This window comes from Poecilia formosa, unplaced genomic scaffold (genome assembly GCF_000485575.1).
Source record: "Poecilia formosa unplaced genomic scaffold, Poecilia_formosa-5.1.2 Scaffold605, whole genome shotgun sequence".
NCBI lineage: Eukaryota > Metazoa > Chordata > Actinopteri > Cyprinodontiformes > Poeciliidae > Poecilia > Poecilia formosa.
This window is the reverse complement of record NW_006800544.1, coordinates 39,093-90,954: the sequence shown is the minus strand read 5'-3', so window position 1 is coordinate 90,954 and position 51,862 is coordinate 39,093. Positions and strand designations below refer to the sequence as shown.

Here is a 51,862-nt window from a genome sequence, read left to right as displayed (position 1 = left end):
AATGTCCTCTTTTATGATGTCCAAGTAATTAATTTCCCCATAGTACCCCCAAGAATTTAAAACTACTTTCACCCCTGGTACTGCTTTATGACAATAATTCCCAACAAAAATGACAATTGTGGATTTATGATGACAAGATGTGTAAAAGATTCAAGAGCAAAGCACTAAACAACTTACGTAGCCTACATTTAGACTTCAATTGTAGACAACAGAATCCACAATGACAGTAGGCACTATAATAACACATAATACATGTGTGATTAGCTTCAGATGACTATTTGTTTTTCTGTCATTTCTGTTTGGCCTTGAAAACCAAGAACAACACAAGGAAGAACTTAGCATTTAAAGGATTGAAGAGAAACAAAAATCACAAAGGCAAAACAAATCTAATCTTTTTGTCTACAACCTGAACAACCAGGAATTGTACATTTATGAAACAATGGTAAATTGTAATAACGAACTAAGATTAATTACGAAAAAAAGAAAAAAACTATCAGAAAAATATCAGTTGAAACAGCTTATAAGAAAATATATTTCGGTAACCAGTCAAAATGTCCGTTATTTCACTAGATTGTATAGCTCGTTCACTTACAATTATTTAAAAATAACTTTAAGTGAGAGAAGATACGAACAGAAACATCACAGTGTTGTAAAATGTCAAAGTTTTCCACTTCCACGGAGCACGGAGCACAGACTTTTTAGTGGCCCTTTAAAAATCCCCACAATAACATTAACGCAACGCGCAAAGAGCAATAAAACGCTAAACGCTCCGTTTCGGTGAGGGCTGAGGAACGCCACGATCCGTCTGCTGCCTCACCTTCAAGCAAAAATAATGCTGAAATAACAGAAAATATGAAGAAAAGAGTTTTACCATGTTGTTATCTTTCTGCCATCGCGTATTTACTCCAGCTCAGATGTCTGAGGCTCTCCACGTTCCACCTGTTGTCAGAAGCAGCTTGTCAAAACACAAAAAGAACTGGCTAAAGCTACTTCCTGTTTTCCTTACAAAATATGAGTCCGCTCAAACCTTCACATCCTGTGTCGTTTCAGAATAAGGGAAAACTCATCAATGTAGCTCCTACTGTCTGTTTGATTAAAAAATATATATAGAAATTAAATAAAAACGTTAAGTCTGACAAAAAACGAAATAAATAATAAATAAAAGAAATCAATAAGGTGGAAAATACTGTCTAAAGCTCTGTGTCTGTCGCTTTATCGCTATTTTATTCATGATTCATCATTAAATACTTCCCTATGTCAAACCATTATTTAAAAATTAATTATCAGTAATTTATATCTACTTATTATATATTGGTTCATTATTCTCTCATTTTTAATTATGTAAAAAAATGTGGTAGCATTTTCTGTGTGTAAATTTTAGCATTAAGATCATAGCATACAATAAATCTTGATTCAGTTAATCAAAAAAGACAACACACTGCAGCATTGTGTTTTCTACGTCTCATTTATTTTAAGTCTTTTCTTAAATAAGTCTAATCTTGCTTGAGAATAAACCCAGTTAGACTAGAGAGACCATTATCAAATAGAAGTCGTATTTGTAAAAAAAAAAAAAACATGAGCAAATATGCATTGCAGATGATTTTTTTAATTGATCATTTGAGTCTGTTTAAACAGAGATTTTTTTTATTTCCCTCTTATTTTCTCAGCTGAGGATAATCTTAAATGATTGTAAAATCAAAGCTTGTGTTTTAGTAAAAATATTAAATTACTATTCGAAACAATATTGCAGAATATTACTTGTCCTGCCCTTCTCAGTTATGTAGTTTTACTCCAAGGCATTAGAGGGCGACATCACTGAAGCCTCATCAGAATGAGCCAGGGGTGAAAGGGGAAGAGTTGGACAGAACCACATGTATGTTGTTGTGTTGTTGGCTGGATACTCGGGAACTTGGTTTCCCCAAGTTACATCATTTCGGTGAGATGTACACTTGTATTTCCATTTATTAAAATGCTAAAGATGCTAGTTTTTATTCGGCGAGGTTAAATTTTGCATCCAATCCTCAAGCTAACACACCAAGTTCCATTTTCGGACACAAAGTATTTTGCTTGTAAACGGAGTCGTGTCTTGACCCTAATAAATCTTTGACATATTCTTTAGCTTGTTATTTAGTAATTGTATTTATTTTATTATCAGTGACTTATGAAAAGCCCATTGTCAAAGCTCGGAGAGGTGTTCTTTTGAAACTGCTGAGCGCTAAGCTGCTATAGGACTTTTGAGACAGAAATAAACTTTCCTCTTTTTGGTTGTAGCAAATGTTTTTGTGGCTTCATTTTATGAGATTTCAGAGGCTTTCATTGAAAAAGGATTCAACATTTTTTGTGTTGTTACTGTACTGAACTGTACTCTGTAACTTATATACTAGAAATCAACTTCTAGTCTTTAAACTGACTCTGATTGTAACCTTTTTTATACAGTTGATAAAATCTGGCTTAATACTTTTAAACAGATTGTTAGATCTGTTTTTTAGCTAACTAATTAACTGATTCTCATCATTTCAAACACATGATTTACGTTAAACAGATTGATGGAGAGATTTCAGAGCTTTTATTATTTCCCGATAAAACCTAATGAGATTCAAAAATAATGTTTCCCAGGTACTTTTCTTCTTATCTAGTGGTTCTTGTTGGAAGAAGATGAAGAGCTTCATTATCATAACTTTTGTTCATTTTTGTCATGTGCAACATATGAAATTATAAACTAATGGAAGAAAATAGATTCACCAGATTTTTGGATTGATGATCAGAAAGTAGATTTGTCCTGTCAAATGTTTCAGATTTTAACATGTTTCACTGATGTTGTTTCAGGTTGTCTTGAGGTAAAATGAGGAATCTGAAGCTGCTGAAGAGCCTTCGTAGCTCAGAGCTGCAGGGTCCTGGTTCTCCTCAGTGTTTCTCTGTGAGGTCCGACACCGGCTCTCTCCTCATCGCCTCTCAGTTCTCAGTCACAGAGTTCGACCCACACACAGGCGAGGTGCGGTACTCCTAATTTCTGTATATTTTAAGATGGCAGAATCTCTTTGATCAGATTGATTATTTTCCTCCCTGTTTTTCTTTTTCTTTAGGTTGTCAGAGAAACGTCGTTAACAGCTGAGGGCTACCTGCCAGAGGATGGCAGTGGAGTGGTGGTGGGACTGCAGGACCTCGCTGAGCTTCAGTCCGCATGTTTGGCCACAGCAGGCGGAGACGTTGTTCTCTTCAACCTCAACACCAGCCAGGTGTGTTTTGTTTTTCCACCCATCTATTTCAGACCAGTGCTTAATGTGATTTAGGATTATGGTTAAAAGCAGATTAAACAGCAGTATGTTCCACAGTTGGAGTGTGTTGGCAGTGTGGACAGCGGTCTTACGTCTATGAGCTGGAGTCCTGATGAAGAACTCGTCATTCTTACAACTGGTCAGTATATTACAGATATGTCACATGTGAATAACACAGTTTAAAAGGAAATTAATGTGTGGAATGATTAAAAGCTATAAGGGGACTTGAATATTTGAAATATGATGGCAATTTACTTCCTTTTTAGTCTTTCTGGTTTTTGTTTCTTTTTCATTTTCTTGTCTGGATTTGATTGTTTATTTTGTGTGTTCTGTTATTTTTTCTTATTCTAAAGCTATGAAGAGTGGAAATGGTTTCTTTGCAACAAATATAAGAGTAGGCACAAAAACTGATTCAGTCTCCAGCTTTTTGATTTATACAACACATATGAATTATTTTTCTTGACTTTTGTAATGTCTTTTATTTGTAGTTGGAGTGTTGATTGACTGTAACAACTGTTATGTGTGTGTCTGACTGTTTTGATTAAATAAACTAAAACTAAATCTTTGAAAAAATCAGTTTCTGCACAGTCTGGAAAACACTGTGATTCAGGTTGTACCACACATCCTTAAAAAATCCTTAAATTAATCTATCTAAAATTAAGACCTTAAAATATATTAAATTCATTTTAAAACATTTAAGTTGGGTCTAAATATGCTAATCACAGGTCTTACAAGTGAATCTTGTTTGTATTTTTTCTTCTTGTTGGGCTTCTCTGTCAAGTTTGAGTTGCACACAGGCGTCTTCATTGGTTTTATGACTCCTCTCTGTTTATAGTTTCTCAGTCTTAAATTTCAGTCAAGCTGGCATTTAAAGGTCTTAAAAAATCTTACATTTTACTGCTGAGACCTTCAGATATCTTGCAAAGGGCTGGAAAACTTGAAAGTTTGCATAAATTGAGAAAAATTGTTGTATTTTTAGATTCCATTGCTTATATCTAAAAGATTCATACTCACACAGAAACACTTATCGGTGCTTTGAATAAATAAATAAATAAATAAATAAACAACTGTTTTGTCTACAGGACAGGAAACGATCATCATGATGACCAAAGATTTTGAGCCGGTCACTGAGGTTGGAATCCACCAAGATGATTTTGGTGAAGGTATGCCAGCTTCAGATTAACTTCTGAGTGTTCAGAGATTAACTCTGCTAAAAAAAAATCTGCCTGGATTTAAGTTAGTCTCATTTATCATTAGTGTGCATGACTTGTTTTATTTATATTTTTTTGTTTTAGTGATGACTTGTTTTGTGTATTATGTTTGATTTGAACATTTCTCATTGAAAACTGTACATCTACATGGTTTGTTTTATAGGGAAGTTTATCACAGTAGGTTGGGGGAAGAAGGAGACTCAGTTTCATGGCTCCGAGGGAAAACAGGCAGCACAGAAGAAGATTCAGGTTGTTGATGATTCACTCAAACTTCAGACCTGCTTTAAAGATGAGAGTTGATTGAACTAATGTTACGTCTGTCCCATTTACATGTTTCATTGCAGGATGTGCAGCCAGCCGTGGCCTGGGACGACCGCAGACCCAGAGTCACGTGGCGGGGAGATGGTCAGCTGTTTGCCGTCAGCGCCATCTGTCCGCAGACTGGAGCGAGGAAGGTCCGAGTCTGGAACAGAGAGGGCGTCCTGCAGGCCACCAGCGAGCCCATCAACGGCCTGGAGCAGGCACTGTGCTGGAAGTGAGAACTCCTTAAAATACGCAATCTAAAGTTGTTTAAAGATAAAAAAAATAAAAAAAAACTATTCTTCTCCATGAATATCAAAGCTGTACATCAGTTTTACAGCTTCATGTGTCGTTCCAGACCTTCAGGTAGCCTGATTGCCAGCTCTCAGAGACATCCCAACAAACACAGCGTTGTGTTCATGGAGAAGAACGGACTGCTTCACGGAGACTTCACACTACCGTTCAGCAAAGACCAAGCCAAGGCATGTTTAAACTTCAGTGACTTGCTTCTGATTAAGTACATTAATAAATTCTGATTAATAAATATTTGAGCTGACAACATTGTGAGATCATTATTATAATGTGTGTGTCTTTAGGTGAAGGAGCTGGTGTGGAACAGCAACTCCACTGTTTTGGCTGTTTGGTTGGAAGACTTGACTGCTGGAGGGGATGGAAAAATCAAGAGTTACAGTAAGCACAGCACAGACATAATGAAAATATAGGTATTTTAAATAACAGCATATATCTCTAAATTTAGTTTTGAGAGAGATGGGGTTAACAAATCGAGTTTGATTGAGAAATAAATTTTAGATTGAAATCTTTTGATTGAGCAGAGAAAACAGGAGACTTTTGTCACATTCGAATGCAGCTACTACTCTCTGTAATGTCACTGCTGTCCCAGATTTTTGCCTTTTCTACATGTCTGTCTTCACTGTGATATTTTTTTTTCTATTCTTCCCCTGAGTGATACCTTTGCAATTAGTGCTTTGTGATGTTTCTGCAAACTATGGCTTTTAGGACTGAAATGATTAATTCTACTGAATCGATTATTGAAATAATCATAACTAATTTAGTAATTGACTAATTGTTAACTAGAGTATACAAACTAAAACTGTCCATTTGCTCAAAGAACAACACTCTCAGAGCAGTAATTACATCAGAATTGTACAAAAGTATACACATTTTGCATTTGAGATAAAAATAACCTTTTGTCTGTAAATCTGTTTGATCTTGTAGCTTCACCTGGTTCACATTCAATGAAACAAATCCCCTATTGTCACCTTTTAATATCCAGAAATGCAAAGATTAATCATTCTGCAAATGATCAAGCGTTCACTAAAGGAATGCTCTTATTACATTTTAGAAAATAAAATGTTTATTTTCTTATTTTAAAATGAATTGAATCCTTTGTTTATTTTCATATTTCTAATATTGTCTAAAAAATACTTAAGCAGTTGAATGAAAAATCTGCACAGTCCCAAATTGGGACACTGCACAGTTTTTTTTTTATCTGATTAATTGATCAAATAATCGATGACTAAAGATTAATAGTTGCAGCCCTAATGGCTTTAGCTAAAATTTGCAAACATAAGGTCAGCTGAACTTTATTATAGGCTATTTAGGGTTATTATGATTGGACATAAGGAGGCTGACAAAGTTTGAATCAACTAATTATTATTTTAAGTTGGTGTGAACTTAACATCTCTTATATTCCTCTCTGTTTCTTCTTGCTGCAGTCCAGCTGTGGTCGGTGGGAAACTACCACTGGTACCTGAAGCAGAGCCTGGACTTTGACGGAGACCCTCAGAAAACTCCTGTCTGCTTCTGCTGGGACCCAGAGCGCCCCCTACGCCTCCATGTTGTGACCCACAGCTGGACGAGCGTCGCCTACGACTGGGGCTGGACAACAGAGCGAAGCCCTGGACTGGATGTGACTGATGACGCCAGCGTGGCAGTGATCGATGGAGGTGAAAACAAAAAAGTATTTTATTCTGTACCTTGTTAATTCTATAACATGAGTTTAATGTTCTATTAATTTTTTCAGAAAAAGTCCTGGTGACGACCTTCAGGCAGAGTGTGGTTCCTCCTCCCATGTGTTCGTTCGAGCTCCAGCTGAAGTCACCAGTCAACCAGGTGACTTTCCTCTGTCAGACTGAACAGACCAATCAGATTGCTGTTTTCACCTCCAATGGACAGATCTCTGTGTTCGGAAAAGGTAAGTTGCAAAACTCTGGACTACTTTACAGCTTTTATATCATATTTGGTGTTTCATAGTGGCTCTCTAATGAATTATGCCGTTTATTAAAATGCTCTAGTCATGCCTATCTGCAGCAGCAGACATTTCTGCAGAACTGCCAGCCTGAAGCATGGAAAATTAAACAGAATTAAGAACTTTTTTTAGGGGGTTTTTCTAGCTGATGTTTTATATATACGTCATGTTTTTATGTAAATCCAGTTTCAAAGGAAGATTTGGACAAAACTGCAGATGGGTTCAGCATTTTGTCCCGTCCTCTTGTCCTCCAGAAATCCTTCAGGTAATTAAAGAAACCCGGTTAATCCAACACATTTCTGCTCCTCATTCTTTCTTGTAAAAAAAAAGAAGTCAACTCTCTTATTTTGACTTGACATGTCCTTCAGATTGACGGCTCCTCAGGACAATCCCCTCGCCCTGCGGCAGCTGCTGTGGCTACAGGAGGAGCTGTTTTTTGTCGTCACTTCTGGTGTTGTGCCCAACACCTCCACCCTGTTGATTCTTCATCCTGCGCAGGACGCCTCTGACACACTGGCTGTTCGGTCTGCAGACTTTGAATCCTCCTTCAACACTGTTTTAAAGTATTCAGAATGAATTTTCAAATTATTTTGCCTTTTCATGCTGGTTTTCATCGTCAGGTCTCAGGTGGAGGTTGAAGGTGTTGTGATCAGCACGGTTCACTCCTCTCAGACTGGGACGGTGGCTCTGCAGCTGGAGGACGGACAAATACGGAAACTCCTCTGGGGTGAGAAAACAAAACATAATCTGCTGCTTCTGATTTTTATGCTTCTATTCCACTGATACTTTTAGCTTTTGGAGAAACTACATTTGCAGCTTGTGTTTTCTTATCTGTTCATTACTGTGGATTTTTATGATATGCACTGAAACTTGTATGGAAGCATATATTAGAGGCGCATAAAATGTATTTTCTGTAAAATATTTTCTTTTGTATTTTGTTTTCAGATTGTCCTGAGATGTCAGTGGAAGACTGGCGCGACTCCAGCGGCTGCAGCATCAACTTTCCTGTTTCCTGCATCCAAACGGCTCTCTGCTGCATCAGTGGAACGGTACAAACATAACTACACAACACAGGCTGCTTTACTTTCTCTATATTCATTTAGCATTTATTAATATTTATCAATGATTGCACCCTTTGCAAGAATAAGTTAGAGTATTTCTAATAAACCTTGGAAAATTCTTCAAGTTTTTGATATGTATGGAAAAATAAAATAGAAAATATTTTTTTTGACTTTTTTTGTTTTTTTTTCCCCATCCTATTTTATAAAAGTTGCATTTATCCTCCAAAACGGACAAATACTTATTACTATTACTAATTAATATTTACTAATGCAAAACCTTAATTTTATTATTATATTTATACTTAACAGCAGTTGGATATTGAAAGACCCAAAGCTATAAAGACCCATTGTGAAGGATTCAGAGAGCCGCAGGTTGCAGACCCCTGATATATTCTCTTCCTCGTCTATAAACTCTGAATAGTTTAGAAACATAAGCACCATAAATTCACTGTAATGTATTTTTTTTTATTATTTCTCTTTGAAAACCTTGCTGGAACTGTAAGAAATTTGAAAGGTTTTGAACTGAAAACTGTGCTGGTCTTAATGTTTCTTTGCTTGATTTTTGCAGGAATACCTGCTTGGCCTCACAGACAGATCCCACCTGTATGCTGGAGACACAGAGGTGCAAAGTCAACGTGGTTTATTTGTGATCAGTTACCGTTTTTTCTTTTTTAGCATTAGCATTTTTATAAAACCTTCTTTGTCCTCAGCTTGCGTCCAACGTTAACTCCTTTGCCGTTTGTGACGACTTCCTGCTCATCACCACTCACTCTCACACCTGCCGCTGCCTCCAGCTGAGCACACTCACCCTGAAAGGTGCGGCAGAAACAAATAAAATGCTCGGAGACACCAAATGTGGTCGTCATCCTGTACATGGTGAATTTTTTCCCTCATGAAATTAAAAGTAAAAATCGTCTTACTGCAGGTCTGCAGGCGGCTTTGTCCTCTGATGGAGGTCAGAACGATGAGACGCTTCGGCGAGTGGAGCGAGGCTCCAGGATCGTGACTGTGGTCCCTCAGGACACCAGAGTGATTCTGCAGGTCAGCTCTGTTTATGTTTACAGAAAATTACAGAGAATTTCCTCCAAATGTGCCTTTCTGAGAGGTTTTTCCTAAAAAAAACTTTCAAAAATGTGATTCATGAGTTTATTGTGTTTTCAGATGCCTCGGGGAAATCTGGAGACCGTTCATCACAGAGCGCTGGTTCTGGCTCAGTTAAGGAGGTGGTTAGATGGGTGAGTTTAATATCCTTCCAGTTAGATTTAGATTTGTTACATATTACTTAACTGACTATGTTTGTAGACCAAAAGATTTCTACTCAAGGAACATTTTCCAGGATTAAGGATAGTTTTCTGCAACCATACCTTTCATCCCTTGTTTTGCTTTCACTGCATGCTTAAAAACTAATAACATTATTATAATGTTGATTGTAACAGCGGGCACTCCCGTTCATCATCATTTAATTTTCAAGAGTGACTTTTTTTTTAATTAATCAAGCTGTTGTTTGTTCACAGCTTGAAATTCAGAGAGGCATTTGAGTGTATGAGGAAGTTAAGGATCAACCTAAACCTTATTTATGACCACAATCCAAAGGTATGTATGGATTTTATAGAGAAGAGTCTCTAAAAATACTAGGGAAACAAAAGTTATGTATATTTTGTGGAACATCATGAGGAATTAAAAGCTTTTTTAGGTGATTTTAATGGGATTTTCCAGCTTCAGAACAAAGATCTTTCAATGGTTTCCGGTTTATAACAGTTTTACCCTGAACATCAATTCGTAGGGACGAAAATGAAATGGTTTAAGTTTGCTGGCAGCTTTTTGTCATAATGGGGTATAACCTAAGAAGAAAATTAAAAGATGTATACTTTTAAAACTATTTACAACATGTCCTACTTTTTTGACTGTTTCTTCTCCAGGTTTTTTTGGAAAACGTTGAAACCTTCATTACACAACTCGACTCCATTAACCACATTAACCTCTTCCTCACTGAGCTCAAGTAAGATGTTTATAAAGAGAAGCTTGTCGCTTTGAGTTAAAATCTTCTCCTTTATGACATGGGTATTTTTCTTTCCTGTTGTGCACAGAGAAGAAGATACAACCTGCACCATGTACCCCCGGCCAGAGAGCAGCCCGCCTCAGAGCCAGGCTGTGTCAGGCCAGAAAAAGGTTGACATTGTTTGTGATGCTTTACGGAAAGCCTTGGAGGCAATGGATGCAAACAAGTCAGTGATGTTTCACTTTTTTGGCAATTTGTTGATTGTTACTGTTAGGAGAGCAGCTGAGCAAATCAATACGCAAAGTAAAAAATATTAATTTATTACTAGTTGCTTTTCAACAAGTATGTTTTTAAAATGTGTCAGTATTGTAAAAAATATTTCATATTTTCATGGTTAAAAAAGCAAATATTAGATTAAAGTAATTAGTATGTGTAAAGAAGCGCATAAAATGTGTTTCTTGCTTCATGTTCAAATTTTTCCTCCTTAAAGGTTCTGTCTGTCCATTTTGACTTCTCACGTGAAGAAGACCGTTCCCGAGCTCGAGATCGCTCTGCAGAAAGTGCATGAGCTGCGAGGTGAGCCATACTTACTGATAACCTGCAGGATATGAGTTATGTGTAGATGTGCATTGGTCGTTTTTCAGTTATTTCACTATGAAAAATGTGTTTGTGTGATTTTAGAAAAGCCACCTGAAACTCCGGGAGCTGCAAGTGCTGAAGAGGCCCTAAAGTACCTCCTCTTCCTCGTCAACGTCAACGATCTGTACGAACACTCACTCGGGACGTACGACTTCGACCTTGTTCTCATGGTGGCTGAAAAATCACAGAAGGTACGAGACGATATGAGTCTTAATACAACTGATAGATGATCCGTGTCCATATTAATCAGAGTTGTTTTTCTAACATGCTTTATAATTAAGATAACGTTGTGTTCATAATGTGAATCTCACATAATAGTTCCCCTTCAATCTACTTCACCAGGGCAAACAAATACAAACATATTAGTTTACCTAGAATTTATTTTTTTATTTTTTTATCAAAAAAAAATAATGTAAAGGAAAACTTTTTAAGGTTCTTGTATGATAAAGTCTTCTCAATCCTTTCAGGACCCCAAAGAGTACCTTCCTTTCCTGAACATGCTGAAGAGCCTGGAGCCAAACTACCAACGCTACACCATCGACAAACACCTGAAACGCTACAGGAAGGCTTTGGTGCATCTCAGCAAGTCTGGTCAGGCAGCTTCTACTAGACAGTCTGATTTAATCTGGAGACATGTTTGAGGGATATGATGCTTATTTCTGGCCTGGATATTTTGCTCAGGAGAGGAACATTTTATTGAAGTTCTGCAGCTGGTGAAGGAGCAGAAACTCTTCAGTGAAGCCCTGCGGTTGTACACAGCAGATAGTCCTCAGTACAAGGTGAGCTGTTGTGGATTAAATCCCATCACTAGTTCACATTTCTCAACAGTTTTGATATCTAACTAGAGCAAGTCAATCCTGAGTGAGTTGAGTCTTTTTGCCTTCAGCTTGTGAGCTCTGCATATGCTGAGCACCTGGTGGGGCAGCAACAGGCCGAGCAGGCTGGCTTGTTGCTGTGGCGATGCGGCGAGCCAGTCAGGGCGCTGCAGGCTTTCACCAGCTGCTCCAGTTGGAGAAACGCCATCTGTGTGGCACAGCAGATACCGCTACCGCCGGACCAGTTAGCCCTGCTGGCCAGAGACTTGGCAGGTAACCATGACAACATGTAGTCTGACTGATGCGGAGAAATGCAGTGCCGCTCAGAAGTTGGTACACAAATATAGTAAACATGAATTTCATGTGACTTATACTTTTAATGATCAGTTTGAAGTCTTCTTTTTTTCTGAGCAGAATAAATATACAGCTTGCTTTTGAAAATAAGAACTATTTTAGTTGTTTTTTTTAATCCAAACAAGGTCGAAATTATACATTCAGACCAAAATATGCTTTTATTTGGTTACAGAGAAAGCATACAATTGTTAATGTCATCATCATAATTCTGGCTGGATTTTTTGATTGCAGAGTTATTCTTGAGTATTGGAGAAATTGTGTTATATTTTCGTAACATTTATTCTTATTTTCCATCAGCAAAGAATCTGCACTGAGGACGAGTTTAAGATCTCAGTCACTAAGATTCATGTCTGAGATGGATTCTGAGATGGAGAACCATGAAAGTCCTATATCTGTCATATAGTTACTAACTATCAGAGTGTTCATTCATGGCGCTCCTGCATCGTAGAAACTGAGTGGAAGAGTGAAGATGGAGTTCTACATTCAAATTTCTCTAAAAACTAAAAACTATGAAACTTGGATAATAATCCCAAGCTTACATTCAGACTAGTTTTGTTAAACTTTGAACCACAGAAATTTGGCTCCATGAAATTCTGATGAAGTTTTTTCTTCCTTCTGTCACAGAGAAGCTGACCGAGCAGCGGCGGTACTCAGAAGCTGCTCTGCTTTTGGACCAGTATGCCAAAGTAAGATTTCACTTAATTAAACTAGAAAAATTTGCACTTCTTGTGAAAATGCAATGTGAATGCAGTTGGCTGAATATTTTTAGTGAAAATTACCGAAGCATTTGAAGTCCACTGTAGAAAACTTGCAGACATTTAAGAAATAGACAGAAGCAGCCGAATAAAGCAAAATCTGAAGTGAGCTAAAAAGCTGTAATACTAATGACAGCCTCTAGGTTAGGACTAGCATCTTACAGTATCACACTGAGGGTTGGAGTAGGGTTAGATTGGGAACCTTTAGTTTTGTTTTTCTGAAGACTGAGGATAATATGAGCAAAAACTTGAAGAGGGATTTTATGAAATATGTAAAAGACATGAAAAGCTCAAATAAACAAAAGTAGTTGAAGGATATGACTACATTTTAAACTTTGAAATTTGTTTCTAGCTGAAAATACGTGGAAGTTGTTAGCTGTGAAAGAGCACAAAGTTTTTAGCAGAATTTTTCAGAAATTATGGGATGTTGTTCATTTCAATGGGGCCAAAAATGGTCACAAAAAGCTGAATATTTCCTAAACCGTATTAGATGTCAATACCAAAAGACATAGCTATAATATCCTGAATCAGCAAAATATGATAAAAGTTGAATGGTTGAAATAGCGGCACAAAGTAAGCCAAAGTAGCTAAGTGGTGAAAAGTGAACGGGAAACAGTGGAGAACTCTTCTAACAAAGTAAAATGATTTTCAACCAGCAACAGAGGCTGTTTTATTGTCTCACTATAAACATTTTTATTTGTTGCTTCCAACAGGATTGTGAGGAAGCCATCTTGGCTCTAATCACTGGTGCAGTCTGGGAGGAGGCGCTCAGACTGGTCTGTAAACAAACTCATTTTCTTTGTCAAAGTGACTTTTTTTTATTTTTGAGTTGTGTGGCATTAAAATATTTTTTTTATTGCTCAAGATTTATGTGCACAACAGACAGGATATCACTGAGACCAACCTGAAACCTGCTCTGTTAGAGGGTAAGATGAAAGACAGAACAGTGATTGTCTCCTCTTTTATGTACCATGCAGAGGACAGTTGGAGAAAAGGTTTTACTTTTTTTCTCCACAGCTGTGAACTCTCAAACTGGGTTCTTGGAGGCTCAGGTTGCAACATTTAACCGGCACCGGAGCCGTCTGGCTGTGGTTCGAGAGCAGAAAGAAAAGGCCAGACTGGATATGCTTGGTGAGAAAAACTGTGTGATGAATCTATTTCATTCCATCAAAATGTGTTTAAACATTTGTTTCTAGTTGTGTGTTAAACCATTTATGTTCCTTGTTAGATGAAGAAGGTCCAGACTGCCCTGATGCTGAGCTTTACTCTGAAGCTAGCAGTGTGTTGACCGCGTCTAAATACTCCCAGAGTAACTCCCGGATCTCCTCGTAAGGGGCACACACCTAAAAAAACATTAAGTTAATATAATATTTGTGTTGTTTTTGGTTTCAGTGTTTGGATTTCTCTTGCAGAAGGTCGTCAAAGAACCGCCGGAAAGCTGAGAGGAAGAAGCTGAGTCTGAAGGAAGGAAGCCCAATGGAGGACAGAGCTTTAATGCACGCCCTGAGTGAAATCATCACCACCGTAGACAAGATGAGAGGTACAAACAAGTCTTTTTATTGTACGTGTTGTCCACCTGCTTAGGTGCAGATTTTTGTGTCTAATACTAAACCAGGATCCCTAATGCTGGCTGTAAGCATTTGAACTGATCAGGCTTTTTAAGTTAAGATTAAAAATAATTTTTTGTTTCAATTAAATGTCATACATATTTCTAATTTAAAAAAATATGCTGCAGGTTTCTCATTAATTAATCTCATTCATTAATCTAGCAATGTATGCGGAGATTAAATGCATTAAAACACGAATGCCAATTTCCTTGAAATTCAAACTAAAATGATTCAAACATATGCTGTTCTGTTTTGGGTTTTGTTGTTTGATGCTTTTCCAGACCAAAACAAAAAGTGTGAATCTTCCATTTTGATGCATTTTATAAATGAGGAAGAAAAGAAATGCTTCATATTAGTGGTTTGGGGAAAAACTGGATGACACAAACCAGTCTGCATTGGACATGCTGCAGTAAGGAGTTCTGGTGAACGATGAATCTGTCCCTCCGTCCTCCACAGAGGAGATCCACAGCCTCCTTAAGGCCTTGGTGCTGTTCCAGTTCGATAAACAGGCCGGGAAGCTGCAGCTGGCCTACGAGGAAGCCCTGCAGACAATGGAGGGAGCCGTTCCTGAGGTGTGGCCTGAAGGCCTGCTGAGCAGCAACGCTCCGGTAAACATAACACCCTCTTCAAAACTCCTTCACTCATCATATGTTCTTTTTTATATTTCTGTTGGGCACCAAAAATCTAAAGTTTATTAAAGGTTTTATCTAAATGACTGGATTCAGGATCCTAAATAATTTGGCTACAAAAGCAACAAAGATGGTTGTATTAAATACTTCTTCTCATCTGTTTTTCCCATTTGTTCCATTTGCATCCATGTCTACAAAAACTGTAAATCATGTATTAACTTGCTGCTGTGGCACCTGAATTTCCACACTGTGGGATAATAAAGGATATTTCTATTCTATTTTTACATAAATAAAACAGTTCTTATTTCTGATTAAAGGTAAAACATCAAAGCAGTTGAAACTGCAAAAATGTTGATTGAGTGAACTGTAATCAATACTAATGAGAAATAAGAAGGCAGAACTGTTTGCACAATTTTTCTAAACATAAATTTTGCTTTTTGAAATGTTTTGCCTCTAAAGGTAACGGGTCCAAACTCCACAGCCAACAGCATCATGGCTTCTTTCCAGCAGCAGCAGCAGAAACCTGCAGCATCACAACCAGGTCGGTACAGTTTGTGGTGTTAAGATTTGTGTTTTTTTTATTTTTATCTCCATCTCTTAACCCCTGTTGCCTTCAAAGTAATGCTCAAACCCCATTTCATATTTTATTTTTGTATTTGTTTAAGGATAGCGTAGCCTGGAGCTTACATTTTATTACATTTTATTGACGGCCTTTTATTTCTGGTTTGTTACATCAGAACTTGATGTAAAAAAATTTAACTTAAAAACTAGATCTTGGTTTGGTTTGGTTTAGATGAGATGTCAAACAAAGTATTCAAATTTCTTCCTTTTGAATAATTAAAAATCATGCTATAACTGGTCACAAACTGAATTGAAAGGTCTGAAGGGTTTAATCCACGTTAATCCTGTACAAATTTTTCTAAGTATTATTGATTTTAACTGATCTAAGTTTGTGCAAATTCTAAAAGAACAAAATCGCTTTTTACTTCTACTGAATTGGAAAAAACCTCTAGCCCTGTATTGTTAAATAATCTGTGACATGAAAGCAAACCAGGTGAATATTTTTAACTCAAATGTCTTGTGAAAAACTGCCAGAATATTTTCTAAGTCAAGTCTTGAAATATGTAGATATTGTTGACATATAAACAAGTCTTTGCTATGTGAGCAAACATTTAGAAACTGTTTTTTTAGAGAGATTTGTGCCAGATCTGCAGATTGGAGAAGCGCTAATGTATTTTGTCTTTTGCAGATCCTGAGATCCCAACAGCACCAAAGATGAGAAACGGTGTCAAGTGGAAGCTCACTATTCTTAAATAAACAAAACACGTAGTATTGTTTGATTTAGTTTTTTTTTAAACTGTAAAGTACAATTTCAGTTGTATAATAAAGATTCATTTAACATCTTCTGATACTGAATCGAGTTCCTTTTTTTTACATAAATAAAACAAATATCAGCGATTTATCTCCATTCCTAGAGTTATAGTTACAGTGCTGCTCCACAGCAGATCATTCAAAAAAAGTTGATTGTTGCCCACCTGCTCTGCCCTGATAAATTAAATCTAACGCTAAATCCAGTGAGTTTTGGTGTCTCTGAACCAAGCCCTGCTTTGCTCTCAGACCCGTTTTGCTCGTTTGGCCGCAGCACGCCGCTGGTTGATGGCCTTGGTGGAGACGCGGAGTTTCCTCATTCGTAGCTGCCGCAGCCTCAGCTGCAGGTCCTTGGGAAGTTTCCCCCCCTTTGCCAGAATGTCCTTTGCTCTCCGTCTGGGTGTCTTGGTGAGGTTGAAGTCGCAGATTGTGGGGAAGTGGTCGTACATGACGTAACATGTACGGGAGGAAGGGAAGTAGCCTTCAGCGCTGACCGTCAGGCGGTACTCGCCTGGATTCAGCAGGCGCCAGTAGTCGCCATCAGCCACTGCAAGAGGGAAGACCAGGCATGATAAAAGCAAAGAATAAAAAAACACTGCTGCAAGAGAAAAATATTATTTAAGCCTGAGTCACTTCTATAGAAAAACACAACATTTTACTAAGTATTTTTATCTAATTTCTAGTGCAAATATCTTAAAACACTTGAAAACAGACAAAACTAACAAGTAACATTTCAGCAGAATAGGAGCTTGTTTTAAGTCAACAATTCCTTAATATTGATGAAAAAGTACTTGTTGCCCTGACAGATTATCTCATGACATGGGAGAATGTCTTGTTATAAAACAAATAATGTCAGTAGAGCTAGTACTTCAGATTTATCCAATTAATGAAGGTAGAAGATGAACATAAATGCCCACATTCTGCTTTTGGTCAAATTATAACACAACTCTGAAAATAATTTTTAAAAAGTTGCAACACAAAAAAAAACATTAACAAAAGAAAATGTAATTTTGCTGAATAAAAGTTAGAACCCAGTGATCTGGGTCTGAAGTAGAGAGATCATGTCAAGATGAAAGGTCAAAGGTTCCTGTCTGTAATGCTCCAGTCATGTCAATGTCATCATTGACAGCAGGAGTACCAGCTGTTCTAACTCTAGAGGGCGCTGTGTATAAAAAATAAATTGCACCTGATCTGATGTGATGATCGATGTCCTCGACTTTGATGATGGCGTCTGCTATTCCCACCCCGGTGTCTTTGTCCCGGATCACACCCTTAATCCCACGATGGATCTGAACATTCGAATGAGAAATGTATGCAGGCTGAAGTCCTAAAGCATTACACTGTTACAGATTATATTTCATAATGTAAAATCAAAATACAAATCTCAAAAAGCAAACCAGGTCAGATCATTCTAGGTCAAGTCAAAACTTGCTGCCTTCAGTTTGACTTGAAAGAAATCTTGACTTTTGTGAAGAAAAGTGGATTCTTATCACTATTCTGTAAAAAAGAGTTATATTAGTGCCTTTTTATGTTTCCATCACGACTATTAAATCCATCTCATTAACTTTTTATTCTGAGTTTGTATTTGTTGCACATTACCAGATTCACATTAGTCAGAACCGATTGTTATGATAAAAAAAAAAAGTGCAGTAATATGTGTTCCATCAGCATGACCTGGTTTTACTGAACAGGCGTGTGAGGAAATTATGACTCATCAGCTGGATTATATGTAACTTCAGACGTTTTTGTTCCCTTTAAAGAGAAATAGCTTCTGTGTTCAGTCTGTAAAAACAGATTTCAGTACCAAAAGTCTCTTATTGACTGCCTTTGGAAGCTTCTTCTCTTTATTTTTAATTTTTTTGAGAAATTATCTTAATCAACTTAACAGACTAATCAACTTAGTCGTTGATTAGGCAAGATGTAGAGAGACATTTGATTATAGGACACCACAACTACAGCTTTTGACTCATAAATGTGAGTAAATATGTTGAGAGGACCCAGGTATGGAGGCAAAATGATAATTAAAAAAAATGCCCCCTGAAAGTGATGCTTTCTGACCTGCTCCATGTAAACCAGCAGAGACTCTCTGTTGTTCTCCCACTCGATTGGAAGTTCGCTGGCGTGAGGAAACTTATCGCAGGACAACTCCACTGTCACCTCGAAGCAGTTGGTGTGCAGGTAGCTGAAATCATTCATACCTGCACGAACAGAAAACATCACCTGCAAGTGTCAGAACAAGTAGTGCACTCATTCAGTGTTGGCTGTAAAGAGATATGTTGACAGGGATTTAGAATTATTGTCAAAATTATTGTTGCATTATATTAAATTGTATATCCAACTAAACATGGGCTCTTACTTCCAGGTACGTTGTGCCAGTCGGCCCCATTGATGATGTTGTTGTATCTGAGGAAGTCCTTGTTGTGGCACGGCCTTCGGTCTGGGTTGGACATCACCTGGTTGGATCAGACAACAAACTTTCCTCAGTCCCTTCCCTGAGGAGGAAGTTTGAGCAGGGAAAAGTGAGAGAGACCTGATTTGTGCTGGCATACGCTGCAGCCAGCCAGCGGAAGAAGCTCTCATCAGGGGTGGGTGTGTGTTCGCGCGGCGCCCAGTCCCGGGTCATATCGTACGGGTAGGTGACGACCAGCTCTCCTCCATGGAGGTTTGCACCCAGAGCAAACGGGATGTTCTGCATCCAGCTGATCACAGCTCGAGTTTCAGGTGCAACCTTTTAAAAAATATATATCATTCATGCAAATGCTAGCACTGCTGCGTTGCAGCAACACATTACTGAGTTCAAAAGCCTTTCTCCAATGGTGTACTAGTGACACAGTTGATAAAAAAAAAAGAAGTAAATTACAGCCAAAGTTTATCAGAAATTTTCTAAAACTTGGACATTTCTGAATTTGAAGTTTAAATTTTGCTACAAAGAAAACTCAGAAATTTTGAGATTAATCTCAGAAATATAAATTTCATTTTTTCTAGCAAATTTTCTGAGATGAATATAAAAATTTCCTTGTTTTTTCTAGAAATTACTCTGAAGATTTTTTTTGTCAGAAATGTTCTCTTGTACATTTGTTTTTTTTATATCTACAATCTAAATTTTAGAATGTGAAGAAAAACCTTTGACAAATGGTATAATAGGAGTTTGAGGGGTCTAAAACACAGCAGATTTATATAAATGCATTACCTCAACACCGCATCAACAAATTCTGAAAAAAGTTCCAAAGTTTTAAATTTAACCCAAGTGCATTGGCTTAATCTTACGTAGCTATTTTTCACGTAAAATTTAAGTTGATGTGCAAGTTTTGGTGAGTTCGTTCAGGCAAACTTGATGAAGTTTTGTTGATTTTGAAACAAAAACTAGATGTCTGCATTTCTTACAAAAGCCTCCTCAGAGGTGTATTGTTCAGGGATGGGGAAATAGTGGTTGATGAGTTTGGACTGGTCTGTCTCCAGCTCGATGGCAGTCCACATCACTGAGTTGAGATCAGCAAAGTTGTGGTTCATGTCGATGCCTTCGTAGCTGTACCGTCCCAGAGCCCAGCCGGCCAGCTCGGAGCCCTGAGGACGCAAGGAAAAGGATTTGGTTCTGTTTGAAGCTCTTTTTAAGCTCAGAATAGGAACATTAATTCAGGTTTTCTGGCACCTTCTTAAAGGCCATCTCGTATCCGTCTGGGTTCATAGAGGGCAAAAGGTGGATGCGAGTCTCTTTGACCAGATGGACGATCCGCTGGTTTCCTCGTTTGTACTCTTGGCACATGTACTGCATCAGGTTGAGCAGAAGCTCCCGACCCAGCACCTCGTTCCCATGCATCCCTGCAACGTACCGAAACTCTGGTTCTCCTGAAACGAGCATCAAAACATACATGCAAATCGAAGAACAATACTCTTTGCTTTTCCCTTAAGAAGCTGAAATCCACTGTGGTAATTTTTTCCCTTATTTTCTGTCTGAGTATTTAATCAGCCTCCCTCAGCTCCACATTGATTGCTTCTCTGACATGTTTTTTTTTCTTTTGCTGGGAAAATCTCCCCCAAACTAAATGGGCCAAAGAAAACATTTGTACATCTCAGAGCAAACATAGAGGAACTCCAGGCGGAGCAGCTTTAGGTTGTGCTTGACTTGACTGTTGATGAGATACATCAGTATATAGTAAATGTTTGTCCAGGCAGTAAATTTGTACTTAGCCATGAAGCAAAACAGCTAGCTAGCCAGTTAGCAACGGTATGCTAGCAGCGAGATTCTGTAGCTTTAAGCCACAGAAGGCAGATTTCTATGAGGGTCTTGGCAAGACAGAAAAATCCCGAAAAAAAACATACAAAGAATTTACTAAATGAAATAGTCCTGCCAAGACAAAATTTAAGACCAATTTACTTTTTTAAATTAATTTGAGACATTTTAAGAATGTGTGGACACCCTGTTGAGAAAAAATAACTGAATTTTAAATGAAACCTGTTTGACTTTTGTCGACAAAATCTCCAACCAGGTTTGACTGATTCTAGAGAATCTGGACTATATTTTAGAAAAATCTTTGCAACCCACAATCTCACCCAGTTCATGTTTCCCAGGATTGTCTGAGATCTCCATGACGTAAAGCTTCAGATCCTTGTAGCTTTTCCCGATGCTGTAAATACGGGTGATGTTGGGGCATTCATCATGCACAGACTTCATCAACTGGAAAAGAAAATAATTGTAAATTTAACCACATACTGTCTGAGAGAGACAGAAAATTTAATTACAAAAGCATGAATGTACCCAACTTTCCTCATGTCACTTTTTTGTGTAGACTGCATGAGTTTTGTCATAATAAAGGAGATGTGGATCCAATTTATTCTCAGTTTCAGATTCAGGAAAAGGGTCTTCAAGCAGACACTAAAGTGAAAATGTTAAAGGCTGAACATTTGGCCCTACTTTTCCAAACATACACAATTTTCTATAGTACTAAGCAATAAGAAAGAACATTAGCAGACAGCAGAGTGGAGTTGACTGAATAATGTTTTTACTGTAAATATAATTTCTGGACAGATTTTGGTGTCCGTCTACCTTTCTCATCTCCTTATAGTTGTGGTGCTTGAAGTCCAGTTTGTCTCTGGACTCTGTTGGTTCTGTCTGCCATGCATAGACATTACTGGGATCTGTGGAAAAGGAACAAAGACAGTTAATGTTTTTCAACCGTTTTAGATTTTGTGAAATCTAAATGAAATAACCTAACTGTGTTAGAGGTTTTATATGGAGTCACCTACGATTAATCAATTATTAAAATAATCGTCAACTTATTCATTTACCAATTAATTATTACCTGATGTAATAATTGATTATTTTGTCCATCAAAATAGAGAATATTCTGATGGATCAACATACTCAGAGCAATAATTTTTATAAAAATCGCAAATCATTTTGAAATGCACTGAAGTTTAACATTGCTAAAGAGTTAGTACTTTTGAATACTTTAGCATGCTACTGCTTTACAACCAAACAAACACATAAAAAATAAAATGTTTCCTGCTGTTTCTTTTCTCGTACCAGGAAGTGTGCACCCCAGCACTTCTGCCCTGAGGCAGATGTCTCCCTCTGTCCCGTTCTGATACCACGTCTGAGGGTTGATCCGAATGTAGCGTGCCACTGCGGGACTGTCGAACAGGGAGAGGACTGGAGTTTCTATGTCTTGGTTTCCTTCAAATATCTGCAGCAGAAGGTGGTGTGCTGAGTGTTGGTGATACTAAAGGCGCACGCAGAAGGTGGAAAAACGTTTTTCATGAAATCAGATTCTCACTCACAGCCTCTTTGCTCCCGTTCATGCAGGGCTTCCAGAGCAGCGTGTCGTTACTGAACTGAACCTTGTACGTTTGGACCATGTCCCAACTGCATGCAAGTCAAACAAATATGTAAAGAAAAGAAGAGAAAAAACAAAAGAAAAGAAAATGTGTGGCAAATGCAGAAACTTTGCAAAGAGGCTGAAGTAAAAGCATAAATATTTTCATATTTGGAGGTTCCATCCAGGGTTATGAAAATATAAAATGCTTTGTTTTTTAAAGAATTTTATGTATTTAAATTTTTCAACATGCATCCCAACATAACAGCAAAAACTCCCTTGTTGCCACAAGTGGATGGAGTATTCAAAAGTTGCATTCAAGTCAGAGTAGCACTACTTCAACATATTTTTTACGCAAAGTAAAAGTAAAAAGTAGCTGTGTTAGAAATTACTCAAGTAAGACAAAAAAAAGTATTTGGTAAAAGTCAGCTCAAGTACTGAGTAATTGATCAAAACATTAATCATTTAATATTTAAAAATGATGAAATCAGATGGACCAAATTAAAAAGTTATGTAGACATTTTGTTATTTTAAAGATCAAATTGAAAATATTTCATATAAATAACAGTTTCAAAAAAGCAAAATCAGACAAAGGTAAGATTTTTCCAAACCAGTTTCTTTCAATATAAAGTTTTTAATAAAAACTGCAGGTGTGTGTCTAAGTCCGGTGAGTGGTTTGGTTTTAAACAAGCTTGTTGTTCCCACCAGCACTGACCTCCAGATGGAGTTGCGCCCCTGCAGGATGGCCCCGGTGAAACGGGTCAGCTTCTGGGCATCAACTTCCAGCCATTGGTTCTTGTCTTTGTACCGAGCGCACCAGGCCCCGTCGTAGATATCCCCATCGTCTATTCCAGACTGCAGCAGAAGAACAGCAGTAAAATGTACAGCAGGGTTGAATCTGCAGGCAGATGATGTGACATGTACCTGGATGTTGAGTCGGCCGCGGTGAGGTCCCAGGCCTTGTCGCTTGTAGGATGAAGCCCTCAGCTGAGCGTCTTTCACCCTCAGTGACTCCAGACCCAGAGGAGGACATTCTGACAGTCAACAGATCTTTATGCATCCTTTAAAAATGAAATTTGTTTTCTTAGCCTCTAATTTTGCACAGACCGTGTTTGGATATGTGGAAAGGCTTTAATAAAATTAAAAGTTGTGCAAGGTATGACTACACTGCAGAAACATAACATATTACCAAGTATTTGTTTCCATTGCAGAGTTTAGTACACTTGAAATAAAACAAAACTGACAAATGTTGCAGTGCTTCCTGATATCTGCCTGTAGTATCCATCACCATTCAGAACACACTGAAAACCCTAAGGTAAAACCTGAATTAAAACTTTTGTAATATATACTTTATATAAATTATATGATCCAAACACTGACATATAGCTATAGAGCAACAAACAGTAAATTGCAGAGAGTCAAGGGATTAGCTCTGGAAAGCCTGCAATGTGCAAAAAGGATGGAAAGAAATTTGCTTCGATGATGAATCAGTAATAGTACAGCAAAAAGTACAGTACATGCTTTTTATATTCAGTTTTATGTTGCATAGTATGAAAGAACAAATAAAGCTTAATAGAGCTTCTTCGACATGCTGCCATTATTGAATTCACAAACAGAAAGTGTTCAGGTAAGCAGCTAATTTTCATATCAAATTCATCCCAAACATCTCCAAAATCTCCTGTGTCAGACAGACTCAAGAATAAATGCGTCACGTACATGACAACTAGAATCTCTCAAGTTAAAATAAATGTTTTGGGAAATATATCTGTTGAGCTCATTTAATGAACTCCAGATTAGGGAGGGAAAAAAGAAAGAAAGCAGAATAATCTCAGATCTGATTTTTATGCCATCCCAACATCTTTTGCATTTCCACTGAAGCCTCAGACTTAGACAGACTTTTCATTGTCTGCAGTATTCGGCTCAGCTGGAATTGCCTCTTCCTGCCAGGAAGATCCCTTAGCTGCTAAAAAGTGTCAGACTAAAGAGTTGAAACTGTGGAAGTGACTGCTAAAACCCTGCCTCCATTTTGCCCTGTGGTCCTGAGGGACCTCTCCAGCTTCTTGTGACTAAAAATGACTGTTTGGTGTTGCTGACCTCTGGAGTCCATCCAAACAGCAAATATCTCCTGAAACCACTGATGCTGAGCTGGAGAAACTTGGCAGAAAACACAAAAATCCTCAGCTTAAGCAGCTGATTAACTCGATAAATGTAGAAAAATCCAAAATAAATAAGCAATAGTTTATAATAAAATCTTTTGAATACCAGAAGGGCAGAAAATGTATTCCCCTTTTCCGCTAATTTTTTTTTATAGTAAAACAAAAAGCATGATTCATTTTCAACTTCCTAAACAACAGAAAGTCTTTCTCACACCGTAGTTTCACATTAAGGTCTTTCTTTAATTTATTTACCAACACAATATTCAAAGGTCCTATAAGAAAGGGAAACCAGAACACGTGCATCTAAAAAGTGATGCCAACTTTAGAAATAGAAAGAAAAATGTGGCACATGAAAGAGAGAAACATCGTTCAGCTGATTTATCTACTTTGTGCCAAGTTTTTATTCTGATAATCAGCTTTTAAGTTGATGTTTCTGCCAGGATGATACTGGTTAAACTAAACACAGCAGGTTTAGTCTAAACAATTATACAATCAGCTCACAATATACAGTATGTCTCACATCAGCTCTGGGGTGAGAGTGAAAGTCACTATTATTGTGTAAAAGGCAAATATCATCATATTTCAGAGTCGTTAGCGCATTAAAGCAGATAAGTAATGTTAAATTTGCTTTTCTGATAAAAGGCCCTTTTGTCACGCCGGTTAAAACTTAACGGCTAAAGTCTGGAAATCTTTCTCTGCAGTGACAAGACTGATTGTTTTAATGGCTAAAAATCAATATTTTTTATTGGAGATATGCCAAGTGGACGCCTGGCCGCTTATTGGCAACGTGGAAAAATGATGGAGTAACTCAAGCAGTTCTTTTATGCATGACTCAGGTCTTCAGCAATTTTCTGCAGTGTACTCAGCTGCCATTTTTCCTTTCATGCTCCTCATCTGAATGATGAATTGAATGAAGCAGAATATAAATACACAAAGAGATAAGCCTGAACATAGCTGGAAATAAAAGAAAATGATGATATATGCCCTTAAAGAAATTAGTCATTTCAGAATTTCTTCAACAAAAAGCCCATTTGCTGTTTTCTTCTGTGGATTTGCTGATGATTTTGAGAACAGGTCAGTTTGATGTTTAACAGATACACTGTTTTATTACATAAAATATCCATGACTTGATCAATTGACAACAAAGCAAAACCCATTTCAGAAAAGCAGCAAATGGGCTTTAAACTTTGGTCCTTGTCTGATTGTCATACTGTGTATTTCAGAGCCTTACTGAATACATACGTGAGGCAGTTTTTGTGGCAGCTGACTGGTGATGTTTGACCTTTTTGATCTCTGGTTTTGGTGTTTTAGTGACCTTTGGCTTCTTAGGAATGACTTTTGGTTTCTTCAGGACATTTTTGAGCTTCTTTGCTACCGTAAGGCTTCTTGTGGATCTCTTTGCTATAAAAAAGGCAAAACACCTTTTAACAAGACTTTATACAAGACCATACACCCTAGAAAGGATTCACATGGAATGAGACTAACAAAATTTTTTGAAAGGTCCTGTGTAAATAAAAGGTAAACATATGGAGAAGCAGCTGTCCACCATTAAGCGTGGCTGATGATCTGTGATGCTGTGGGCCAATTTCTCCTACAAAAGCCTTGTAAACATTGTTAGAGTTCAAGGTAGCATAAAGTCTTTGAAATACTTACAGTTTGTACTAAAATATGCTGTGCTCAGTCTGAAAATGGATCATCAGTGGGTTTTGGGAAACATTTGACCAAATCAAAAAATAAATTGTTCAGCAGACACTAGTTTTCTTTGATTTACATCTCAGACCCTAATGACTGGGAGAAAAAGAGCAATTTTTCCCTGTTTATTTAAACTCAGTCATTAGAAAGACCATCTGGGTTTCATCAGCATAAAACGTGACCTACCCCCAACACTCGGACACAGAAATGCGAAAAAGATGCTTTGCAGCTACTTAAGCTTTAAGTACAAATCAAGGCTGATCAGATTAAAAGCATGCTAAACTTTAGTTACTCTTGTGCATTTTCTTCATATTCAGAGCAATAACATTTATTACCACAGTGGTGCAATGCATGCATATTTAATATAGACATTTTGCAAAGAAATAATAAACATGTGGACATTAGCAGTCACTTTAAATTTGAAGACTGATTCAAATGCAATAAAAAAAGTTTTATCAGACAAAATTGTCTGATAAGACCTCACCTAATTCCAGAGGACCTTCATCATCTTCTTTTTCCGTTTTCAGGACTTTCCTCACTGGTTTCTGACCTTCCTTCCCAGTCGGGCTCTCTGTGGTGGTTTCAGCTGTTGACTTTCTGTAGCTGGTTGTGAATTCTGTGGTGGGAACCTCTGATGCATTGGAAGTCCCTGCAGAAAAAAGAATCTCTGTGGCAACATCTACACCTGAAACCACAGTAGGTTTGACCAGTAATGTGAAATCTGTCAAGTGGCCACAAACAAAGACAAAGAATCCAGAAGCTGAAAATATCAGCAGAGAGATGGGAAGAAATGCTGCCATAGTAAGCCTTTCCAATGGAAAACCCTCACACACTGAACACTCATTCAACCTCCCTGACCTGGAGCTCTGCCTCGCTGTCAAGCTGCAACTAGTGGAAACTGTTTCCTTTTACACACAAGCTATAGTTGTGTGTAAAAGATATTAGTTGTAATAAAATTGCTTTCAAGGCAAACAAAGCAATGGGACCAACTTTGTTATTTTATACCATAGTAAAAAATAAAATAAAATAAATTTTATTTTTGTAGTGAGAAAACATGTTATCAGAAAGCAAAGCCTAGACTGGCTAAAAACTAGCATCATGCTCTGCTCTTTTTTTGTCAACTCAACGGATGTGCGGCGCACTGAGGAAAAAGTACTGGCCTTTAAACTGTCACTGGTTGCCATGGTTACCCACATTTATCTTGCCGTTTTAACATTAGCTAGCATGCTACCAGCATCCAACTAACGTGATAAAATAAGTTATGCTACCAAATGCCCTTCAGTGAATGGGACACGTCTTAGTACATGTTGCATGCATGAATAAATGGTGAGAGAAAAATGGCTCAAATGTCAGTAGGCAGAAGACATCACATACTTGGAATATTAAATATGTTTTGTTAATGGCAATATTATCAGCTCTCAATGAGAAACAATTGCTTCCTGGAGGTGCAGATTCTGTTGACGTTTTACCTACTCGCTAACATTTGGCCGTGACATCCTTAGTGCACCAGTAGGATGTTATGAAGTTTACTGGAAATTACCTGTGCTGTAAACAACCATCCCTTGTTCACGAAAAAAGATAACAGACATTCATAAACACAAATCATTAATGTTTAGATTTTAGTTATGATCAAGCTGACTTAAAAAAAATAAATTTGGAAGAAAAAGAGGTCTTCATGCAACACAGGCTTTTATTTTGAAGCTTTTGCTGAAAAGCCCAACAGTTTTCTCTGCAGAGCAGCTGCTTTAAGAATCAGTGGACCCGTTTGTTTTGGGTTTAAATTCCACCAGGCCTCTGCTTCATGAAAAATGGGTGAATGTAGGGTCCTTTTTTTCCTCCCACAAAGACTGGCTAAGAAAGTTGAGACATGTTTCAACAACTTAAAGCTTAAAAAAATGAAAACAAGAACAAAATTTGTTTGTTAAATACCTTACAACTCTTCCAGGTCTGTTGTTTAATTATACACCAAAATAATTGCACTGTTCAGCTCAGAGGGCTTTAATGGCACAGACAGAAAAATATTACATATACTTCCAGTGGATCTTCAAGTTTTCAAGTGATTTGCCAGAAATTTTCTAAATTCATATGAAAACATTCACACTTCTCTGCACTGAGCAAGTCTTCTTACTGTCATCTTTGGAGTTCTGTTTTGGACAAATGGAAAAATTTAAGGCATCAAAACTTTATTTTATTTTAAAATGAGGAGTTCCTGTCCAGCTGTTAAAAAACATCTGTGACAAAAAACTGAAGCTAAAACATTTCTCTGTCTAATAGAGAACTTTAGTCCCATAGGCTACATTAAAATGCCATAAGCTGCTAGATTTTAATGATACAAAAACTTTAAAAAAGAAAGAAAAAAACTGTACACTTTTTTTTTAAATGAACTGCCTTTCCATTTATTCTGAGTGTAAAAGACTGATGGTTCTCCTGTACATCAAAGTCCATTTGATCCTGGGAAGGATTCAAAGTGAAAAAACAACAAAAAACAAACAAAAAGGATGGAAAAAAGAGAGAATGTCCAGGCTCCTCTCCTGAGGATGCTTCAGGGTCTCCAGAGTTTCAGCAGGCCATCCTCGCTGTAAGTGGCGATCAGGTTCTGGTGGGGGTGATGGGCGATGCCAATCACATCTTTCTCGTGAACCTGAAGAAGAAAGCAGCAGAATCAGCCACCTGGAGCAGAACTTCACTGCTGTGCTAAAGGTAAAACTCAGTTTTCAACTTAGCAGTGGTCAAAGCTGCAAAAACTACAGATGCCAAAGAAGAACGGATTATGGTTGGTTTCTTTTCAGATCCGAGTGAGAACTCTTCTTCTAGAAAATCTTTCTTATTTTGCAGTTCTAATGTTAGAGGTTCTTTACTAAATTAAAAAGTTTACTGGTCTTTGAGTGGGTGAACTTGCATTATTAAGCCATTGTCAACATATTACTTGAAATTAGATTTAAAACAACATTATTGTTTATCGCTATAATTACTAAGACAATTTATCATCCAGCAAAATTTGTTACTGTGACAGGCCTAGATGGGGGAAGGTGTCTCCTTTTGTTTGTATGTAGAGTTTTGGAAGCACTGACTGCGTAAAATCCTTGTAATTTTGGCTTTGCTTCGCCCTGAAAAAACAGCTTCAGTTTGTTGTAAATAAATTTTGCAGTAATTTCTGGATTTGAGTTGAGGAAGAGGTCTGGATTTATATTTTTTTAAATGCAGTTGGGTTAACTAGGTTGGCCATAATACAGGTGGATATAGATGATAGAAGAACTGAGACAAGACTTGAAAAGACACAAATAAAAGGCATAACTTTAAGACTAGTAGCAGCTGAGCCAAGACAACTTCATTAATATATAAACCCAGAAAGTTGTTTGAGAGAAAAACTGTTGCTTTCCAGTCAGTGTTGCAGAACAACATAAAGTATCAACGTGGTAGATAAAAAAGCTGACAATACAGCAAATACCTGCACATTTAATGTTCTGATCAAAGCATTATAGTTTCAGTAAAATATAGATTTTAAAAACAAAGCATGGATGTCAGGGTTTCTGCACACATTTAACTATATTACTAAAGCTACTTTTTAAAAATAAAAGTATAGCAGCAAAGCAAGTGGGGAAATTTGTTTAAAGGCAATCAAAGCACAATAAGCTTAATTTAGAAAATCATTGATTAAGATACAACCTTGAGTATTAATCAGTTTGTGTTTGCATCCTGCAGGTTTACGTTCTCGCCATCAGTACCTGTGTGGAGATTTGCCTGACAGATGCTGCACCATAAGCAGTGCAGGGGGTGTGCTGTGATATTTTTGGACTCTTTGATCTGTGTTTGCGTGCAGCATCGTACCGTCAGTGTTCTCTCCAGTTTGCCTGTGACGGTGCTGAAGCAGTAGAGCACAAAGTCTTCACCTACGCAGTAGATCCACTCGCCGCGGGGCGACAGTGTGCAGCACACAAAGTCACCGCCTTCCCTTTTACCGGAGCTGAAACTCCTCACAATCTGTGTTCAGGCAAGAAAAGCAAAGATGCTCACATAAAAAGAACATATAAAAGCTTGAAAATATATACTTAAAACTTAAACTTACCTGTCCCTGCATGTTCATGATGACCACTGTATTGGAGCGGTTACACACTACGAAATGCTCAGGGTTCTTGGGCAGCAGGAGGACATTGTTGACGGTGATGTCTGTGCCAGCTGACGTACCGAGAGGCTTAAAAGTGCTGCTGCACTCTGTGGTTTTCACGTTCCACACCTGAAAAGAAAACACAAGGAAAGAAGTCGGTATGCTGCAACCGGACTGGATGATTCATGTTAGGATCCCAATAAGTTAAAGAGAAAGTCTGCCATACTTTTTCAGACTCAAGTTCTCTTTCATGTACTATTTATTGAAGGAGAAAAATTGCCTGTAGGTAAGGATTAATAAATTAATTGTGGTGACTAAATAGACAAATTAATGGAGGGATAGACACAGGGATAGGGAGACAAAATAATAGGTGGATGGAAAACTAAAAGGAGGAGCAAAGTAATGAATGGTTTGCTAGAGTGTCTAACAAATGTACAGCTGAATGGTTGAATACACATATTTGGATGAGCATCTTTTAAATAAAAAAACATGATAAAAAGGTGATTTAATGGAGCAGAAAACTGATCTGAAAATCTGGATGTACATAAATGTACAGACCTGTAAAAACAATTTAAATCACTCTCTTTTCTTTTCTATAGTTTGTAAAATCTTAACATTTTTCAATATCTTACTTTGACTGTTCCATCTGAGGACGCACTGATGATGTGATGGCCGTCTGGGGTAAATGTAGCTTCGTTGACAAACGAGGCGTGGCCACGGAACTCCTTCAGTGATTTACCAGATTTCAGTCCATGGATTCTTGTGCAAAACAAAACAAAAAAACGAAAAATGAAAAGAGTTGAGCACGCGTGTTCAGCAAAGACTACAAAGCCACTTGAGGCTTTCAAAAAGCTGCACTTACAAAAGTGTTCGGAGTGAAAGAGAGAAGTTAGTTTAGATGAGTTTACCTGATGGTCTGATCGAAGGAGGCGCTGAGCAGCTGGCTGGTGTCTTTACAGAAACTCACACAAGTTACTCCTTTGCTGTGGGCGCGCTCGAATCTCCTCAGACACTGACCACTCTGAATCTTCCACACCTACATGCAAGTATGCAAAGAATTTAATGATGATTCAAGGCAGAGAGAACAGCAAATACTGCTCCATCATTCCATGATTTTATGCTTTTTTACATAAATGTATTTTACAACAATAGGGAATGAAATAAGAATGTAGAATGAAAACAGTAAGAGTTAAACTGTGTTTTAAAAACATCAAAATACAACAGATACAAAAAGTGACCTTAATCTTTCCATCCTGGGCTCCAGTTGCTAACATCTCGGTGTCTCGACTGAAGCACATACACAGCACAGCATCATCCATCATCATGAAGTTATCTTGAGCCTGATATTTCAGATCCTGGAAAACAGGCAAATTAAGTCTTGTCAAACAAATACACAAATTCACTGCAAAAGCACAAAATCTTTTCAAGTATTTTCTGTCTAGTTTCTAAGACAAATTTCCTACTTGTAATTATGTTACAAGTAACTTTTCAGCAAGATATAGGAGCTTGTTTTATGTAATGAATTCCTTAATATTGATTTAAAGGTACTCGTTCCACTGGCAGATTCTTTCACTCATAACTAGTACTTGCACTAGAAGTGAGACCAAAAACAGTAAGATTTTGTGTTTTTAAGTGCATACATTTTGTTTATTCAAATCCTAATTCGGAAGATTATTATACCTTCCTGATTTTTCCAGTGGTGAAGTTCCATACTTCAATGAATCCGTCCACAGACCCAGTGACCAGGTACTGACCATCAGGGGAGAATCTAGAACACTCCACGTGAGATTTCTGTCCAAACTGCAGAGAGAGAAAATGACTTGTATCCAGCTCGGCTAAATGAGCAGCTTGGATTAAAGAGGGGCCAATATAACCCCTTCTGCAGGTCATATTTCTGACAGTGTGGGTACCTTTATGTGCCTGCTCAGCTGAGTGGGGAAGCGCTCCTCCTCCACGTCTTTCACAGCGGCTTTACCTCTGAACAAGTCGATGGTCATACCAGGCGGCAGGAGACCTTGATGCTGCTGCCACTTCAGAGACTGAAGAAGGAAATTTAAGAGTTGTGAAATGTCAGCAACTTGTGTATATAATGCAGGTTTAAAGGTTTTAAGGTTACTAACCTGTCCCAGCAGAGCCATGAGACGGGAGGGCGGCACCACGCTGACCTCTCCTGCCAGGGCCTGAGCGATGGCCGCGCGCCGCTTCTCTTTACTGCTGCCATCTGGGTAAGCCTGTACAGAAACGCATCCAAGTAAGTTACAAAGGGAAAACACAGCAAAATTCCACATTGTGCATTAGTTCTTCAGTCAATTTTTAAAGTGCACATATAAAAGCTTAAAAAACACATGACAAACTAGAGCTTGGAAATAAATAATCAATATATATCACAATCAATATCAGCAGAAAATGCAGCCAACAGAATGTTCAATCCAGAAGCAGAGACCTGACTCAACTTGGAAAATTAAAATCTCCCCCAGATCAGTAAATTGGATTTAACTAGGACACTAAACTAATACCGTAAGGATAAAACAGTGCTGCATCTGCTGGACATGTTGCACTCACCTCTCTGGGATCGAAGTAGGAGCGAGCCAGCAGGTTCTCCAGGTGGATGTATCTCTCTGGCTGTGTCTGTTTGAGCATGATCATGGGATCGGTCTGTCTGAGGAGTGAACGAGCAGCACCGAGCTCTCTCAGCTCAATAAGCTCCAGGACAACCTGGTCAGGAAAAGGATACCCAGGTTAATAATAAGCTAATTTTATAAACACAGCTAATATAATACATTGATTATAACTTAAAGCTAGTCTGCAATAGGTCGAAATGAGCTAGAATAACTATTAAAAAACAATACAGTTCTGAAAATGTTGGGTAGTAGGATGTAACAAAAATAACAGATTAAAGACTCACCTGTTCATAAAGATCTATCAAGGTTTTATCTGGTAGCTTGAGGGACTGGATGGCTTGGAGAACGGTATCCCAGTGACCACTGTTGATGTCCGCCACAAAGCTTTCTATGCTGTCCACTGTGTTTAGAGACACTGTTGTCTCCTCCTGCAACGTGGCCAGGGTTCGGTGCAGATTATTTTCCTTTAAGTACTGCATAATCAGACGCACCACGCTGGGAAGACAGAAATTATACTGGTGATTTAGCTAATATGAATACTGAATGTTATAGCTGGCCACAATGTGTTTTGTCGCTGTTTTTCATGTTAAAAATATAATATTTTACATGATTTTTTTGGGTACAATTCTTTTTTAATTAAGCCACTTTTTGACATGCAACTTGTTTGGATATTTAGGTAGCATGCCTAATATTACTAATCTATAAAATCTATGTCGTCAACTCATATTCTTCATTTAATGGGTTCATAAAATCAACAAATATATACTAAAAATAACGCTTTATTAACAAACCTCCTTCGTTAAAACGTCTCCAGTCTTTTCAGGTCCTTATACATTTCCATTTAACAGAATTATGAAGGAACTACGGAGTGCATCAAATTACAAAACAGTATGTCTACATATTTAGGTAAAACAGTACATGTTGCATGATAATGTCTTAATTTGCCCAAGTTTGACAGTTATAGCTGGATGAGCGAAACGCTAACTGATGCTAACTTTAGCTTCATTTAGCCTTTTCAAATTGTTTGTGTGTGGGGTAGTATAACTATGAAACGAGTGAGCAGTTAAAAGCCCATTCCTACACTACAATTAACTAAACAATCTACTTAGGCAAGTAGATGAGCAGGATATACGTTTAAAGTGCTTGAAAAAGTTAGCATGCTAGCTTAGGGTGCTAACGTCGGTCGGTGTTCTGCAGCTCAGGATGAGAGAGGCCTCTCCTTAAATATAAATATTTCATATTCAGATATTATTCTGCAAGTTTTCATCAAACACATAGAAGTTAACTGTTGTTTCAGAGACTACTTACTCTGCAGATTCAACTTCAATAGACATGGTTATTTATTTCGATGAAGCAGCCAGAACACACTCCTACCGCATGAAAAACACGAAGAAGAGATACGGAAGTTATGGAAGGAACTGTGGCTCTTCAAAATAAAAGCTGCAAGCAACGTCGTATTTTTTTAGGCGTCAAAAAATAATAAAAATGGATAAAATATTTTTTAATAAACCTTAGGCTGAGATCGATCGGGTGCCAAAAGAGAAATACAATAATAATTATATTATAAAACACATATAATTTTATATATATGTGTATATATAAAATTATATATACACACACACATATATATATATATATAATATACACACACACATATATATATATATATATATATATATATATATATATATATATATATATATATATATATATATATATATATAATAGGTATGCATCAAATAAACAAACAAATTAATTAAATATATAAACAAAAGCATGTTCTTAATTGTTTAAATGTGCTAATCATTACACAGATGAAAATAGAAATAAACGGAACTAAATTAATTAAGTAATTACATGTGAAATTAATTATCACTTTCACATTTTTTTCCATAAAATATCCATCACTTGTTGACGTTAATCTTGGAATACATTACACTTTATTTTGAAACCATTTTTTTTCAATCGTCGTCCTATTCATTTATTTGCGCCTCTTAGATCAATATGCATCCCTTATTTGAATGTCATGTTTATTTTGTCTTTCCCATTTGAAGAGTAGATAAGAGAGGCAGGCTTCTATGTCAGATCATGTCAGTATAAAATAGAATACATAAATTTATAATAGTGTCATCAATTACTGTGTCACTCAATAAATCTGAAATTAGTTTTGATCTTTCTAAAACGTTCAGTGTGAGATTATACTATTGAAATAAAAGTTGAAATACAGTATTCTCAGCCTTTATATAGATATTTAGCAGAGTGCTAATATTTATGGAGCAGTTTGATCTCTGAGTTCACTCTTTCTGGTAGCCTTCTAAATAACATCAAAAATGTGATATATCTATTAAAATTACAGTAACATATCTTCTATAAGCAAACAACTAATTATGTAGCAGCACATTAAAAGTCCTTCCAATTACTCCTGACTCACGTTTACTTAGATCATGAACAAGGTTATTAAGCGAGCTGTTATTAACAGACTGTACATAAAATATATTTCCTTTAATCTAGAGTTGCTGTAGTTTTAGCATGTGTAGCTGTTGTCTTTTTCTTTTATAAAGCACTTGTTTATTTCTCTGCATGATCAACAGGGGCTGCTGTCTGCACAGTTATGACACAGAGGCCCTCTTGACTCCTTTTTCTCTGCCAGTGAAGGTCTTTCAAGGTTATGATGATGCACCACTTCAATCTGCAGGGTTTGATTGTTTTGGGCAATCATGACATAATCCTGCTGTGAGCCCCATCCACATTCGATGTGAATTTGGCAACAAGAACACAGCAGAGCCCGCCTGGTTGTATTTGTCTTTGCAGATGGAGAAATATATTGGAAAGTGATGAGGAGCAACAGAGAGGATGGGGAGGGGAGGAGCAATGAGGAGCAGCAAAGTACCATAACACCCCAGTGCCTCAGAATACATTAACATGAAGGCAGAAAAAAATCCATCAATGTATTTTCTGCCCTATTCTCTCATGACAAAGCAGGAGCTGTTTAGAGAATGCTTTCCAATGAGGTAGCTGCCACCGCGCTGGAAGACTGACAGCAGAACAAACGGCTGTAATTTAATCGCTTCATCCTTTGTGGGAAAAAACAAAAGATGATTCTAAATTTATGGCATTGCCAGTTTTTGACTATAATAAAATCAAATCTTTGCAACATATTTGGATAGCAGAAGCAGCACAATGAGGAAATGTTCTCACCTGACTGCGAAATTCATGAGTAAAACAGTTTATAAATACATGTTATGTGATCTGAGGTGCTGCTGAGTTGACCGTGCGGAAAGTTCCTCAACAACAAATCAAAGTGCAGCAGCTTCTTTGAAAGATGAACAGATGAATGAATCAATCGATGGCAGCGCTGCAGGGCCGGGCAGCAGGAGAGATGGATGAACCTGAGGAAGAAGTGAAGGGAATAAAATACATCAACACGAGGTTGGATCTGTTTATAGGTTGTTCACAAAGCATGGGGGGGGGAAATAGCTTTTATGGGTTTAACTGATAGTCCCGATTATCAAGGTGAGATAATCAAATCATCTTGCAAATGTGTATCCAATCTCAGCTAACTGTCTTTTTGATTATTCATTCATGAACTTTTTCCATATATTTTTATGTATTTTATGACTTGTTAAAAACAGATTTATGATTTTTCAAAATAAACCGGCAGATAAGAAAACTGAAAACAAACCCACATGGGAAATCTTACTCCAAATCATGAATGAGTTTCAACAGAATTTATTACAATGCAGAAAACAGATGAGCACATTTTGCTCATAACAGTAAATCTTTGAAGCTTCTTGTCAGATAAAGAGGGGATTACAAGTACAATACTGCTGAAGGAAGAGGATTTGGATGTGAATGAGCTGGAACAGGGAAGAATATTTGCATGGATATAGTTATTTCATTTGAGCTTTTAATAATTGCTAGAAGCAGCAAGAGAAAAACAAAATTTAATAACAAAAGTTGGATAAAGTATTAAAATGCACCATAATTTTGATCCAGAATGTTGATTGAGTAATATAATACTGAGGCAAATAACAAGAATATTAGAACACTAATAAAAATTATGACGTTAATAAAATATTCCTGTACGTAGGGACTCTTAACAACCTATTACTGCATAAGTCATGCATTATTCATTTCTCTACACTGCTTCAAAGAATACAAACTTTATATTTCACAGCAGTGTTTATTAGTATTTTTATTTTTCAAAGGTATTTTCTTTAAACATTTTCAATTATTTTACAAAATATCTCAAAGAAAAAGGGTCCTTTTGTGACCTGTTAAGACATGTAGGTTGTTCCCAGTTATTTATTTTATTTAATGAAAAACCCAAACTATTACATATTTTGAGAGAAATCCATTCATCCTTTAATGAAAATGCCCAAAGAATTTTCTGAAAGAAATATTGATCAGGATTCCTTAAGACCGTTTCAGACTCTTACCTCAGTCAAGATTCAGACAGTTGAAATACAGATGGAGCAGCAAATCAAAAACTTTCCGTTTAGCACTTTCTTTGCAGCGCCACCATGTCTTATTCCATCCACTGGAGAACAAGACACCAAGATATTTGAATTTCTGTTTGAGGCAGAGACTGATTTCTCCAAGCCAGTAAGCTTCTGTAAACCATTCGTTTGAACACACCAACACAACAGAGGTTACCAAATCAGACTCCCTCCTCTTCATGACTACATCTTGAATTATGATAGAAAAGTCAAGCCTTCCCTGGATTTAAGTTTGGCTTTAGTTGAGAACTGCAAACATAGCTCTCGTTTGAGAACATTATTTCAGAATTTACAAGATGATTGTAAAAATATTTTGTATCTCTTGGTTCGCGTCAGGTTGACTTTTCCCGTTTCTGAAGAACCTGACAATCTTCCACTTATCCAGCTTTCTACATTTTTAAACACATCCTCTACAAGAGGGGAATTCAAATCCCGCTCTTGAGAGCTGGTGGTTCAGGACTCTGAACTTAACTACGTACTGAAGATGGGATTCAGCTTTTTGATCTAAGCCTCAAGACTGGACCTTCAGGCCTAGATTTGAAAACTTTTCATCTACAATATGTTGTTAAGTACGAGGTCTGACCAAAGTTTAATGAAAAGTAATTAAAAAACTACTGAAAAAATAGCTACTGTCGAATGTTTAAAAGAAAGCCAACCTTGTTCAAAGTCAAAATTCAAGGAAATTCAGGACAGTTCAAAAGAAACATAATGTTACACACCAGATTCACCTTCAGTCTGTTTTTACATCAAAGATGACATTTTTGATTTAAGTTAAAAGTGCATTACAAATAATAAATTCTTAATTATCTGTCTCCATGAATCCTAGCTCCTTTCTTTCATTTGATTAATGAAATGTGAGCTTCATGTGGTCTTTATCTCAATAAAAGTGCACTTTGCTGCAAACATTATGAAGTTTTTACTGTTTAAACAAGTAGTATTACAGGAATGTATCTCAAGAAAAAAGTTTTAAACACCTCAGATTTAATTATGTTATGCCAGATAAAGTTAGAAACAAATATCCTTCTGTAGTAATAAAACCGGAGGTACATTTCATTGACATGCTCAGAAACTTGTCCGTAACATTTGTTTACATTATTGCATTTTGTTTCGTTGTGGTTCAGTGAAGTTTGAATTTATTTTATTGGCTTTTGCAAAAACATGTTTTTTTTCCTAAGGCATTTTCCAGACGGAAAGGCTACACAGAACTCATTATAAGGAATAAAATATGTAACCCACACTTTTTGTTTTGGTGCCACAGAAGGTCTCAGAGATAAAAAGCCCATATTCAAGCTGCAGGAGGAAGATGCAAAAACAATGAAATCATAACTTGAGCTGCAGATTGAAAATCTGATTGGCTGGGCTTGAAGGCAAACATATACACCCTCTCTCATGCTTTATTTATATTTCCATCATGATTCTGCAATGTGAACTTGTACAGTGCATACAAGTACAATTTCTATGTCTTTTCAGGACTCATTCCATAAAACTACTGCAGAAACCCACTGAAATCTGAATGAAAAATATATGCTTCTAATAACAAAGAACTGCTGCTTTGTAGGGTTTTGTTTGTGTCTTTTTGAGAGCTTTCCTCTTGAGTGTACCTGGAGGATACAAAGAGCATGAGTCCATTGATTTGTTGCTAAGAAGCTTCTTGTAGCTACGTGCTAATGGCTGATTTCTGCTCCAGTCAGTCAGCCCTTGAGTCACAAGTGGGAGGTTGTAGAGGCGATCAGGCAGTTAGTGTACGAAAGACGTAGAACTATAAACATAGAGCTGGTGGAGGGTCAAGTTGTAAATCTTCATTTTCCCACAGGGAGTTCTTTATCGAGGTTTAACCATCTGTCATAATGACATTAAATGATTCCCAGTGGATCTATAGCAAAGTCAAAATTAAACTCTGACACAGGAATAGTTAAACTTTATGCTCAAAAATCCAAATCTGATTTGTAGACCAGATAAAGACTGCAACTATATACAACTATATACCAGGGACACAATTTAAGAAATGTACCACAAAATAAATAAGGTTAATTCTGCTGCTAGGATCTGTTTTAGGTGCTGATTTGTTTATTGTTATAACAAGTTTGGTTATTTTTGATAAGTTAGTGTATAAAACTACTTAAGATCCTAAAATAGGACTACTGATTATTTTCACTTAATGTTTTAAGGGCTAAACTGCTTTTGACCCATTTGTTCATTTTTATGGTATCTCTGACATTGTTCGAAATGTTAATATTTGGGGGGGAATTGGTTCTGCCATTGGTATAATTTTGACTGTATGTAAATATTTGATCTTCATTTATTATTATAATTGGTTTATTTCTACAATTAATATTTTACCATTTAAATCAAGGTCATTGTTTTGCCTGTTTATTCACCACAAGCTGACATAACTAATATAAAGCATGTGTTCTCCACAATATAAGGGAAATATGTATGACAGAAATGTAGGAGCAGCAAAAATAATCCCTTGATTATTAGTTCCTCTGGCAGTTTATTTAACTTTTAACACTGGGAAAATGCTTTGCTATAAGGGAAACAGTCTGTCATTTGGAATTATTTACTTTAAACAAACTCCAATATCTTGCTGAGAAGTTACTTGTAAGTTAGTTTTGTCTTATTTCAAGTGTACCAAGACATTTGCAGCAGAAACTAGACCAAAAATACTTGACAATATTTTGTGTTTTTTTTTACAGTGTACCCTTATCATTTAAATCCTCTGAAGCAGAGCCAGAAAAAGAAGCAACCCTGCATCTCAGGAATTCATTGGAATGAAAGCGAACAAACCCACACAAAGACTCTTAGCAGGGTTTTTCATCCCACATGAAGCTTGCATTGAGGCGAGATAAATTGTAGGTCATCAAGGTGATAAAGCATGGAGCTTGAAATGGGATTGTGGCTGTAAGGCAGAGTACCAAGCAGCTCACATGTGAACTGATATATGTCAGTGCAGAGCAGTCTGGATAAGAGAGATACGCAGCAGCAGGGCACGTCTCCACCAGTGACAATGTAAACAGAAGCAAGCCACTCACTGAGTGAATGCTGCTGCCTCTGCTCAGCTGAATAGCTGCAGCGTCTGCTGTCTGTTGCTTCAGAGGAAAAGCCGCTGACACAAGTGGATAGTTCTGAGAGGGCTAAGCTTTCTCTTTTAACTGACAGGCCTATCTTGTTCCACCTTTTACTCGTTCCAGTATCTGCTCTCATGTAAATCTACAACCCGGGGCCTCTTGTTTGTCAGCTCATTTAACCACCCACTGCAGAGCTTCATGGAGGTTTCAGAAACATACAGGGCATTTGTGCAAGCAATAAAACAATTCAAAAGAGGGTTTGGAGATTACTTTTTTAGGTTTTGGGTCGCAATGCTCATTTTGAGGTTTGAATTGTTCAGTTACATCAAATCAAATTGCAGAGAGGAAAATGAACAGAGAAGCTTTTTGAAAAGTAGAGTTGCATTGCAAAAACAGAACATTTCATCTTGGTCTAGTTTCTTGTGCAAATGTCAGTAGACTAGAAATAAGACAAAACTAACTTACAAATAACTTCTCAGTCACCTGCAGGAGGTTGGTTTAAGTCAATAATTCCTTATTTCACTTATGAGACATTTTCCCATCATGTTATAAGTGAAATAATCTGCTAGGGAAAATAATACTTTTTTCAAGAATATTAAGGAATGATTGGCTTAAAACAAGCTCCTATATCTTGCTGAAAGGTAACTTGTAAGTTAGTTTTGTCTTATTTTAAGTACACTAAGATATTTGCACTAAAAATCAGAACAAAAATAGTTGGCAAGATTTTCAGTTTTTACAGTGTGGGACTCAGAAAAGTTTTAATTTTCTTTAGATGTCTCAACAAATTATAATTACTTGGATAAAATATTGAAGGTCACTTAGAAAATTAAACATTACAGGCAGAAGAAAATATGCAAAGAAACATTTTGTATTTCAGGAGATTTTATTGCTTTCTGCACCATGCTTTTGACCCAGTAGAGAAGGATTAATTTCCAGTGAGTTAGAAAACATAACATTGAGTATTTACTAATTCAGATGTTTGGTTTTATCATCTTTTTATGATGTTTAAATCTTTTAACTCCATCCATCCACAGGGCAACACAGAGATACACAGGACAATATGTAAAACTGTTCCCAAAAAAAGTAAAATAAAAAACCTTAAACTTTTTACATTTTTATTCTAAATGTGTTCTGAAGGCATGTTTCGTTTTTCTTCCACTTCAGAATTGTGCACTACTTTGGATTTAACTATTACATGAAAGCCTTATTAAAAACTGCAGTTTGTCATTATAACAAGTGAAATTTTGGAAAAGTTCAAAGGTGAATATGTTTTATACTGAGAATTATAAATTAATTAGTTTTTGTAACTTATTCAACTAATTGATCCTCATTCTGCTGAGTCTAGTGGGTCTAGAGATAATAGACACATTAATCTTTTGCGTACTTTTAATTAAATGTTTCTTGTTCAAAGACACAATCTTCTGAGATTAAATTGCTTCAGAAGTTTTTTTTTTTTTTTTTTCAAATTCACGTTAATTGTGTTAAACACAAACTGCGCAACATTATCATGGTGAGAAACAAAGATGCATATAAAACTAATGGAAAAAACCAAAGGTGGAATAATTATTTTCAAGATATACAGCAATTTTGGAAAAAGAAACAAAACAATTTCAACTGCAGCAATCCAGTCCACCTACTGTATTTCATGGATGAATTCATTCTTGTTGTTTTATTCCAAATAAATTGCATGGGTGTTGCTGACAAGCATTTTTATACTACATACATTAAAAAATCTTGTGAAGTGTAAAGCCAGACAGGATTAGGACCGTTCCTCAGAGGCCCACAATTAACGTCCATTTGTTTTCAGAAACCCATTCATCAGAGCTCACAGTGGGCAAATCCAGCAGGTTGAAATGAGGTTATTATGCTAAATGCAGAAAACAAAGAGAGGCTATTTACGGGTAATTAACATGGTAATTTCTTAGCAACTCCAACTATTTGCACAACGGAAAAGATGCAGATTCTGAGGATTTCCCTGCCTACATTTTTCTTATTGCTTCATTTCTAAACTGATTTGACCTTTTAGCATAACAGCCATCACCCTTGTCCTGGGGACTTATTGATGGGCCTACACAGACAAGTTAATGAGTAAATACTTCTTCTTTCAGTTCTTGCATAGCAGAACGCCATTCAAAGGAAAAAAGACACATTCAGGTTTAACTTTCCTGTTTTTTTTTAAGGATACCTTCATATTGCACAACCTCCATCATGACAACACAGCATGAAGTGCAGAGGGACTCAAATAATTGTGAGAGGTTTGCTAGGAGAAAGAATATAATAATGGAATCCAAAAGATGTATTTTCAAACATACAGAAACTGTATGAAACATTTTAATCTTGAGTGATTACTCCTATTCCATATGGGATACTTTTCTGCAAAACTAATGCGTTAAGGTCTGTCACAGTGATGTTAGTAAGTTGTGAGGTAGAGACAGAACTGGGTTCAATGATTGTTCTCAAAATTTTAGATCAGGTTGAAAATCTCAAACTTTTTCATGAGAGCAGCTGCAGAAATAAAATAAGAAATCTGAAATGTTTTGCTGCTCTGTGCCCTTCAGTTTAAAATGGTACAAATGGGCCTGTGAGTCAAACTAAATAATAATAATAATAATAATAAATACACAGTTGCCGCGATTGTTATAAGTAACATATTTCGCATTTTCTGGCCAAATCACTACAGCTACGTCAAAGTAGTTATGTTTTTCTTTCTCTTCTACATCAACGTCTTCTCTTTTGAAGAAAATCACAAAAACTTAAATCCTTCAAATTTTTACATAGGTTTACTTCAGTTTAAAACGCAGGAAAGACATGGTGCATGATTCTCTGTATGAAAACAAGAGTAGAAATAGAGGTTGATTTTTATCAGGCTGCTGGTGAAAAGGAACTTCAAGGTGGAAGAGAAATAGCAATGAAAAGACAGAAAGCAGAGTTGATCAGGGACATGACAAGATAGAAAAAGGGAGAAAAGAAAAACGTTAATGAGAGTGTGGATTGACAGGGGCGATCAGGGACAGGAGGAAGTGGAAGGACACGCAGAGATGGAATACTATTTAAATGACTGAAACCTTTTTAGATTAAAAAAACACTTATCGGAACAGGAAACTGTGCTTCAAAAGTGTAAATGGGACAGACATGAAAGGAATATAGCACACATTTTAAAATGAAATTGTAAAATAGCCTTATATTTGATATCTTAGTAGATTTTTTATTTACCACAGAGTGAGCAAGACTTTACGATAATACACTCTGAGACAAAAACCAAACTACCCAGTTTGATAAATTAAATTTAAAAGGTTGCTTTTGTGTTGCTATGTAATTTCAAAGATCCTCAGCATAAACCTCACAAAATCTCTTACACCTGCTCTTTATAATACATATGTTTTCTAGATCTACTCGTTGTTGTAAAGAATTTTAATTAAGGGGTAACAGATTAAAGGAGGCTGAATACAAACATAATTAGCAAAACTCAACAACTATAAAACTAAAACCATGAGTGAGATGTCCAAATTATCACTTCCTTTTGCGAAACCATGCAGGTAGGTGTGCAACACAAAATGTGACCCCCATTTAGGGTGACATGTGAAACACATGTTGTGTCATTGACACATTGTGGGTATCAACATGGCCTGTTAGCAGAACTGCAGTTTAGGGTTAGCGCAACTAGTGGTGCTGATTATTTTGGGGAAAAAAGTAGAAACCATTTATCCATTTTATTCTGTTTTAAAAGTACTTTATGGTAGTCTATCACATCAAATCTGGTCAAAATGTTTTGTGATAAACTAGATTTAAAGCTATCATCAGTAGCAAAAGCTACCGAATTAGCTTGCTATGAATCTGATGCATTAAAAGAAAGGGATTTAGAGGTTAGCTGACACAAAAAACAATAATTTATTGGAGAAAGACTAAGAAGGACTGGCATGTGCTAGTCTACAGCCAGATGGCATGTGAGAAAAGACCTTCCCTTTCTTCCGCAGGGCGAAATGGAAAATCAACACCTTTAGAAGAGAGGAGCTGAGAGGAGGAGTGACAGTACCTCCTCTGCTTCAGGCAGCTTCCTGGGCACCAGAACTGCTGACTGCCCAATGCTGGGGAGCTGATAAGTCTGTAACATGCAGCAAACCCCTTGCACACTGTAGAGTGACAGTGCTGGTTTCTGCAGTGGTTTCAAAGCTAATAGGACAAGACATATGTATGTTTGTGTGGGTTTGAAAATAACAACCCTTATATGCTGTCATGGTATTTTAGGAATCTGTCACAAACTGACTAGTTAGCAGTTTTAAAAGGTGGACGAGTCAGAAAGCAAGAGGTTCTCATGGTGTGTGTGTGAGGAACCACATACACACCATGTGAGGAACCACACACACACACACACACACATACACACACACACACACAGACACACCCCCACACACACACACACACACACACTCTCACTTTGGATGTGAACTTTAACGTGCAGAACAACCTTTTCACCAGTCACTATAAAGTCAGTTCAGTTTAATTAAATAGCACAAATTCAGACTAAAACTCTTGACAATGCCATTTATATGGAAAATATGTTCCCAATTACATGCGTTCCAAATCAATCCTAGTTTTAAAATAAGTTTAATTATTTATTCCAATTGTTAAACTGTTTCTATGAACTGAATGGTTTTCTTCTGTATAAAAACAAAAGTAAACTATTTATTTGCAGATGTACCTCCTTTCTGTTTGAAAAAAAGAAGTCACAGTTTTGCTCTTTCTGCTTCACAATATGAACAAACTCTAAGGTCAATGTCAGTGCATTGCATCTCACATTACACTTATTTTGCCTGACATTTAACCAAAATATCTTTAACATACGTCTTTTTTTACATTATTGATGCCGTTAGACTTCTTCATGTCAGGGTTTTTCATTCCTGAACTGACATCTACACTCATGGCTGGAGTCAGTTTATTTCCCTCAGGAATCAATTATTCATGGCTGCTAGCTTTTCTTTTTTTTAAGAGAAGACTGACAAATTATATTTTTCTTTTTATCTGTAATTTGATCAAGCTTTGTCACAGTTTCGCAAGTCCACAGCAGGGTTTATCCTAATGAAACCAATATCTGCTGAGGGTTGGCATGGCAGCCTCACTAAAGAGATGACACTTTGAATAAGAGAGCTTGGGATGCTGGTGTTATTTATCCACACTGCTGTTAGATTTAGCTTTTTCATCAATCCTCTGCAGTTCCCTGTTGCATGATAGTTTGTGTTGGCAGTCATTAACGTTTGTACAGTGCGGGTCAAATGACTTTATTTTAGATCTTGATCGATTGTTGGTGAAGATCAGTTCAGTTTTCTGCTGTGTTTTATGGTGTTTAATATTGAGAAAGATTCAGCTCTTTTTGAACACTGAGGAAGTTCATTTAAATTCAGTTCTTTTCAGGATGCCAGCCCAAACACAATGTAAAACTCTTAAAATAACAAAATATAAAAAAATCTCAACCTCTACTAAAACTCATATTAATTGTGCTAAATACATGACTTTTGGAAAGCAACACTTTTTTACACATTTTTTTGTGGCATTATGTCCTTTTTATGTTCTGTTACATTGGGACTATTGATTAACCAGTGACTGTTAATCATTAATGAAATCAGGTTTGTAGGATTCCAGACAGGAATGAGTGCAAGGACACTGCATCTTATTAAGATGTTTTGTGCTTTTCTGCCACACAATAACAAATATTTCAATAAAATTATCCAATAAACATTTTATTTAAAAAAAAAAAAACAACTGCCAAATGTTGCCAAAAGCAGTCGACATCTTAACAACCCATTCAAACTTTTTTTTTCCAAGCTCAATGTGTTTAAAAGAATCTCAGTTGGGTGGAAACCCACCCAATCTGGCAACACAGCTTCCTTTACCATCATGGCTATCAAGTGATGAGCATACAGGGTGAGTTGGAGCAAACCTACTTAGACCTGAAACAGGGAGGGAGTAAAATTCACAAATTATTTCCAGTATCTGCTTGCTTAGTTAAAAGTCTAGAGAACTACAGAGGTCTTTATAAATTGTCAGGTTTTTTTTTATCCACAAATTAGGGAGGAGTTTCTTTATTTTCTCCTTCAGTTTGGACAAAGCCACATATCCTGTACAACCCACAAATCTGAAACTTTCCCAGTTTATGTTAAAGAGTGATTAGTTCATATTTTAAGACTTAGAAAGTGTTTGAATATGCTCATATGAAAGTTATTCCTTGGACTCAAATACATAGAAGCCTCAAAAGAAAGATCTTGAAATGACACAGTATGTGAGTAAACCCTGTCTTAGATGAATGTCTTTATCTAAAAGGACAAAATCTCATCATCTGGGTTCTTTTATAGATGACCAAACTCATTCCCGTTAAGGCAGCAGTCCTGCTGCTGGGTAGCAAAAAAACGACAAGCAAAATATGAATGACTCGGGGAATTTCAGATTCAGCGTGATATTAAAGGTCATCTTATTTTCTTCAGATTATTTCTCTCTGTCCTCTTATTATTGCTGGAAGGCAAGGAATCTTTACTCCTTATTTTCCTGCAAGTTTACTCTGAAACACATCAATCTCCTGTCCTGACAATGTTACGGTTGGATGTACATGAATTACCTCGCCCTCAGTAGTGAAATAAAATTACTTTGAGTGAAAACAGGAAACCTCTCACAGCCCTGAAGAGCAATCAGTCCTGGCTGCACTGCTTAGTTCACAACCTCAGCTCCATTAAAGCAAATGAAACACTCCTAATATCCATCTTGTTGAAAGGTTCCTCGTGATGGAAGCATACATATCACTCTACACTTCATCCAAAAGAGTCAATAAGACTTAAAGTAGTCCCTCAAATAAAAATAAATGGGACTTTCAAAGTTGTAGTTCATGGTAAATTATGGAAAAGCTAATGGTGCTCATCTGTACACCAGAGCAAAAAGAAAAATCCCACTAATCAATATTAGGCTTATTTTAGAGAGTGAAATAAAAAAATAATTTTGGATTAGTTTTAGCCTTCAGATTTAACTCAGATTATTTCCTTTTCAGTGGGATCAAGTTTATTTTAGAGAAAAATCTATAAGATTTATTCTAGTGTGAAGGTTTTACTTTGAGAACAGACAAAGGTTGAAAGCATAAAAACGGTTAACTTAGACTGAAAGTGGCAACATAACCTCATAGCCAACATAGCAACTAGCCAACTACAATGTTCACAAAATTTTGATGATATTCCATTAAATAAGAGACACAATTAAAATCACGTGAATAAGTTTTTTCCACACAATAGGTCATTAAAAAGATGTCGTGCACATCATCCTCCACCCACTTCCTGTTGTCTTCCTTGTCTTTTCCCCGCTAATTGTAACAACCAGTTGTTGATCACGTGACGTGAAAAAGTGTTTCCATTGCAGTCTTATAAAATACACCAATTTCAATACAGCTGAAAACCACTACATGTCCATAGCATAAATTATTACTCAGACATTACTACTCTCTGTTATTATTGCAATGAATATCTTACTGATTAGAAAGTCCTTACACTATTCAAGCTAAATTTGCTACACAAATCATCAACAGCGAATTTTTTCATGTAAAAAACTCTTAAATGTAATTTCAGAGTTACAGCTGCAGCTGACTCTGATGACAAATCCTTTCCTTGTAAAAAGTCTCATTCACAGCTTAAAAGACTTACTAGTTACCCACCCAGATCATTGTCATGAAGCCTTGGCATAAATTCAAACTGGAAGACTCTCTGCATCATCCAATCGGTCATCTCACTCATCGTCATTGATCTATCAACGTGGGTCGAGCCACGTCATGGCCAATCACCGACCAAGATCCCGCTGATAAGGACCTCTCCATCCATGGCATCTTCCGCTTTCCACCTGCGCTCAGCCCACCTTCACCCCTTCTCCACCTCCTAACTCTTCAGGCTCCCATCCTTCACCAACCTCCACCACCAGCGTCGGGTCCCGGGGGATGAAATTCCTAATCAGCATCGGGAATTATTATTGCAGTTCACAGCTCGATGTCCTCAGCTGTGGCCAAAGAACTTTAATTCACGCATGTCAATAAACCTTTTTAATCGCTGTCTTTCTCCGTCTGAGTCTCTCCAGATTGAAATGAACAAACGAGTCCTCCGATGCCTCCAAATAAAACACCTCTGCAGCACATTAGTACCATCTGACATCTTATCTGTTTGTAGCATCTCCTGTGTATAAAATCCTGGGCAAGTTGGTAAAGGCATGAAATTTCCAGAAACAAAACTGTCCACTAGTCTGAGCACTCAGTTGGGATTCGACATGTACTGAATCCGATTATTTCTGATTATTCCTTCATTATTTATTTGCCATTTTAACTTTTTTCTTTGAGTTAGTCAATTTATACTCATTTGTTTTTGACTTTCCTTAGTTTTGTGCTCCTTTCTGTTCATTGTTTGTGTCAGTCATCCTTGTTTCCATGTGTCTTCCTCTGGTTTATTGCATCTGCCTGTGTCCTGTTGCATTTGGGTCGTCAATTTAACTCATTGGACTTTGATATTAATTTGACTAAATGATTTGCTCAGTTTGTCTGCAATAAAACAATAATGTCACATTTGTTCTTGAAAGAACTTCTGTGGCAAAATTTCATAGGACTAGTTCTAAAAGAACATCTTCAACACTCCTCAGTGTTTTTCTCTTTCTGGAACATCCATTAAGCCATTAGAGGCTGCTGTATTACCTTGTGGGCTGTTTATGTGTTCATGACAGAAACTACTTCTGTTGCTTTGCTAGCGAAATGCTCATGTTTCAAAATGCTTCAATGTTTTCTCAGCCACCGTTTTCTTCATTGCAGCGAGTCTTTCCCCAAGGATCACCCGAACACCTCGGCATCTCCTCGTCTTATCTCCTTCCAAGTCACACATGACAATGAAATCTGACTGTTGAACAGCTACCTGAAAGAGTGATCATATGCAGCTTGTCTCTAGTGAATGCCTCGGCACAGCAGATAAGAGTTTTCCTCTCTGAAGGGTTGTCGGGAACATGATTGTGCTCACTGTGTAAGTGCCACTTTATCTTGTTGCAAGGTGAAGAGCGATGCCATGAAATTCATTTGGCTTTTTGCTACAGTTTGATGAATTCTGTTCTCATGGAAATTTAAATCACTGAACATATAGTGAGACCGTGCAATTTCACAGTGAAAACTGAGAAAAAAACACTTTTAAAAGGGTCATGAGTTCACAGCTTTGCTGCATGCATGCTTTCATGTATTGATTTGCCTGCAGAGGATTAAAGGCACCGTCTAAGTTCGGGCTTTCAGAGATACGAGGCATAAGAAAGAGCTAAATGTGAGGCGAACATTAGCCTCAAGGCCAAACAAAAATGGTGCCGCTTTAATGTTTGTTAGGAAAATATATTCTGTTCTTGTTGTTCTTATTTTTGCCTAAAATGTTTTATGAAGAAAATTGTAACAAAATTAGATTTTGAAATGTTTAAATCATTTTAGAGTTGTTTTGACATCTAAACAACTGAATGCAACATAGGAGACTGACAATTTCTGAACAATGATGAAGATGATTGACTTCAGCTTGTAGCTTTACTTTGCCCTTACTAAGAGGATTTATTCGGATGTACTCTATTGCATCACAAGAGTTTAAGTAGAATTATGCCAAAGGCAAACTGAGGGTTGAAATAAAAGGTGTGGTACAATAAAGTAAAAATATATTTGAACCTGTATGTGTAGTTTATATTTAAACATGGCAGCCTTAAGTTGGCTTCTTGGGAACAAATATCGAAGTTACAGTTTCAGTCCTGGATTAAAAACAGAAACTTTCCAGATTATTTGAATGGAAGTGGAAAACATGGATAAACAATACATTGTATTACATAATTATACATAGATTTCTATTTAAATATTTACTTTGAAAGTTAAATATTTAGCTCAAAATTACATATATAGTTTGGAACTTATAAATATAGGAATAACATGGTGAAAGTATGACTTTTTTATGATGGGCAAAATTATTGCTGTTATTTTTTTACAGTGTAACTTTACTTAAATGAGACCCCATAAAACGTGAGGCTGAATCAAGAACAAACAGACGTAAAGAACTTTTGCTGAGGTTCGTACCCGTCGATCAGAGCGGCCCTGGCTGTGCGGGTTTTCCCCGGTTTGGTGTCATCTGGGTCAATCCAGCTCCCAACGTTGAACCTCTCTCTGGGGATTGAAACAGAAAAGTTCCTCCCTTCCACCAGAACCTTCCATAAATTATCAAGTCCCTCTCCGGTGGGTAAAAAAACACAATATGTGGAGAGAAAATATTGTTTTAATTTTCAGTTATATACTCATATGTCTTTACATTTCACATCTAACACAATAAACCAATAACAATACATATCACAATTAAGACATGAGCAATATCTATAGATAATACAGCTAATATTAAATATATAGAATTTTCACTGGACTTGTTTCTTCAAGTCAGAAGAAACAAACTTATTAAATTAAATGATTACTTTAAAGCTTAATCTGCCAGTTTATAGTCTCTAAATCCTTTAGAGACGATAAAAAGACTTTAATTTTCTAACTGTAAATAACTCCAAACAAGCAGCTAGAACTACAAAGGAGTTGTTTCAATCAAAACATTCTAATGGTCCAGTCAAAGTATTGACCTAAAACACCTTGAAAATCTATGAAAGGACAAAAAATATAGATATTTTACAAAGAAGTGTAGAGAAACACTTCAATTTGAAGATACACAAAAAAATTTATTTTAAAAAAAAAAAGCTTGCATAATTTTTCTTTTTGTTTATATGTTGCTGAGTAATGTAATTTTTTGGTTGTTGCTTGTAAACACAAATATTTAATCTAAGCCTGTGCTAAAAGAAATAAAAGATGACAAAAATAACAACAAATAAATCATTTTAAATAAACAACATTGTTAATATAGACCTAATGTCTAGTGATTCTGTGATTAATGTAACAATATAATTATAAGAAAATCAAAAATAGATTTTATTTCATGTTAATGGTTATGTTGATATGTTTAATAAACCTAAATATTATTACTATTGATTGATTGATTGATTGAACAATTCTTACTTTTCGGCACACGGATAAACACAATGTTTCAACAAAGGAGTGCTGCACCTGAAGAATTTAACAGCATTTCACACGACAAAGCTTTTGACAACAGGAAGGACAAGACACTGGAGAAGGAGAACACTGAGCTTAAAAAGATGGTCGAATACCTCAGATGCAAATTCGATCACTTCAAGAATCGAGCAAGTGCTTGCAGGCCTGGACGCCTGGAAGCACAGTATCACATTCTTCAAAGACAAACCAGTGCTCACGCATGCGTGCGCAGCTAGTGTCGGTTCGTGCAGAGCTTAATGACAAAGAGCCCAGGGACAACAAAGTGAGACAAGAAGTGGAATCGTTAGAACACGTCCAGACGTGTCTCAGAGGAGAAGTCCAGGAGCGGTAACACTTTATTTGAAGGGGGGTGAATAAGATTGTCATGACGCTGTCATAAACATGACATAACACCTGTCATAAACATGACATAACACCTGTCATAAACATGAATAAGCCTTCATGAATATTTATGACTGTTGTCATAAAGCGTCATTCGGTAAATTATGACACTTTTAATACAAAGTTGAC

At 36.8% G+C, this 51,862-nt stretch overlaps 4 protein-coding genes across 9 annotated transcripts in view; 1 reads left to right on the top strand and 3 right to left on the bottom strand.

Moving 5' to 3' along the window:
- The window catches only part of arhgef37 (Rho guanine nucleotide exchange factor (GEF) 37), a 29,130-nt gene extending 28,141 nt beyond the window's left edge, over positions 1-989 (bottom strand). For both annotated transcript variants that reach the window (XM_007541379.2, XM_016665646.1), the window contains exon 1: positions 872-989. The gene's annotated coding sequence lies outside the window, so the exon portion shown is untranslated. The remainder of the gene's footprint in view (positions 1-871) is intronic.
- An 841-nt stretch (positions 990-1,830) lies between these two features.
- Positions 1,831-16,320, top strand: elp1 (elongator acetyltransferase complex subunit 1). The gene is made up of 36 exons (XM_007541376.2): positions 1,831-1,936; positions 2,827-2,992; positions 3,084-3,236; positions 3,333-3,414; positions 4,358-4,438; positions 4,650-4,735; positions 4,831-5,021; positions 5,145-5,268; positions 5,383-5,476; positions 6,523-6,753; positions 6,831-7,001; positions 7,242-7,320; positions 7,424-7,579; positions 7,676-7,782; positions 8,001-8,104; positions 8,685-8,738; positions 8,827-8,932; positions 9,042-9,157; positions 9,278-9,351; positions 9,631-9,709; positions 10,036-10,115; positions 10,204-10,341; positions 10,606-10,691; positions 10,797-10,945; positions 11,222-11,345; positions 11,436-11,533; positions 11,641-11,842; positions 12,548-12,609; positions 13,392-13,454; positions 13,544-13,604; positions 13,696-13,809; positions 13,907-14,006; positions 14,091-14,218; positions 14,742-14,893; positions 15,374-15,455; positions 16,164-16,320. Exons 2-36 carry the CDS (start codon positions 2,843-2,845, stop codon positions 16,229-16,231), a joined length of 3,945 nt encoding a protein of 1,314 aa, XP_007541438.1. The 5' UTR covers positions 1,831-1,936; positions 2,827-2,842; the 3' UTR covers positions 16,232-16,320.
- On the bottom strand, positions 16,250-26,986 carry LOC103130076 (probable carboxypeptidase X1). Of its 4 annotated transcripts, XM_016665648.1 has the most exons (15): positions 26,428-26,986; positions 25,494-25,652; positions 23,020-23,129; positions 22,811-22,950; positions 22,061-22,145; positions 21,807-21,966; positions 21,327-21,418; positions 20,834-20,957; positions 19,932-20,128; positions 19,667-19,846; positions 18,813-19,010; positions 18,639-18,735; positions 18,341-18,480; positions 17,469-17,571; positions 16,255-16,829 (listed from the first exon to the last, which is right to left on the bottom strand). In XM_016665648.1, the coding sequence occupies exons 1-15, from the start codon at positions 26,741-26,743 to the stop codon at positions 16,528-16,530; spliced, it is 2,403 nt and encodes an 800-aa protein (XP_016521134.1). In that variant the 5' UTR covers positions 26,744-26,986; the 3' UTR covers positions 16,255-16,527. The 4 variants fall into 4 exon arrangements, with proteins under 4 accessions (XP_016521133.1, XP_016521134.1, XP_007541440.1 ...); XM_016665647.1 differs by having other exon boundaries at positions 16,250-16,829; positions 22,811-23,129; XM_007541378.2 differs by lacking the exon at positions 25,494-25,652 and having other exon boundaries at positions 26,428-26,985.
- A 934-nt stretch (positions 26,987-27,920) lies between these two features.
- On the bottom strand, positions 27,921-34,093 carry smu1a (SMU1 DNA replication regulator and spliceosomal factor a). Of its 2 annotated transcripts, XM_007541375.2 has the most exons (12): positions 33,978-34,093; positions 32,954-33,164; positions 32,611-32,763; positions 32,169-32,279; positions 31,959-32,087; positions 31,729-31,848; positions 31,287-31,403; positions 30,957-31,084; positions 30,681-30,807; positions 30,010-30,177; positions 29,772-29,924; positions 27,921-28,584 (listed from the first exon to the last, which is right to left on the bottom strand). In XM_007541375.2, exons 1-12 carry the CDS (start codon positions 34,001-34,003, stop codon positions 28,486-28,488), a joined length of 1,542 nt encoding a protein of 513 aa, XP_007541437.1. In that variant the 5' UTR covers positions 34,004-34,093; the 3' UTR covers positions 27,921-28,485. The 2 variants fall into 2 exon arrangements, with proteins under 2 accessions (XP_007541437.1, XP_007541434.1); XM_007541372.2 differs by having other exon boundaries at positions 31,959-32,279.
- Between the last annotated feature and the right edge of the window lie 17,769 nt (positions 34,094-51,862).

Bases quoted from the DNA above. Each gene is read 5' to 3' on its own strand.
- smu1a (XM_007541372.2), bottom strand. From the start codon at position 34,003: ATGTCTATTGAAGTTGAATCTGCAGA. The intron at 30,178-30,680 runs GTAAGATATTGA...TTTTCTTTTCAG, and splicing joins CCTCAGATGGAACAGTCAAA to GTGTGGAACGTGAAAACCAC. The intron at 29,925-30,009 runs GTAAGTTTAAGT...GCCTGAACACAG, and splicing joins TCATGAACATGCAGGGACAG to ATTGTGAGGAGTTTCAGCTC.
- elp1 (XM_007541376.2), top strand. From the start codon at position 2,843: ATGAGGAATCTGAAGCTGCTGAAGAGCCTTCGTAGCTCAGAGCTGCAG. The intron at 7,783-8,000 runs GTGAGAAAACAA...TTTTGTTTTCAG, and splicing joins AATACGGAAACTCCTCTGGG to ATTGTCCTGAGATGTCAGTG. The intron at 14,219-14,741 runs GTACAAACAAGT...CGTCCTCCACAG, and splicing joins CACCGTAGACAAGATGAGAG to AGGAGATCCACAGCCTCCTT.
- LOC103130076 (XM_016665647.1), bottom strand. From the start codon at position 26,743: ATGGCAGCATTTCTTCCCATCTCTCTGCTGATATTTTCAGCTTCTGGA. The intron at 21,967-22,060 runs GTGAGTGAGAAT...CTTCTGCTGCAG, and splicing joins TGAACGGGAGCAAAGAGGCT to ATATTTGAAGGAAACCAAGA. The intron at 21,419-21,806 runs GTACGAGAAAAG...CCTTTTCCACAG, and splicing joins GCTGGGGTGCACACTTCCTG to ATCCCAGTAATGTCTATGCA.